The sequence below is a fragment of the Anabrus simplex genome, chromosome 14 (assembly GCF_040414725.1).
Source record: "Anabrus simplex isolate iqAnaSimp1 chromosome 14, ASM4041472v1, whole genome shotgun sequence".
NCBI classification, from domain to species: domain Eukaryota; kingdom Metazoa; phylum Arthropoda; class Insecta; order Orthoptera; family Tettigoniidae; genus Anabrus; species Anabrus simplex.
The window spans coordinates 65,950,388-66,022,476 of record NC_090278.1 but is presented as its reverse complement, the minus strand read 5'-3'; the positions used below and the strand labels follow the sequence as shown (position 1 = coordinate 66,022,476).

Sequence of the window (72,089 nt, the reverse complement as noted above, 5' to 3'; positions counted from 1 at the left end):
GCAACGTTTAAGGCTCACTACCTTAGTTGTAACAGTGAGGTTGATTACAGTCTATCTCCCCAATACCTTCAACCTATTAGCATGATGTTGTTTTTTAATGATGCACCTACCCCAGGCACTAGTAGAAAATAAGTTTGTTCGCAGAATGAGTGCTGATGGTTCCATTTATTGTCCATACACGCATGCATGGTTGGCAACTAGTTTGAAACGTGACTAGCTAATTTTCACTGCGAATGGAAGTGGCTGGAGACGTCAGCTGTTTGATCCAACGTGTTGTGTACTCTGTAAGCTTCAGAAATGAATTAGGATTTTATTGGTAACTTCAATTTTAAATATGAATGACTCAATGGTATCAGTCTGAACTATACTTAGATATAAATAAGTAAGTGGTGTTATATTTATATTTTGTAAATTTTACTAATTTTGCAGTTTACTTGAGCAACTAATTATGGCCATGAAGTAATTCTCAGGTCTGTCGTGAAACGAACACAGATGGCACTGAGTATGCGTGTGCATATTATAAATCGCTGACAGAAAGAGTTTTTGTTCAGGGTCAGAAACCGTTCCAATGGTTTGCTGATGGTTTCCAACAGTTTGAAAACCTTGTACGAACACCACATTAGTAGTCAGCAATTCTGATGAATGCAAATTTGAATGTGCGCATGCGTCTGATAGTTGGCAGCATATTCTGACTGCACTACGAACAAAGCTATGTTTCCTCTTACAGCGAATCCAGTGCCAAATTTTAATGGCTTCTTATGAAGGGAGATTGCTGGCTTGCATTTGTAAATTCTATAATTTCCTGAGTCAAAATGATTTTCATCTGTGTGTCTGGTTTCCTGAAGTGCTAAAATTTGGATGTTTAAGTTATCTAACATGTCTGTTAATTGCTTCCCAGTTTTCCAGACTGTGTTGATGTTTAGACTACCAATGAAAGCCTTACATTTTGGGCAAAGAGATTTGGGAAGCTCCGATACATTCCCGCATGATGTTCTCGGTCCCCCAGAATCCGATGACCAAGAAAAACTAGTATTATTAACTCAATACTTAACTTTTCTTCACCTTCTGAAAGAATTTCAACATATCCATGAAATCAGGAAACAAAGCGTATGAGTTGATTAATCGCATGCTCCCACCAATAACTACAATCGAAAACATCCACAAATGATGGAAGACTTCTGGGAATTGTTAGAAGAAACTGCAGCCACAATTCCAAAATATCACATGAACATTCTATTGGGAGATTTTAATGCCCAATCTGGTAGAGAAAAGAAATTCAGGGCCATAGTAGGACTATACCCAGCGCACAATAGGACTAGTAAAAATGGAGAAAGATTAATTGACTTATGCAAACATTTTGATCTCAAATTAATTTCAACACATTTCTGGACGCTTCCATACAAGAAAAAACTTTGGAGATTCCCAAATTTTCACTTGGGATAATTTAAAATAGAACATGTGGCTATTTCCTAGAACAACCAAAAGGAGGAAATTATGAATATTACAGTTAAAAAATGAATCATTGACGCTGACCACTATCTATCCTTAATCAAGGTAAAATTTCAATCAAACAGGTCCAAACAAAGAATAACAAAACCCTGCACATTGATTCTGAATTTCTTAAACAGAACAATAGTACTTTCATTGAAAGTATCCCTACTCACAATCCTTTGAACTGGGTAGAACTCGGACATACTTTTGAAGGCTTTTCAAAATGTTGGCACACCACCCACGAAACGTAAACATAGGTGGTGGAACGAAACCTGCGATAAGGCCATAAACTTTAGAATTAAAGTCTGTCAGAAATGGAATTCTCATAAAACCAAACTAACCTGGCGGAAAAAACAGAAACAAACATAAAAAATCATCAGGTCTGAGAAACGCAAATATGATCACTGATTGGCAGAAATTGAACAAGATTTTACAAAAATAACAATACACGTAACTTCTACAAAATTTTCTGACAAGAATGATCAAATTATCAGGCATGTGGTCTTTGCTTCAAACGCCCGAATGGAACATTAGAAACGAATAATCAAGAAATTTGCAAACTTTTAGCAGTGTGGTCTTTTAAACTGTGAATTCTCTAAAGAACAACAAACCTTCGAAACACCCTCATCTAATCAAGATTCAGGACTCTCAACACTGGAAGAAGTCAAAGAAACAATCCATGGTCTCAAAAATAACAAAGCCCCAGGGAAAAATGGCATAATTGTCGAAATGATGAAGATAGCAGGTGTGAGCGTAGCCCGCAAAATCCACTTAATTCTTGAAAATATCTGGATCACTGAAGAAATCCCTGAAGGTTGGAAATGTGCGCTAATCCATCCGCTAAACAAGGAAAGGGATAAAACCAACATCAATAATTATAGAGGAATTAGCTTGATACCAGTTGCTTACAAAATGATTTCCAAAGCCCTGCTCACTAGACTTGAGAAACAAACAGACCATCTAATTGGTGAATACTAGGCAGGTTTACAAAAAGGAAGATCTTGTACATCTTGTACAGAACAAATCTTTTATTTAAAAAATGTCCTACAAATATGCAAAACCAGTTAACTGTCGTTACTTTTGTACAAAAAAAAAAAAACAAACAAAAAAAAAACAACAAAAAAACAACCATATGACTTTATAGGCTGTCAAACACTTTTCAATACTCTAGAAGAATTTCAAATGGATAAAAAACAAGGGACAAACATTAACTGGCACTACTTCAAAAGTTACATTCCTAGGCAAAATATCTGACCTTTTACTTTTAACACTGGGGTCTATCAAGGAGGTGGATTATCTACGTTACTGTTCAGTGTCGTACTTGAGAATGTAATCAGGACCTGGGAAAGGGAAATTAAAGGAATAACCCTTAGCAGACTATTTAAAGATAGAATCACTTGCACTGTCTAGCCTTTGCAGAGGACATAGCAATCGTTTCCAATAACAGGCAAGAAGCGATTCATTCCATTGAAAAATGACATGAAATTGCCATCAAAATGGTACTTCAAATCTCGTATGAGGAAACTCAACACATGGAAGGAGCTTCATGATATTTAGATGAACAACCTATGATAAGTTACATAAAGCTTACAGGATCACTTGGAACAGGTAGGCCCTACAATAAAAAATCAATATCTCAGAAAGCAAAAATTAGGTACTGTAATACAGTAATCAAACCTGAAGCGTTATATACTTCAGAAACCTTAATCATTGGTGGTGGGTCTCTAACCGAAGACATAGAGAAACAGGAAAGGATAATTTTAAGAAAAATTTTCAGCCAGTTTGTATAGAGGGAATATGGAGGGAAAAAATCATTCCAGGAAATATATTGTGATTCTGATAAAATGTCTCACACTTTCTGGAAAAGAGGACTGAAATTTTATGGACACATTATCAGAATGAACGGTAACAGACTGACTAAAAGAATTCTCAACCGGGTCCTTTCATCTAAAACCAAGAACAGCTGACTTCGTGAAACTGAAACAGATCTCCAAGATTCAACATCTCCAAACAGGACAGATGTAAATTCAGAAGCAAAATCAACAATCACCAGTTTGAAGACAAACCCAACATCAGAGCCACTATTACTTGGACAGAAGAATGAAGGAAGAAGCTCAGAGAGAGGATGAAGAGATTTTGGGAGGAGATGAAGGCCATCACATCAGCTAAGCTGATTCAATCGAGCTCCTAATTAGGGTGGGGAAAAAATCTTTTTTATCAGTTGCAGCTAAGATGTCAACCAAGGATAGCGTTCAGATCAGTGAGAATCCTAATGGAAGTAATCACTTTTCTGATCACACAATGGTGTATTTCGACTTGAAAGCAGGAGGTTTTGGAAGGTGCCTAGAAATATATCAAATAAGGGCTCATTTTGCGAAGAACAGCTTTTCAAGACACGTGACGTGTTTTTTGTCTTGCTTTTGTTTTGGTCACTTTTCACTCGTGGATCGACAATTCACTGCTTTGTGACCTGGCTTTTTACACTTGAAATACCTGTGTATTCTTGCTGTATGAAAGTCAATTTGCATTGGAATTTAAAAAAAAAATCAATCTAATAAATATAACTATACGCAATTTTGTACTCTTACAACATGTTTAAATATTTAAAATGCTATGTTTTCATAAAGTAGATCATTGAATTGACAAGCTTTCTGTACACCACTTTTGTTATTGCACACAATGCCGACTGCAATATAAAACAACATGTATATCGAACCATATTGTGCGCCACGGTAGTGCGCATTGGGTTTTATAAAAGGATGTCGGCGCCACCAGTGGTGCATTACATAAAAACAATATATATACAATTCTCCACCTTATCAATACGAGTTTATTTTACATTACAAATATTCAAGACTAGTTTCGACCCCTATGGGGTCATCCTCAGTTGACAATTGTAAATTGTTCATAAAAACATCACATAGTAAAAATTAGACTGGTTTAGGCTGATCATTAATGTTTGGTGTGTCTAGTACATGACTATTGTGCATTGTTCATAGAGACACATATTACCTTACTGCTACTACTATCCAATTTTAAGTTATATAGTATGGAACACAGATATGTTTGTGTAACTCTACAGTGACAAGTTCAAATATTTACAGAATTGGCTGTTGATTAGTCACAATGATATAATAGAACACAGGCTTGAACATTTTTGATTTAAGTATCAGTGCAATATCTTGCTTTTGTACATACTAGAAGCTAAATTCATTTTGTAAAGTCATTACATACTGATTGAAACTTAGTGTGAGGTTAAAATTGAATAAAAATATATGCTAATGTGGACATTAAAATATTGTTAAAATGGGCATATAATCAAAAACAGTGGTATGTATGCCACACATGTCTAGTATAAAAACTCATTACACTGGTGCTGTTAGTGTGCAGTACAGCATATACACTGATTTGGAATAAATGGATTTGTATATATATCGTTCCAACAAAGTGGATCCATAAAAATATAAGATGTATAGGTAATTAGTATTATAATGATCCACTGCAAATTAGGTAATGCTGTTGTTTATCTGAAGATCTATTGGCAGCTACAGATGTTAAAGTTATTAAAAATGTTAATGGAGCATGTTTTCTTCCGTAGACGCGATGTTTAAGATTGGTGGCATTAGTCAAATATGATGAAAGTTATGCGTCTTGGTGCGTTCTGGAAGCTGGTATGTTATGAGAAACCAAGGTGGAGTGTCTGGAAATAGAAATAAAAGTGTGATAATGTTGTGGATAGAAAGTGTGATAGTGAAACGTATGTCGTTTACTTACGTAAAGTGCTGGAGCCGTGCGTTCTTAGTAGCTGCCTGTTGGGATCTGGTGCGCGTAGCTCTGAGATTGTAGTTAGCGGCGGTAGAGGGGAGGTTTGGGGGGGATAGGTGGAGTGTTAGTAATAGGAGTGGGGTTGGAGGGGAGAGGGTTTTGAGGCGGTTGATTTGAACATATCGATTTTTGCTTGTTTATTCTTTTGATATAGAAATCTTTTAATAAGGGAATTACTGCATGAAAAAGAATGTTGTTTCTGTCTATACTTTCATTTAGGTTGGAGTTTGGATTCACATATTTGTCTAAATTTATATAAAATTCTTCTATTATACCGAGTAAGGGACTTTTTGGGTTCATGTTAAGGATTTGCATGTCGTTCTTAATGTCTGTGAAATTATGTTTTTGATCGTCAATATGCTGACCCACAGCTGAAAAATGTCTGTGTTTGACGGCGTTTACATGTTCATTATATCGTATTAAAAAACTTCTACCGGTAAGTCCTATATAGCTGGCTTGGCAGTCGTTACATTTTAGGCGATAGACTCCTGAATGATTGTATTTGTTTGTGTTATTAACTAATTTGGAATTGTATAGTATGTTGGTGTTGTTGCGTGCTGTTTTGTATGCTATCTGTAGCTGCCAATAGATCTTCAGATAAACAACAGCATTACCTAATTTGCAGTGGATCATTATAATACTAATTACCTATACATCTTATATTTTTATGGATCCACTTTGTTGGAACGATATATATACAAATCCATTTATTCCAAATCAGTGTATATGCTGTACTGCACACTAACAGCACCAGTGTAATGAGTTTTTATACTAGACATGTGTGGCATACATACCACTGTTTTTGATTATATGCCCATTTTAACAATATTTTAATGTCCACATTAGCATATATTTTTATTCAATTTTAACCTCACACTAAGTTTCAATCAGTATGTAATGACTTTACAAAATGAATTTAGCTTCTAGTATGTACAAAAGCAAGATATTGCACTGATACTTAAATCAAAAATGTTCAAGCCTGTGTTCTATTATATCATTGTGACTAATCAACAGCCAATTCTGTAAATATTTGAACTTGTCACTGTAGAGTTACACAAACATATCTGTGTTCCATACTATATAACTTAAAATTGGATAGTAGTAGCAGTAAGGTAATATGTGTCTCTATGAACAATGCACAATAGTCATGTACTAGACACACCAAACATTAATGATCAGCCTAAACTAGTCTAATTTTTACTATGTGATGTTTTTATGAACAATTTACAATTGTCAACTGAGGATGACCCCATAGGGGTCGAAACTAGTCTTGAATATTTGTAATGTAAAATAAACTCGTATTGATAAGGTGGAGAATTGTATATATATTGTTTTTATGTAAAGTAATATCCATCAATACGGAAATGAAACTTATAAACAACAGTGGAAAAGCCAACCAGGCAAGAAGAATAGCACACAGATATCAAAATCTGAAGATTAAGATCACAAATATTGTTAAAAACATCACTTTCTTAAAACAATGCCTACTTAATAATCTAACTCCTAAATTTCTTAGGAAATATAACAATAAACATAGAAGCACATATCAAACCCAAAACACCCAAAACAAAACCAATCGAATATGGCTGAAAGAAGAAATTAAATTCATGTATAGGAAAAAACAACACCTAAACACACAAATGTATGAAGCGCACCTTAAAGCCTCACATGAGCTACCACACACATACTGGAGCAATTTTCAACAAATAACTAACGAAAAGATAGAAAACATAGCCATACAGAAGCAGAATACCTTAAACAAGAAACTTAACGCACTCAAGACACCACTAAACCAAACCAACCATACACAACATAGACAACATATTACTGTTTCTATTGATAACAACCAACATACTTTCCATCCCCCACTCCAAAACCTAACTAACACAACATTCAATGAAAAAGAAACAATTATACTGAGCAAGGGACCAAAACATAACTGGAAAAACTATTCAGTATTTGAAAACATAGCCACCATTATTACTGAAACAGAAGATGCTCTAAATAAAATACCCCAAGAGAAACAAAATGAAATTAGATATGAAATCAAAAAAACACTACCACAATATGTTGATAAGATCACTCAAAAACCTCAGAATCAAGATATCACAAACCAAACACAAATTAAGGTACTCAAAAATAAAATACAGCAAAATAACCTAATAGTAACAAAGGCAGATAAAGGAAACACTACAGTTATTATGGATAAGGAGGAATATATAACAAAAACAAAAACCTGCTTTCAAGATGAAACCTTTCAAATTAAGACTAAAGATCCCACTAACAGTATCCAGAAAAACTTAAAAATTCTCCTAAAAAACACCAATTTTCTTATGAACGAACAGGAAACTGCAAAATTAACCACTATGAATCCAGGGATACCTACAGCTAAAGCTTATCCTAAGATCCATAAAAACAACATTCCTATGAGACCCATAATAAATTATAGACCAAGCCCTATTTATAAATTATCCAAATACATACAAAAATTCCTCAAAAAACATTATGTTTTTCAAGCAAACAAAACCATAAAAAACTCAATAGATTTTTGCAACATTACTAAGAATATTAGAATAGAACATTTTTACAAGCTAGCTACATATGATATAACAAACATGTATCCTAATATACCCACACAAAAAACTATCACTATCATAGAATCCAACCTTTATAACCACAGTAAGCTAAGCAAATTGGAAATAGATGAATTTATTAAACTTCTACAATTTGCTATCAATAACAACTATTTCAAGTTCCATGACACTATTTATCAACAAAAAGGATTACCCATGGGATCACCAATATCAGGCATAATAGCTGATATATATATGGATCACTTAGAACATCAAGAAATTAAAAAAATAGAAAATATAATCTATTGGTGCAGGTTTGTCGATGATGCATTTATAATCATGGACAACAGACATACTAATGAAAACATAATCCTAGAACAACTAAATAAAATAGATCCCCACATTAAATTTACCATGGACACTGAACACAACAACACCATAAACTACTTAGATATATCCATAACCAGACATAACAACCACCTAACATACAATATATATAGGAAACCTACCCATACATCAAATACAATAAAGATAGACTCCACCCACCCACATGCCCATAAAAGAGCTGCATACTATAGTATGATTCATAGAGCATACAACATTCCACTTTCAAAAGAAAATCTAAATAAGGAACTAAACACAATCCATGAAATAGCAAAACAAAATGGATACAAAAGAGAAATGATAAACCGGATCATCAATAAAGTCAAAAATCAACCTAAAACCAAGTTAACCAGAATCACTAAAAATAAAAAAGAATATGCACTGTTTACTTATAACAATAACCATATACATCCCATAACAAACATCTTCAAAAAACAAGGCCTAAAAATAGCATACAAAACAGCACGCAACAACACCAACATACTATACAATTCCAAATTAGTTAATAACACAAACAAATACAATCATTCAGGAGTCTATCGCCTAAAATGTAACGACTGCCAAGCCAGCTATATAGGACTTACCGGTAGAAGTTTTTTAATACGATATAATGAACATGTAAACGCCGTCAAACACAGACATTTTTCAGCTGTGGGTCAGCATATTGACGATCAAAAACATAATTTCACAGACATTAAGAACGACATGCAAATCCTTAACATGAACCCAAAAAGTCCCTTACTCGGTATAATAGAAGAATTTTATATAAATTTAGACAAATATGTGAATCCAAACTCCAACCTAAATGAAAGTATAGACAGAAACAACATTCTTTTTCATGCAGTAATTCCCTTATTAAAAGATTTCTATATCAAAAGAATAAACAAGCAAAAATCGATATGTTCAAATCAACCGCCTCAAAACCCTCTCCCCTCCAACCCCACTCCTATTACTAACACTCCACCTATCCCCCCAAACCTCCCCTCTACCGCCGCTAACTACAATCTCAGAGCTACGCGCACCAGATCCCAACAGGCAGCTACTAAGAACGCACGGCTCCAGCACTTTACGTAAGTAAACGACATACGTTTCACTATCACACTTTCTATCCACAACATTATCACACTTTTATTTCTATTTCCAGACACTCCACCTTGGTTTCTCATAACATACCAGCTTCCAGAACGCACCAAGACGCATAACTTTCATCATATTTGACTAATGCCACCAATCTTAAACATCGCGTCTACGGAAGAAAACATGCTCCATTAACATTTTTAATAACTTTAACATCTGTAGCTGCCAATAGATCTTCAGATAAACAACAGCATTACCTAATTTGCAGTGGATCATTATAATACTAATTACCTATACATCTTATATTTTTATGGATCCACTTTGTTGGAACGATATATATACAAATCCATTTATTCCAAATCAGTGTATATGCTGTACTGCACACTAACAGCACCAGTGTAATGAGTTTTTATACTAGACATGTGTGGCATACATACCACTGTTTTTGATTATATGCCCATTTTAACAATATTTTAATGTCCACATTAGCATATATTTTTATTCAATTTTAACCTCACACTAAGTTTCAATCAGTATGTAATGACTTTACAAAATGAATTTAGCTTCTAGTATGTACAAAAGCAAGATATTGCACTGATACTTAAATCAAAAATGTTCAAGCCTGTGTTCTATTATATCATTGTGACTAATCAACAGCCAATTCTGTAAATATTTGAACTTGTCACTGTAGAGTTACACAAACATATCTGTGTTCCACACTATATAACTTAAAATTGGATAGTAGTAGCAGTAAGGTAATATGTGTCTCTATGAACAATGCACAATAGTCATGTACTAGACACACCAAACATTAATGATCAGCCTAAACTAGTCTAATTTTTACTATGTGATGTTTTTATGAACAATTTACAATTGTCAACTGAGGATGACCCCATAGGGGTCGAAACTAGTCTTGAATATTTGTAATGTAAAATAAACTCGTATTGATAAGGTGGAGAATTGTATATATATTGTTTTTATGTAAAGTAATATCCATCAATACGGAAATGAAACTTATAAACAACACCAGTGGTGCATGTCGGAATTTTGGAAACTCGTCGGCTGAACGTGTTAAGTACTCCTGCAAAATGTGTGCAGTATTGTTCCAAAAACTAATTAAGTAGTGCGAAGAGGGGAAATTTTAAAATGTGTGTGATTTTTGAGGTTGGTTTGGTTGGGCCTTTTTTTTAAATTTTGTGATGTGAATTTCTCCGGCTTCTTTAATCATCAAAGATTTTTTTCTATTTGTTATTGAGGTGTAAAATTTTTAGATCCATGTTGATGTCTGGGAAATGGTGTGAGTTGTCAGATATGTGGTCTCCGAAGGCTCAATGCCGATTGTATGTTACCATGTTTTTTGTGTTCCCCCTGTGTCTGGTGTGGAAATTACGTTACGTTAGCTTATATATACGGTATTCCAGTTTAGTTCTTCCATTTTAATTCACAAACTTCTCTTTTGGAGGAAAGGTCTTTTTTGTTAGGTTGCATATGGTGATATGCCTTTGCAGAATGTTGTCCGTTCTAAAGGCTATTTTTACACTTTTTTTAAAAATTATTAGGAGATTTATACCGGTTGTTGTTCACATAGTTGAGGACAGTGTATATTTTCTTTTAAGTGTAATATTCCTGATTTTATCCTTTGTTTATTTAATACTTTAATAACAATTGAATAATTTAACAATTTGCAAAGGAAAACAACCACTCTCCTCACACAGTAGCATGGTCGAAGTAAAATATCAATTGTAAATTCAGTGTTGTATATGTATGAGGTAAATGAATATAGTGTAATGTAATAAATATTAAGTTTTATGTGGTACTAATCACTTTTAAGCTACTCAGAATTAAATCTCACCTTTCATTCTCTCAATGATAACCAGAGTATGCAAATGAAACATGCCAGTGTTCACCAGAAATATTCCAACAACATTTCCTATCTCTCTCCAGCTTAGAATACTGGTAGCAGATAAATAGGCAGGCAAGATTACTGAGGAAGTTTCTTTTAATGTGTTTAGGACTGACAGAAAAGATGGCTGAAATAACCTACAATGACGTAGAAAGGAGCTACGTCGAAGATGGAGAAAACAGCAGTGCATTGTATCTCTCTGGCAGGATGAAGATTACCGATCAACAAGCCGCCAGAGAGAAAATAATTGCAAATACTCCAGTTCTAGAGCAGCAGTGTGCTGGTTTGGACTTGAAGGGTGTTTGCCAGAAATCAACCAACCGCTACGTGCCCCCGCATTTACGCCAAAAAGGTTTGTATCAGTACAGTATGAATTTAGTTTGTACATGTTTGTCTTTAGCAAGTACATAAAAATCAGTACTGTATATTTCAGCATGGCTATCTTCCATCACTTTATTTGAAAATAGCTGATGTACCCGTGCTTTGCTACGGGATTCTCAAAAAGACTGACTTTGTGGTTTTTCTAACTGAAGTTCTCCGAAGACCTCAAAGAGTAGTTAGTGGGACGTAAAACAAACAACATTATTATTATTCTAACTGAAGTCACCATAGTTCATTATAAAAACGTCAGTAGGAATGCAGGGATTAAAAGCAATGTTATCATATAAAATACTTGCTCAATTGAAAAACTGCACATTTTCTCACTTTTAGCGAACAGTACTACAATGCCGATCTAACAGTCCCCAAAGTTTCAGTGCTGGAATGACCAGGCTGCAGACAACCGTGAACACTCCTCTGCCATTGTTCCGTTAAATATACACACTGCGCATTCCAATCACTGCCTCAGGGTAGAGACTGAATAGTTGGAATGCTATGATGAACCAGTTTGTTACATACCAGTAGTATCAGAAAATTTATAAACCAGAGGAATGGCATGCTAAAGAAGAAAGTTATCTAACTCCCCATCTACTTCCCGCCAGTATTCAGGCAGGCTGTTATACTCGGTACAACCAGGCGAGTTGGCCATGCGGTTAGGGGCGCGCAGCTGTGAGTTTGCATCCGGGAGGTAGTGGATTTGAAAACCACTGTTGACAGCCCTGAAGATTGTTTTCCTTGATCTCCCATTTTCACACCAGGCATGTGCTGGGGCTGTACCGTAATTAACGCCAGAGCAGCTTCCTTTCCACTCCTAGTCCTTTCCTATCCCATCGTCGCCATAATACCTGTCTGTGTCGGTGTGACGTAAAGCAAATTAAAAAATACTCGGTATACAGCAGTAATCCCATCTATCGGACATCACTGGCAACAGAAGACACAAAGCACATCACAACAAACAACCGTCAATGTAATGTTATTGTTGTTCAATGTTATGAGCTTTCTGTATTGTAGGCCTTCACATTTAGTTTTCTTTTGACTCTGTGATATTAGGGCGCCTTACAAAATTATTTATAGTGTAGACTGTAGTTCCTTATTCCTCGACTTTACAGAACGATTCTTATTAAATTCTGTTTGTCCATTTTCTCGTGATTTGGCGCTGATATGGACTTAGCAACAAAAATCCAAATTCATGAATATCTCTGTAATCATAGCCGGTATGGTAAAAATGCATAAGACAGAAATGATCGGAAATTTATTACTATATAACTTTAGTAATGTAGTATTTGTCAATAGGACCATTAATAACACAAATATTTGAGAATTAAATTTTAGACCTTCCCCTAAACTACCATTCCACTCAGCGTGAATAAAATTATTTATGGCCTAGATTGTAGCGTCTTATTTCTCGACTTTGCATACCGATTTTCATTAAGATAGGAACAATAATAACATAAAAATTTGAGAATTTAAGTTTAGGACATCCCCTAAACTACCATTTCTTTCAGCGTGAATAATATTTATGGCCTAGATTGTAGCGACTTATTTTCCGACTTTGCATACTGATTTTCATTAAGATAGGACCACTAATAACAAATATTTGAGAATTAAATATTAGGCCTTCCCCTAAACTATCCATTTCTCTTAGTGTGAATAAGATTATTTATGGCCTAGGTTGTAGCGACTTATTCCCGGACACTACATACCGATTTTCTTCAGCCGTTTGCCCATGATGCGTGTACATACATACATACAGACAGACAGAAATTACGGAAAATTAAAAAATGCATTTCCTTGCTACTTTGGACACGACCGATATAGAAATACCATCCTTTTTAAATTCTGAGCAATGTACAGACAAAACTCTTATTTTAAATATATAGACTAGCTGATCTATCCGTGCTTCGCTACGGAATTCTACATTGTATACAGAATTCTAGGTTAGGTAGTGTATACGTTGTGAGCAAGATTGTATGAAATTGCATAGCTGTTAACGTTACCCTGGAAACGCGACGGGGAAGTCTTCTCATATGAAGACTGATTTAGGGAATTTTCTCTGTAATGGTAGACCCGCTTGCATACCATCAGTCACAATCAGGTTGTTGAGCTTTCATTATAATGGTAGCTACTCACTCACCACCTGAATTTTTACATCCTCAGAAAGAATGTCTCAGTGGTTTTCCCAAATGAAATGAACATACATTACAATGACGTCAGTAGGAATGGCGCGATTAAAAGCAATGCTTTCATATGAAATACTCGATCAAATGAAAAACCACCCATTTTCTCACTTTTAATGAACAGGACTAAGCTGCCGAGCTAACAGTCCAAAGTTCTAGAGCTGGAATGACCAAGCCACAGACAGCCGTGAGCCGTGAACACTCTTCGTCCCCTTTCGGTGGGGAGGGGGTCGAATAGTGGCGACTCCCAGGGCAAAAACTATGCCCTTTTACTAATTTGTTTCCTAGGAATACCCGATGAGTCGGAAAGTATCAGTTCACTACACTGGCGGCGGAAAAACCTATCTGACTCGGAGGCAAATTTTTCCTCCAAGCCAGAGGAGAAACCCCCTCTTCACGGCTAATTTGAAATAAAAAATTAATGTAGAATTTAATAAGAATGAAGATGAAGAAGCTTTTCTAAAGAAACGGCTCTTTTCAGGGTTGAATTTTGAGTTATTCAGTGAATTGTGGTGCTGTAATTTGGAATAGGTCTAAATTGTTATTCTATACCAGGCCATACTACTACTATTACTAAGTGAGCCTCTGCCTCAAGTATGCCCACTGCTCATTCAAAACAGTGTGTTAGAGTAGGGATCGAATAGCTGGAATACTATGATAAACCAGTGTGTTACGTACCAGCTGTATCAGAAAATGTATGAACCAGAGAAATGGCATGCTAAAGAAGAAAATTTTCTAACTCCCCGACTATTTCCCTCCAATATTCAGTCAGGCTATTATGCTCTTGTACACAGCAGTAATCCCATCTATCGGAGTTGAGAGGCAGCATAAGAGACAAAGAACATCACAACAAACAATGGTCAATGTAATATTATTGTTGATCAATCTTATGCGCTTTCGATATTGTAGGCTTTCATATTTAGTTTTCTTCCAACTCTGAAATACCACTCTTGTCATAGTCAAGGTCCACAACAGGTCACCAGCAGCAAATACAGGCCGCTATGAATAAATCTTTCACACTAAGTACATGACGAAGAGATGTGGAGTCACATTTAAAATTTAAAATGTTCAAACACATAATTTTGAACACAGCAGTTTGTAGTGGAAAGTTTAAATTCCAATAATTATGGTTGTAATGTAATAACATCACATTCCTCCCCGCCTGAAACAAGACAAGATGAGTATAAGGAGTCCAGGAACATCCAGTCGATGCTAATACAACATTACATTGAACACGGTAACATTCAATGAGCCTCTCATGGTTCGCTTGTTAAGTTTCCACAGTTGTTAGATACACTGCAGTGGCTACAAATGGTTATCCATCACATCAAGTTCTTTCCATTTCATGCAACCAGGAATACATTTTTTGGAACAGTCTTACTTGGTCAGTTGATCTCATCGAATGCACAAACACTGGGCATATGACGTAAAATTGAATGTGCAGAGGAGATGGTGTACAAATGGGCAGTAAGCACAGCAGACAACACACCAGATGGTAAACAGTAACATGATGTGCAAGGACCCAGCACCAAATGATGAACTCCAATGACACCGGTTTAATATACCACTCCTCAGATGCTTCTTGCAAAAACAGCTTCAGGTTGGAGAATGCACACAGAAAGTGAGGGAACAAGTATCATACCTTAACTCTTTCCAGTCTAACTGCAAAGCGTGTGCGTTGATTAATCGCATGCTCCCACCAATAACTACAATCGAAAAGATCCACAAATGATGGAAGACTTCTGGGAATTGTTAGAAGAAACTGCAGCCACAATTCCAAAATATCACATAAACATTCTATTGGGAGATTTTAATGCCCATACTGGTAGACAAAAGAAATTCAGGACCATGGTAAGACTATACCCAGCGCACAATAGGACTAGTAAAAATGGAGAAAGATTAATTGACATATGCAAAAATTTTGATCTCAAATTAATGTCAACACATTTCTGGACGCTTCCACACAAGAAAAAACCTTGGAGATTCCCAAATTTTCACTTGGGATAATTTCAAATAGGTCACGTGGCTGCTTTCTAGAACAACCAAAAGGAGGAAATTATGAATGGTACAGTTAAAAAATGAATCATTGACTCTGACCACTATCTATCCTTAATCAAGGTAAAATTTCAACCAAACAGGTCCAAACGAAGAATAACAAAACCCTGCACATCGATCCAGATTTTCTTAAACAGAACACCAGTACTTTCATTGAAAGAATCTCTACTCACAATCCTTCGAACTGGGTAGAACTCGGACATACTTTTGAAGGCTTTTCAAAATGTTGGCACACCACCCACAAAACGTAAACATAGGTGGTGGAACGAAACCTGCGATAAGGCCATAAACTTTAGAATTAAAGTCTGGCAGAAATGGAGTTCTCATAAAACCAAACTAACCTGGCAGGAAAAAACAGAAACAAACATAAAAAATCATCAGGTCTGAGAAACGCAAATATGATCACTGATTGGCAGAAATTGAACAAGATTTTACAAAAATAACAATACACGTAACTTCTACAAAATTTTCTGACAAGAATGATCAAATTATCAGGCACGTGGTCTTTGCTTCAAACGCCCGAATGGAACATTAGAAACGAATAATCAAGAAATTTGCAAACTTTTAGCAGTGTGGTCTTTTAAACTGTGAATTCTCTAAAGAACAACTCATCTTCGAAACACCCTCATCTAATCAAGATTCAGGACCCTCAACACTGGAAGAAGTCAAAGAAATAATCCATGGTCTCAAAAATAACAAAGCCCCAGGGAAAGATGGCATAATTGTCGAAATGATGAAGTTAGCAGGTGTGAGCGTAGCCTGCAAAATCCACTTAATTCTTGAAAATATCTGGATCACTGAAGAAATCCCTGAAGGTTAGAAATGTGCGCTAATCCATCCACTACACAAGGAAACGGATAAAACCAACATCAATAATATTATAGAGGAATTAGCTTGATACTAGTTGCTTACAAATTTTTTTCCAAAGCCCTGCTTACTAGACTTGAGAAACAAACAGACCATCTAATTGGTGAATACTAGGCAGGTTTACAAAAAGGAAGATCTTGTACAGAACAAATCTTTTATTTTAAAAATGTCCTACAAATATGCAAACCCAGACAAATTGTCATTACTTTTGTAGATTACAAAAAAGAAAAAACAAATGACTTTGACTTGCTATGCATGCATTCTGGTGGTTACATCATGTTTCTTCATGTATTAGGTATGAGAGTATTTAAGCAGATGGCAGTATTATATGTATAAGTCAGAGAATTTATAATCTTTTCGATCAGCATGCATCAGTAGATGTTGTCACTCAGCGCCAGGCTTCTCGCGGCAAACATGTGCTTGATGAAAGTGATATTTTCGATATTTTATGATTATTATAAGTTTATGCGCAAATGAACATATTATTGACATATGAATTTGAAACAACTTCTTACATTTCATTACGATTGGAGTTCATTTTATGGCCTAGCGCATGTTCCCTCGTATTTCATATTAGCGTGAATACGTAAGATTGTCTACGTATTAGTAAAGTTGTCTGTTTAGAAGACTGTATTTTCTCTTCCTCAGAAGTCTTTTGTGGTTTATGGAACAATAATTTTACATTTGAGTAACTTTTGACAAAATTTATCAATTAAAATAAAATTTCATAAGAGCTCCCATTCATTATTGTAATTATTACTATTGCACCATCCTGAGGGGATTTCTTTCTTGCACCATATTGGGCGACCCAACAATTGCTCCGGCTATTTTCCCCTCATCCAACCATCACTTCTACGGATCATTAAATGGATCAATGCATTTAAGAAGAACGATGCTAAGTGTCGGTAGCTATGCTCGCTTCTAACATTCATTGAATAAACAGTATCCGCATCATAAAATTTAAGCGATATCGCAATCTTCATTTCTCATATCACATTTATCGCTAGGATAATCATTAAATTGCCACACGACACCTCTCAGGGATAATTAAAATGCATCTGTGAATAGTATTATTTTTTACGTGAGGTCAACTGGGAAACCGCATTTCCTTTTTAATAAATTACCATCGATACCATCCATCCACCGGAATCAATGTTAAGTTGTCCAAGTCCAATCATTTGAAGAAAAGTAAAGAAGAAAAAAAAAAAAAATTTTTTTTAAAATTAATTAATTCAAAATCATCTATACCATAATAATATTAGCCTATCTTCAATAATAACCTCTAAATTGAATAATCTATATTTTATTTCATGATTCTAGAATCATAAAAGAAAATCTGATAACATTTATTTACATCAATTATCTTCCTCCTCTCTATATGGAAAAATTTAAATTTAATCTATCTACAATCTGATTCAACTGATCCTCTTGCACTTATTATCCGCATGATAAAAATAAAGAATAAATTCTCTTAATCACATAAATCGTAGGTACATATTCTATCTGTTGAAGATGTAGTTAAATATTCTCTGAAATTAATTATCTCATAATAATAATGACAATTAATTGATAAGCAGAAAAAAAATTAATATGGGTTAAAAAAATCTAAGTCCCTAAGCCTTTGTAAACTTCATAACAAATATGCTTAATCTGAGTCCATTAGCTCTTGTTTCTTTCTAAAAAAATTAAAATGCTTATTTTCGTCGATATTAAATTAATATTCTGTCACTAACACATTTGTATCTTCCAATATTATAACGTCAGCAGTTGCAAGTAAGTTCCAAGTATATAACAGCTCAAAATGGCTATTTCAAATATATATCGATCATTAAATGAAAAATATTGGTCAATTTGACCATGCCATTTGGTTAAAATATTCAGATAACACCCTAAAATTAAATGGAGGTATCGTATAAAGAACAATTATTACCGTAGTTCAAATAGAAAATATACCTATCATGATTTATGGTTTCACAAATGTCCAATCAAGTATCATAAAATTCGTAGGAATGTATTTGGTAACCTATTTTATTTAATTATGGTAGAGATTCAAATTATGAAATTGCTCTATCAATTAAAGACATTCTCAATACCAAACTTCAAATAACATTCAGTACAATGTTGACATATTCTCTATGAAGACAACAAGTTTCCCCTTATTTATTTCTTATTTGGATATTTAATCTGAAGACAGTTTACGGTAACCCACATACGAAATCTACGATGTATTTCATTGTATTCATGTACCACTAACCCAATATATCTCGCATTACCATTTTAATATCTTGCCGCATATGTCAAACATCACCATTGGCCAGTAATACATCGTATTTACCACCAAAATTATCCATAAGCATATCTATCTCTCCATTTACCAATATTAATTACCATAATATCTCTTTATTCATTCCCATAAATATATCTCAGCTAATAATTATTCGTAAAACCACATCAACATGTCACTCAAATCCTAACTTCCCTACGTAAACATTTATCATTTCCAACTAGGCGACAAATCGTCTTAACATATCATTAATGTACTGCAACGGTACATTTCTGGGTTAAGTTTTATTTGTAATACACATGAACACATTATCCTGTAAATGAAACACATGTATAAACTAAACAAGTTAATATTTACTCACGTGTCATCGCGTCGTAATAGTAACCAGATCTAAGTTACTCAGAAATCAACTATCTTCTTTTAAACATTACGTCTGGGATATGTCTCTTTGTATACGTTGTTTCAATCCCATAATGGTTGAAAACATCACTTTAAATCTCTCCTTGTTCAATTGTAAACATTCCTATACTATGACATTGATTATAAACTCTGGAAGAAATACCTACTCCCATAATGATAAATCAGCTAGGATAATCTCATTGCAAAGATAGTATCGACTGATATTTCATCACAAAGAACTCCGTAACAAGCAACATACCAATGTTCACTATAAATACTTAAATACTACGTCTACGACACATTAGTCTCAAGATGTGTGTATGTTGGGTATTCAGCCCGAAGGCTGGTTGGATCCTCAACAGGTCCACCATTAGCTGTCATAGATGGCCTAGGCATCACTGAAGAGGCGTACTAGGGAAATGAGGAGTGAGGTAGTTTCCCGTTGCTTTCCTCACTGGGCCAGCAGTTGCTATTACATATCAGTCTGCCAAGCCCACTGAAATGCGTGCACCAACCGACCCTATGAGCAACATTTTCACACCATTCATAGCAGGGACTGGCTGCATAAGGAATGGCATTACTAGCGTCACTCATACCGCAGCCACTCTCATATTGTCAAAGTCAAGGATGAGACTGAGACAGGTCAATGAAAGTAACAAATTTATTCTAGCCCAAACCAGAAGACATAGTGCACTGTAAACACTACATCTTGCCAGCAAAGGCACACGTATTTCCTGGGAGAAAGAAACTTGGAAAGAGTTACAAACTGAACCAACTTGTAAAAGATGAACTGGGTGAAGAAAACTCATCAGACAGCGCCACAGTAGATGCAATAAATTTGGAAAAGCTAATGAATCATGCCAAAGTTCAGCCAGAAATGTTCCATAGACATTTCTTTTCTCTCAGCGACATAGAATATTGGGGTGAGTTAAGAATGGAACGCTTACTGAGGAAGGAGGCAAAGAGGGCGGCTATAGCTGGGATGACTGTGAATTATGACAAGAAGATGAGCTCCATGGGGAGTGGAGAAGACAGTGGTTCATCACTTCACTCTGGTAGCATGAAGGCTAGAAACCCAAAAACCAACGGAAAGGAAACCAGTGCAGTGACTTCAGATGTCAGCAGACAAGAAGGTATGTTCCAAATTCTTTAATTGTTTATTCAGGCGAACATGGAGCATCCATGAAGCTCTAGAACACTATGTCATTTATTCCACATACCTGTGCCAATCTCCTTCCATCATTTTACCTATGCAACATGTCACGATCAATCCTCACTCTCATCTATTCTTGAAATTAGAGATTGATTGTGATCTTTGGTCTGTTGGTTATTTTGGTCAGGAATAACAAACATCAGTCTGTGTCTTTGTTATCTAGATATAGTAAGACAGCCAATCCAGTATACAAGGTGAGTAAATCACCTAAAATTGCACCCCAAATATTACTGAAATGGGAAGTGCTACGTATGTGCTGCTTTCGCAGAAATGAAGTGGAACCATGGGCTCAGGATTGTAACCCATACACAGATTTCAGTAATTATTAGTATGTGTATTTCTTTGAGAAATTTACATTTTTCAAATGGAACTTGGATTAATGACAGTAATAAATACAACTAGAGTTAATTAAAATGCCAGTGGTGGGTTTTTTCAGTATTCAACTACAAGTATTTCACGAGCTATCATAGTTTGAAAATTGTAAATATCAGTAGTTGTCTGCTCCACGTGTCAATGCTACCGTAAGAAGAAAAAGGGAATATACAAATTCTTTGGATTCTGAAGAAGAAGAAAGAGAAGTAATTAGCCTTCAAAATCTGTGTTCAAAGCGACGACCACAGACTTCAATACAACCTTCCAGTTTTCCATTTAAAGACTGGTGCACACATTCTAGCATTTCATCAGAAATTTCAGTGCAGGCAGCAGTAGTACATCTTTTCATGTCATTTGCTGTAGTCGGTTTGTCCTTGTAAACATGGTCTTTTTCCTTTCCCTAGAGAAAAAAACTTCTGAAGGGGTCAAGTCCGGTAAATGGGCCGGCCAAAGTAAAAGTCCCCTTCGTCCAATCCAACGATTTGAAGACAACGGGTAAATGAAATGAAATGGCTTTTGGATTTTAGTGCTGGGAGTGTCCGAGAATATGTCCAGCTTGCCAGGTGCAGGTCTTTTGATTTGACGCTCGCAGGCCACCTACGCTTTGTGATGAGGATGAAATGATGATGAAGATAACACATAGACCCAGCCCCCGCGTCAGGGAAAATGAACTATGAAATTTATTGCAAAATTGAACTCTTTTAGTGTTATTATCACGAACAATACATAACAGAGTATTTTGAACATCTAGTGTTATACTGCTCATTCATAATCATGAAACACTGGGCCTTACCACTCAGTTGCTGTGGAGTGCCGTACTGGTTTGTGATGTCATGCAGAAGCGAGTGCTTGGATTCAATTCCAGACATCGCTTGTGCACGACATTATGTGATAGACAAAACTGTTAAACTCTGATGTAATTGATGCAATTATGCTGATGGTAATGAAGATTTATCATTTAAATGAACAGTTTTGCAGTATCTACATTTTAATTTGGAGCACCCAATGAATCATAAATATTTTAATATTATGTAACTAAAACTATATGTAGGTTACGTTAGCTGGGTGATCAGTAAAAATAGCCCATACTTCCAGTTTCACATTCTTCATACACCATTAATAGTTGGCTTTTTTGGCGTTGGTAAATGCAATCTTCCACCATGTCTTAGGCCTACTTTTTGAGCTATCACAAAATAACAGACAATGAAGTTGCAATGCAGTCTGTGAACTGCAAAAGGAAACATATATAAGAACATCATATCCTCGTAACTAAGCAGTTAAATTTTGGTATTTTTACAATTTTCAGACTACGATAGCTCGTAAAATTACTTTTACTATAACCCTGGGAAAAAACAAAACAAAGAGAACCACCAAAGACATTCTGATTTACTCGAGTTTTGTTTTGTTAATGCCAATAGGCATGGTTCCATTTTGGAACTTCCTAAAAATAATACATATTCTAGTTAGGTATATAAAATTTGTGTATCGGTGACAATTATGAGCCCTTGGTTGCACTTCATTTCTGTGAGAGCAACACATCAATACAGTAACACCTTCCATTTCAGAAATAATTGGGGTTTAAATTTTAGGTGATTTGTTTTGTAAATCAAAATGGAAGAGAGAGTGTTAATGGAAGTATAAAGTTTTGAAGTTTATCAGATGAGGTGACTGTAGTTCTGGTCAGTGAGTGGCGGTAGTGATGATTTTTCTTCTAACAATAAATACATCTAGGTAATTATCCTCTCTGAACAAATGAAATGGGGAAGAAAATTAAAGTATACATATATTTAGCCAACAAAGACATTTGAAAATTAATTTTTTAAAATGAAACAAACATTACTTTATGAAGCCGAAAATGTAAAAGAGGCATCAAAAGGCTTTCTCTCCCAGGTCTTACATCATTTTGGCCCTCCATCTCACCTTCGGCCTACCTTCCTTTCTTCTGCCACTTACCACCAAGATTTGGGCAGTTTTCCATACATACTCATGCTCTCATTGCTACAAACTCCTACACCATTTTAGTCGCTTTTTTAATAATAATAATAATAATAATAATAATAATTCTCTTTTTTCAGTTGCACCTAAGAAGATGATAACCAAGGATGATCTTCAGAAAAATGAGAATCCTAATGGAAGTCATCACTTTCGTGATCACACAATGGTGTACCTCGAATTGAAAGCACTGAGTTTTGGAAGTCGTGCAGAATTGTATCAAATAGGAGCTCATTTTGCACAGAACAGTTTTTCAAGACACGTGAGCCCTAATGGAACATTCGGGAATAAGGCTACACAACAAACTGAATTATCTAAGAAAGATGGTATCCTTTATCTTGGAGGAGAGCAAGTTGAAACTGTGTCCAAGATGGATGCTTGGAAAGACTTCTTAAAGTTCCTCCAGAGTGCTAATAATAGTGTTGTATTGGTCAGTCATCTCAGACTCAAAGGTTTCTACTTACTTTTCCGTGATTTGTCAGAACTGTCACTGATGGACGAGTTTAGGGAGATTTGCGCAGGTGTAATAAAGACACGTCCTCTGTGCAAATGTGTATTTCCTAAGAAAAAGAAACTTGGGAAAAGTTACCAATTGATGCAACTTGTGAAGGATGAACTGGGTGAAGAAAACCCATCAGGCAATGCCACAGTAGATGCAATAAATTTGGAAAAGCTTATGAATCATGTCAAAGTTCAACCGGAAATGTTCCAACGACATTTCATTTCTCTCGCCAAATTTGAAAATTGGTGTAAGGAAAAAAGGAAACGCTTACTGAAGAAGGAGGCAAAGAGGGCAGCTAAAGTTAGGATGACTTTGAATGATGTCAACAAAACAAGCTCCATGGAGAATGGAGAAGGCAGTGGTCCATCGCTCTTCTCTGGTATGATGAAGGCTAAAATTCCAAAAGACAACAGAAAGGAAACTAATGCATTTACTCTGGATGTCAACAGGCAAGGTATGTTCTAAATTCTTTAATTGTTTATTCAGACGAATATGCAGAGTTCATGAGGCTCTCACTGAATATAGCATTTATTCCAAGTACCTGACCCAGTCTGCTTCGTATCCAACACGTCACGATCAATCCTCACTCTCTTCTAATCTAACTGATGGTGATCTACTATCTGTTGGTTATTTTGGTCAGGAATAAGCGTTCACCAATAGCAAATTTCTGTCTCTTTTTCATTGTTATCTAGGTATAGTAAAATGCCGCCAATATACCTGTGAATCACCTAAAACTTGTACCCCAAATATTACCGAATTGGAAAGTGGTGTTTTCACATCAGTAAAGTGGAATGAAGGGCTTATAATTGTAGCCCATACACAATAATAATTATTAGTATGTGTATTTATTTCAGAAATTTACATTTTTCTTACGGAACAAAGATTAATCACATTAACAGAATAAAACTTGAGTTACCGGTAATTATATTGTCAAGGGTGTTTGTTTTCTTCTCCAGGATTCAAGTACAAATATTTCACAAGCTGTCGTGGTTTGAAAATTGTAAATATCGGCAGTTGTCTGCTCCACGTGTCAATGCGACCGTAAGAAGAAAATGTGAATATACAAATTCTTTGTATTCTGAAGAAGACAGAGAAGTAATTGGCCTTCAAAAGCTGTGTTCAAAACGACAACCACCAACTTCAATACAAACTTCCAGTCTGCCATGTAAAGACTTACGCACACATTCTAGCATTTGTCAGAAATTTCAGCGCAGGCAGCAGTAATACATTGTTTCACATCATCTGGAGTAGTCAGTTTGTCCTTGTAAACTGTGTCATTTAGCTTACCCAATGGAAAATTTGAAAGGCACCAAATATAGTGAATGGGCCGGCCAAGGTAAAGGTCGCTTTCGTCCAATCCAACGATTTGAAAACTATTGATGAAAACAATTTGTACTAAGTCGTTCACTATGCTGTGGACAGACCACATGTACCCCCCTGGTCTGTAGTGGAATATCTTCTAATACATGTGAAAGTTGCTCTATTAGGAGGTTGAGATATTTTCAAGAATCTATTGTTCCTCTATAAAGAAAGGCCTACAAGCTGATGGTTCACTATTCCACACCACACATTTACACTTCATGGACGCTTGCTGATATTCCACCTTACGAAGACAATGTAGATTGTTTACCAACCAATAATGCATGTTTTGGAGCTTTGTAAATGTTGCTTAATCACTAACCAACATACATGATAAACCTGGCATCTGTTCTTAATTCCCATGTAGAAAAGTTAACACGATTCTCAAAATCGTTTCCATGCTGCTCTGCATGGAGAGAGACATGGTACTGGCGGAACATATGAAGGTGGAGAACAAACAGTACTCTTGCCTGACTCATACCACTTCCACATTCGGATCTACAGCAGTGACAGCTAGAACATTAATTTTAGCCTTTCCTTCAGTCGCTCGTTTCATTCTGCTAAATTTTCTACATGTTACTCTTTAGTGTCCTCCCCAGAAATGTTTGTCAGCCGGATGGCAAAAATGAGTAGCCAGGCGGGAAATACTATGTAAAATATGAATATGATAACATTTCAATTTATTCCCCCCCAGGGCAATAATAATTATCATTATCATCCTATGGCCTCAGCTGCCGCACGCAATGACTTTAATTTGATGCCATCTGACTGCTTGTTCGGCAATTTCATCTTTCTGTTTTACTCCAGGCCTACTAGAGGGCAGAGTAAGCTGAATCTCTCTTGTATGTCCAAGACCGAGTTTTAGTGTATTTTGTCGGGTAAACCCCAAATTTGTTACCAGAGACCTTTACAAAGGAAAAATTTAATGTATCCTCCTATTCAATACATAGCATAATTCCATAATTAGATGGAGTAATAAAATTCAAACATGTTTTGACTTGTTTGAGCCATCTTCAGTGAAATATGGGGGTTAAAGTTATTTACATAATACAAGCTAAAAATGAGCTAAAATATAATGAAGGAACAAATGAAAAACAAAAGAGGCATTACAGAAATAAAAAACAATACAGTATAAAACATTTTTCATTGTTATATGGAGCAATAAATAACTTGTTGAGACAAATTTGGTGCGAAAGGTTAATATTATACATTAATTAGCTGCCTCTGTGGATCAGCGGTAGAGTGTCGGCCTCCGGATCCCAAGATAGCGGGTTCAAACCCGGCAGAGGTAGTCGGATTTTTGAAGGGCGGAAAAAAGTCCATTCGACACTCCATGTCGTACGATGTCGGCATGTAAAAGATCTCTGGTGACACATTTGGTGTTTACCCGACAAAATTAATTAAATCTCAGCCATAGACGCCCAAGAGAGTTTCGGTTTACTCGGTCTGCCATCTAGTGGGGGCCTAGAGTAAAACGGAACGTCGAAATTGACGAGCAGACAGCCAGATGGCGTCAAATTGAAATGTCTGCACACGGTAGCTGAGGCCATACGATTATTATTTATTATTATTATTTATTATACATTAATTGAATCTAAAAATTGTGTTAAACCTAAGAAGAAAAGGAATGAAAACAAATTATACAGACGGAAACGAACAATAACGGCTTATAGTGAAGTTACGGACTTAGACTAAAAAATTTTCAGTTTGATACAATTCAAAAACTGGACGAAATCACTGTGTTGAAAATTCAGAACTGACCGTCTGTCTTTGTAGAGTCACCATCACCACGAATGTCTAGGAGGGGAACGAAAAAGCTTGGGAATCCAAGTTTGAGAGGAGACAACGTGCCAGGTGAAATGTATGTGACAAAGTGAGGGAAATATGCCGATGAATTTCAAATTTTAGAATAGCAGCATTCTCCATTTAGCAGTCCTGTTCTCGATGTTTGTTTCCAATGTTGTACAATGTAGATTGTTTACCAACCAATAATGCACGTTTTGGAACTTTGTAAATGTTGCTTAATCACTAACCAACATACATGATAAACCTGGCTAGGTGTGTTTGCCTTATTTTAAATGGTCAGGAGGGCAGAGGCAAAATTGAAAAGCTGTGTTAGACAAGATAACAGGTGCATGGTAAACTGCCTGTGATCATAGTGGAAACCGTCAACGAAGTTCCAATCATTAATGGAAAAAAATGAGGTTGCTTGGGAAACTTGGGATGATAAGTAAAAAAGTGTAAAATGAGTGTGGAGAAACTGTAAACTTACTATACTTAACCCCTTCGGTGGCGGGTTTTGGCAGACCTCTTGTGCCAGAAAAGTGAGGTTTTTTCGGAGGAATGTATTTATTTTTAGGAAGCAAGGAATGAGTAACAATTATTAAGGGAACACATTCATATATTATTCAAGGTTAATAAAAACTTACTTTACACTCTATTTACACTTTTTTACAGTTGACTTGTGATATAGTTTCATAAAATATTGGTGTTTTGACTAGGGCCTATACTGTCCTGTGAGCAATGCATTTTTATTTCAGGCTTTTGTATTATTCCCATCAGCAATACTAACGCAATAAATTGCCAAATTTTGTAAGAGCTTCTTTTTTCCAAAACTGTACCCTTCCATGTGGAGATTTATTTACAATGTTTTCAATGCACTTTTAGCATAGGGCCAACGAATTTTTTCGGTCACTGTCAAATTTACAACTTCGTCTGTTAGAATCAGTTCAAAACAGTCAATCGCACTCACCTCTGGTAATAAGCTAAGCCTCACACCAGGATTTCCCGTAAATGGAATAATATTAGGTCGCACACTATCCCCAGGCTTACACTTTTTCCAAACGAATGTATATTCAACATCTACCATCACCTTAGCGTCTGACGTAATATCTTCTTCACTTTCACTAGAATTACTAAGGTCATCATCTGAAGAATCAATAGAATCATTATAGCTACTATCAGAAATACTAATGTCACTTAGAGATTCATCTTTGATGTAATTCCTTATTTTGTCTTCAGACAAACTTCTCTTCCGTTTCGCGCTCGCCATTTCTGTTTACCTCGTCAGCTGGACAGAGGTTGTATATGTAAAGTAGAGAAGATAAGGCATATTTTAAGCCAGACGCTACGTGAATACAGCTGGAAATCCTCCCGCCATCTGTTGAGAATACTTGAAAACATTTTCCCAAGCGATTAGAGTACCCGAGAAATTATTGGGCGATCGCGAAATGAACACTGCAACTAAACGAGAATTTCTCGGGCGGTGACGTTATGGGCAGGCGTGCGCCACCCGAGAATTTCTCGGGCGTGCCACTGAAGAGGTTAATAGGTAGTTGTCCTCTTGAAACGGTCTGGCCTTCTCAAAGTTACGGTCCCGTTCTTACTATCATATCTATTGTTGCTCAGTTGTGTTTGTGTGGATGGGAAGAGTGGAGGGGTGGGTTGCAGGGCTGGTGGGGATACTTACATTATTTACCCAGGGGTTAAAGGTTATTGTTTTCAAGTTATATCAGTCTATTACACCTGCGTCAGTGCAATGTGACTGTAACCTTCAACAAATATATCACAGCAAGGTGTGAAATGTTCAAAAGGATGAGCTGTATTCAAGATGGTGCAGTCAGTGATACCGGTGGACAAGGAACGTGTTAGAGCTGCTGATGAGCATGGAAATATTGGCAAGACAAAGGAAAAAGGTACAGAGGGAAAAGTAGAAGAGAAAATCACGGAGAATGAAGATAATCCATCCCATGCAGCTGGAATGTTTGAAATTGCAGGGAAAATATGCCCACACATAACTCGTATTCATTTCTGACATAATAAAGACATACGGTACATACACATCTGCACTAGCCACGCGTCTTGGTAGGTGTGCTATTTACCAACTGATGAGCCCAACTTCGCACATTGGGGTGAAATGCTGGCAACCAGGAATGAGTTGGCTGGGAAATTTATAATGTCCAATAACGGCCCAACTATATTGGAATTTCACCCAGTCGCCATATATGGAACAGTATACTGACGAATGACACATTGTGGAGATCCCTATTTTTGCATGGTCAACGAACATCCTTCCCACCTTGACCACATAACAAATGGTGTTATGGGACTGAAAAGTAAGTTACATCATCCCAGTTGATAAGGAAATGTGTTAGCAATGGTATGGCCACATTACACTAGCTGTACGTAATACTGTAGCAATCTCTTCCCATCACCTTGAAGGAGACAAACTTTGACTGAGGGACAGTGACTCATAGTCCAATGCAGCGATAGTGGGACATGAGGACTTGTGATGTGAAAGCTGTTTGTATACAGATAAATTACACATTAAGCCTTATAAGGCAGTGTACCTTGATGGAGTAGACTGTGTTGTTGTTAGTATTATTATTGTGGCATGCTGGGTCTGCCATGCCAGGATGCAACCACGGGGAGTGGCACAAGCTAGCCAGCTTGTGCCACTCCCTACTTCCGTCACCACGCCGAGAACAGCCGCTTGCGGATTGGTCAGAGCTTCCGCCCCTGCTATCTGCATTGTGCTGCTCGCGTATTCGAGGCCTCCGGCGTTATGGAAGAATTTGGACAGTGTGCGGAGAGCATTCGTCTTTGGGAAGACTCTGGATGCGCGCCCATTGTGGAAGCATCCATATGGCATGGCCCAGGTCTTTAAGTCCGGCGCAGCCCTCTGAGCGGAGTTAGATCAAGTGAGTTGCTGTAGTTCAGCTGTTGTGAGTCAGCAAAGTGTGCAATCAGTGTCAATCTATTAGAGCCGAGGACTCGTTTCTGTGTGCCAGTCGTCGTGCGTGTGAGTGTCTTAGACCAGCTGCGGGAAGAGGATGTGGTCTGTCCTGTGCAGTGTGGAGGAGAACACTGGGTGCGGACATGGGGCTGCGAGTGGAGTGGACAGGGGATCCTATCCCGAGCTGAGCGACTGACATGTGGACTGCGGACTGTGACAGCGCTAACGAGCGTGACTGAGCGGCTGAGTGAGCGTAGTGTAAGTGATCAAAAACTCTGTATATGTGTGTGTGTGTCATTGTAGATAAAACATGAGAAACTAAGAGAGAGAGAGAGAGAGAGAGCGCGAACTGTGTAAGTTGTGAGCTTGGCACATAGCTAATAAATTTTAGAAATAGGACGCTACCAAGTTCTGTCTTATTTATTTACCCCGCCAACATGTAATATCATCATCATTATTATTATTATTATTACTACTTTTCCGGGGATATCGAGGTGGGCAGAGGTGAAAGAAGGTGCGGGCATGAATGGGTGGATATATATGACAGAAGATAAATTTAAAACCATACAATTTATATTTCTTCATTATATCTTTTGTTTCTTTTCAAATTTTAAGCAGGGTTAGGAAATAACAATTAATCAGGTACAAGAGTTTAGCTCGTAAGCTTCAGTAACATTTTTAGAGAGGTTTAGAATAATCAGATAACAATAATTTAACAATATGAGCTTGAAGCTCCTCAGTTACAAATTTACATAAGCACTACTGCTCCTTTCAACCAACAGCAAGGAGACGGGTCTCCCAATTTTTTACATCAGTAGGACGAGCGTCTTTACTCTACACAATTACTTCCTAGGAGACTATTCTCCAAAATTACAAGTTCCAGGCCCATCAAAGGCAAACGGTATTCATTGTCTTATCGGCTGACCAGTCTAATTGCCTTAAGATGAAGTGAATGAGATTGAGTTTAACAGGGGTAACAAGTACCCATTTTACATGGCCTTTGCTAAAAACAAAAGGTTAAAGTTACAGGCTGAAAAGAAAAATGTTAGGAGGCGAACAATTGCACTCCTTGAAATTCACATGAAAATACTTCTCCAATGTACTTTCAGATGTGAGCCATCGGTCTTCCAACTGGTCTCTTTCCCTTAACTTCTCTTTCTAATTCCCTTCCTGTTACCTGTTCCTCTCAGTCTTGCTTTCTATAACTATATTCCGTACTAACGGTTCTATATTTAACTCTCCTCTGATTTTTAATATTTTGGATTCTATCTCTTCTTGTCTTTTGAACCAATGTTCTTAAAAATTTCATTTCTACTGCTTGGATCTTACTATCTTTTCTCTTATTAGTTACCAGCGTTTCTAGTCTGTATGTTATAATTGGTATGATATATTTTTTATATAATGTTAATTTTGTTCTGTAGGGTACTTTGTCATCCCATAAAAGCTCTCTGATATGATGCTAAAATGTTTTGCCTTTACTTAGTCTGTTATTAATTTCAGGGTTGATTTCATTACTTCCATTAATAATGCTACCCAGATATGTAAACTGTTCTACATTCTCTAACCGTTCTCCGTCTATGTTCACTTGGCTTTCCTTTTTTCTCTTTTCCGCAGTGCACGACTACAGTTTTCTCTTTACTAATTACCATTCCAAACTCCCTCAGATTTTCATTCCAAATGTCCAGTCTCCTTTGTACTTCCTTTTCTCCCTTTCCCCATATCACCACAGCATCTGGAAATACCAAAGCATTCTCTTCATCACTACTGATACTCTGTTTTACACGTTTTATGATTTCATGCATCAATATAATAAACAATAATGGCGACAGTGTACTTCCTTGCTTGAGAACATTTTTTGTATAAAATGTTTCAGAGTCACCACTCCCCAATTGTACACTGCTTTTACTCTCATGATACAACATTTTTATCTTGTTAATTAATAATTTTGTTACAGTCCTTTTCCGTAGGCATTCCCATACACGTTTTCTCTTAACTGTATCATAAGCATTTTTCCAAATCCAAAAATACGAAGACGATTTCCTTGTTCCTTTCCAGCTGTTTTTTCATTATCGCTTGCACTGTAAATATCAAATCTGTTGTTGATCTATTCGGTCTGAAGCCATATTGTTCTTCCTCTAACTGTGTTTCTATTATATCCCTCAGTCTTTTGTCTATGACTTTCTCCATTATTTTTAGCCCATGTGATAATAGGGTTATACCTCTATAATATTCATATTTCTTCCCTTTTCTTTTTTGAACAATGGTACAATGTTTTCTTGTTGTCAATCTTCAGGTATCCTTTCATCCTTCCATATGGCACTGAGGGCTTGGTATAGCCACTGTAGTCCACTGCTTCCTGCTGCTTTAATAATATCAGCACTGAATTTGTCTTTTCCACTTGCTTTACCTTTGGTCATTGCTTTCACTGCCCTTTCAAGTTCCAACCATGTTATCGGGTTTTCTTCTTTTTCTCCATCTATTATTTCCATTTTCTTATCTCCTTCCTCCGAGCAGTCATCCTCATTATAAAGTTTTTCAAAATACTTCTTCATTACCTTCTGAAGACCCTTTTCGTCATGTACTATGTAGTGTTGGCTACTGAATGCATGATTCGAAGCAGTGTATCGATTCATTCAAGTGTCCGAGTGAATCGATTCACAGGAACGGCGAGCTCACGGCACACGATTCAGCTTACTCCCAGTGGACAGTGCTGAGTGGCGCACTCACTGGACATTGACGGGGAGCCGAGCTTCCGCTGCAGCGAGACAGTGAATCATGGCACATCGAAAGAATCGTGAACGAGCGCGGCTCAGTGAGACACATGATACACACGGCTCCTTATCGGCTCACTGGACACGTGGAGAGCCGAGCTTCCGCTGCAGTGAGACATACAGTGAGCCATGGCACACCGAAAGAATCGTTAACGAGCCGGCTCAGTGAGACACAAGATACGCACGGCTCATTATCGGTTCACTGCAGCGAGACATACAGTGAGCCATGCTACACTGAAAGAATCGTATGCTATAATGGACTCTCGAGCTCAGCTCATTTGAAAATAATACCCATTTGCATTCACTGTCCTCCTCTTACAGGGAGGTTTAAATAATAGATGGATTTATTTGCAGTGTTAAAAGGGTAGTCACAACATAATTCTGAAGTAGCTAGTAAGTAGGTAGGCTATTAGGTTATACTATTTATTAGTTTAATGAATCTTAGTATTATTACTTAGTTGACTTCTCGGGTAGCCTATACAAAATATGATGATTTAAAAAAATCCTCAGCTGATAGAAAAATACATATTTTCAAAAATGACTGAGCGAGTTGTCATGCGGTTAATATCGCGTGGCTATGCGCTTGCATTCGGGGGATGGTGGGTTCGAATCCACACCGTCGGCAGCCGTTAAGATGGTTTTCTGTAGTTTCCCCATTTTCACACCAGGAAATGCTGGGACTGTACCTTAATTCAGGCCATGGCTGCTACCTTCCTAATCCTAACCTTTCCCACCCTGCATCGCCGGAAATCTTCGATGTATTAGAGTAACTAGCATTTTTTCTAAGAAAGGAGTTCATAGTATGAAGACCAGATGGCAGCTGCGAGCACTGAATGCTGTTGCTGCTGTCTTACCAGCACATACTACACAGATGCAGTAGGAGCGGTGACCAATGAGCCGTGAATCGGATCACTGTATCGATTCAGTTACGTGAACGGAATCAAATGAATCGATTCAGAAATATGAATCGAATGTCCCATCACTAGTACTATGTATTCATCTCTCTCTCATATGGCTTGATTTTTCTTGATTTATTCTTTTCGAATTTATTACTCTGTATAATAGTTTATTTCCTCGACTATCTTGCTCGATTTTGTTGGTAAACTCTCTCCAGAATTTCTCCTTTTCTTCCTTGATACTCATCTTTACTTGTAGTTTCAATCTTTTCTACGCCACATGTAACCTTTCTATCTTATTCTCGTCCCTCCGATACATTTTTTGGTTTTTCTTATCCATTTCTTATTCACCTTGTTCTTTTCTTTTATTTCTTTTTTTAAATTTTGTATGTCCATCACCTTGTCTCCTTTCCTTTATCCTTTGCTTTTGTTTTCCTGCATATCTCAATTTCTGCTTTCACAAAAGTCTGTCTTAAATTGTCCCACTCTTTTTCTTCACTTCGTATTTCTGTGTTAGGCAACTTCCTTTTCATACAATCTTGGAATGCTATTCTTTTATCCTCATCCTCCAATTCCCAAATCCTGATCTTTGGTTTCTTCTTCTGTACAATTTTAGGGATGGTCGCATTTCCACAATATCGAGGAACCAACCATTGTTAAACCACACCTGGCAAAAATCCAATGATTCGATTTTGCCATGGAGGAGACGCCTGCTATTTAGGTAATATCTCCCTGGAAAAACCCATAAATAAGGAGTAAAATTTTACAAGGTATGCTCCACTATTGGACATACTTTCAAAATATGCTGGCAAGACGGGTGTGACTGCAAACGAAGGTCGTGCTGAGGAAATTGTCATAGATTTGATGGAGAGCTGTTTAATGAAGACCGTACACTTTATGCAGACATATTTTATAATTTTGTAAGACTGGCTGAGGTTCTACTCAACAAAAATCTATCTTTGTGGGACTTTGCGGTTTGAATGTAAAGGAAACCCAAAACAGGTAACTAGTAAAAACTTTAGGGGCATAAAAGTAATCAAGTGGGTGGATGAAAGAGCCATGTTAATGATTTCAGCATGCCCAGAGGATAGTCATCATCTGGTAAATTCGGGAAAACATACTAAAAATGGTGGTCCTGTCATGAAGCCTAATTCTGTAATGGCATACAATGGTGCAAAGAAAGGTTTTGATTATTCTGACCAGATTTCGGCATACTACACTCCATCAGATCAAAAATTAGATGTATGGCTTTTCAGGTGTTTGCTCTATTAACCAGCATTTCATCTTAGGTCTGACACTAGACTCTTCAGAGTGGGATGTGTTAGACCCTACCCACTGACGCTGGGGTGTATGTATCCAGTCCATTCATACTACACTCCGCTAAGAAAAACATTAGCCTGGTACAAAGAGGTCACTCTAGAGCTTCTCCTTGAAACCTGTGCTGTAGATGCATTGGTAGTATATAACCAGTTTGGAGGAGAATAAAAATTGTGACATGCTCCACTTCAGAGAAAATAAAACATTGCTCAACTGTTACAATCAAGATAATAATAATAATAATCGTATGGCCTCAGCTACCGTGTGCAGACATTTCAATTTGACGCCATCTGGCTGTCTGCTCGTCAATTTCGACGTTCCGTTTTACTCTAGGCCCCCACTAGATGGCAGACCGAGTAAACCGAAACTCTCTTGGGCGTCTATGGCTGAGATTTAATGAATTTTGTCGGGTAAACACCAAATGTGTCACCAGAAATCTTTTACTTGCCGACATCGTACGACATGGAGTGTCGAATGGACTTTTTTCCGCCCTTCAAAAATCCGACTACCTCTGCCGGGTTTGAACCCGCTATCTTGGGATCCGGAGGCCGACACTCTACCGCTGATCCACAGAGGCAGCTACAATCAAGATGAAACATGGACACTGACAATGCTCAAACACCAGAAGCTGGAAGTCAAAACCACCAGCTCATCAAGAGAGGAGGAAATGTTAGGGAAGCCAGAAAAAACTGCATTTCCTGCTATCAAGAAATGAAAGACGTAACAGTCGCCGCAAGCGCAGGGAAATTGACAAAGCGGGTCTCCACGTATTGAAGCACATGCGTTGGTACATCAATAATGTGTTTAGACTGTTTTAATAAGAATCTCTAATTCATTCATTTTAAATTAGGCCTAATTGTTTTCTTACGTTCATAACAGTTTACCAGACTGCTTTCTTTTCTTAAACATTTAATTTTTTTGTCAAACCTGTGAATTTTCACTGTATGAAAGTCAATTTGCATTGGAATTTAAAAATCAACCAATTCGCATAACTATACGCATTTTTGAACTCCTACAACATTTTTAAATAGATAAAATGCTATGTTTTTCTAATTAAAGTAGGTTATTGAATTTACAAGTGTTTTGTGCACGAAAATTTATATAGCATGTACCACCGTTGGTACACAGTATATACAATCCTAATAAAGCTAAAGCATTGCTCTCTTTCCATGCACCCGACGCCGACTGCAATATAAAGCAACATGTATCTCGAACTACATTGTGCGCCACTGGTGATGCGCATCGGGTTTTATAAAAGCACAGTGGCGCCACCAGTGGTGCATGTCAGAATTTTGGAAACTCGTCGGCTGAACGTGTTAAGTGCTACTGCAAAATGTGTGGAATATTGTACCAAAAACTACTTAAGTAGTGCGAAGAGGGGAAATTATAAAATGTGTGTGATTATTGAGGTTGGTTTGGTTGGCCTTTTTTTATTTTATTTTATGATGTAAATTTCTATAGCTTCATTAATCATCAAAGATTTGCTCTTTTTTATTGAGGTGAAAATTTTTAGATCCATGTTGTTGTCTCGGAAATGGTGTGAGTTGACACGTATGTTCTCTCCAAAGACTCAATACCCATTGTATGTAACCACTTTTATATTCCCTTGTGCCTGGTGTGGAAACTACATTACATTTGATATATACAGGGTGATCCACTATTATATCCCTATTTTTATTTTACTATTATTCTGTCATTAACAATGTTACATGGTTTCTTTCAATTCTGTTATATACTATGGTCCTTGGCATTTCAAATTTCAACGTAGGCACCAGGATTAGCAACACACCGTTGCAGTTATTGGACGTCTCGGAAATATTGAGTGGCGACTGAGGAGTCCAGACTTGACCCCATTCAAATTTTTTCTCTGGGGGTATTTGAAAGAGAAGGTGAATGCCAGAAGACCGCGTGACTTGGACACTTAGGAAGCAGTCATTAGGAAAGAGTGTGCGCAGGTACCAAACGACATGTTGCAACGGTCTGTCAGGAATGTTGGACCCTGACTGCAGTGCCCAGTATAACATTACAACACAAAACCTTAACCACCATTAATTTATGTTTCCAAGTGAAGTTCAGAATTCTGATTTTGACAACAATAGACCCCATAATATATACAGTAGATCCATTGGCAGTAATACAATTCTTTCTTACAAGTTGAAAATCTGGAAGTTTACACGGGGCTTATACATTTCATACAAAGACATGTTGACCACAGAATATATACTCCCCAAATCCACAAGAGCTGACTCGGACTCATTGTTAATTTCAGTTCCGATAAAAGGTAAATTAGCACATACATAGGCAGAAATGCACTGACAGTCAAAATGACACAATACATCAGTAGGTGGGTGAACTAGATTCACATTATAATCTTACAATGGGGAAATGCATACAGTCTCATTAGTTTTGGGTAGTCATAAATTTTTTTTTTAATTGAAGAGAAATTAGTCTGAGGACGTGTAAGATTTGGACAGGATCGTTTACCATGTTGCTTGGATCCACAGTTGTAACAGGCAAAATTAGGATTGGATTTTTTATCTCCACCTTATCGCTTATCATAAATGTCCTGTGTTAGCTTCTATAATTTCGTTCCTCCAGGTGATCCCATCCCCAGCTTCCTCTCGTTTCAAGGCTTTGAGCCATGCTAAAATGGCATGTTCGTAAAAATGATGTTTCCCATATTACAAAGGGCTTGTATCAGCCTCAGCTCGATTGAGTTAAGTGTTTCCATGATTGTACCAGAGAGGGCAGCTCCCTCGGTCACGAGCACGGAAGATCAATCCTTCGGCGAGACTGTAGCTTTATCTCCTTGGAGCGAATCTTTGCATTGTTATGTGTGTGGAATATAACCATGGACCCCACGCAGATTGGAGTGGCGTTTTTATGCCATAAATGGATTTTTAATAATTTAAACTTGATCCATACTACCATCCTTCTTGTTATTTTGATTATTGATATTATAGGTATGGTATTCCTTGTATTTATATTATTTCTACGGTTCTGTTTTGCCATTCGCCTCTTCTAATGATGGCCGATTGATATGCATCCTTGTGCTCTACAGCGAGAATGGGCTGTGTGTTTGTTGTTGACATGATTGTGATGTGTTCATAGCTGGGTCTCCGATAGATTTTATTTTTGTGCACTACATTGTAAAGTATTTTGCCATCGAATGAATGTACGCTCTGCGTGTCGATGCGGAGATCCATTTGTGTCGTACGGAGTGCGTAAGCTGATGGGTTTATGCGTGACCACTGGATTCCGATTATCCTACTGCTAATTGTCTGTGCCGTGCACGCTATCTCTGACATATGTGAGACCTTTGTTTGTGACCATGTGAGTCATACTATATGGGTTGGTGTTCAACTTATTAACTGGAGCAACTGCTCGTATTGTTTGCCAATACCAGCAATGTCTGAATGTTTGGGTGTGTGTTGGTGAGTGAAAGGAGAGAAAGGATGATGTATCTATCGGTCAGCTCAATTTATATTTTTGATTTTGTTTCTGAGCCTCATGTTTCTTACCGGTACGGTGACATTTATTTTGCCTTGGTCTCCGTCATGGCCGTTTGCTTGCCCATGAGGCCGCCATGTTCGTTTTCTTATATTCAGGCCATGCACATGCCTGTGACTCTCTTTGGGTTTGAATTTTGTTTCTTTGGTCCAGAGATGTTTCTCTATGTGCTATGTTCTCTTCCTCCCCATTTTATTTTACCTTCTCTGGGGTTTTCTTTTTCTTCTCCTTGCTGCGTGGGAGCTTTGATCTGTGGTAATATTTGAGGCGATGTGGAAGTTAAATAGACGCGTATGTAAAGAATTTTATTAATCTCGCGGAAAGAATGACCTAGTCGATCCCTGTGGATTGTATTCATATTACCACATTATGTAGCGAGATTGCAATTGAGACGGTGAGCCCATTGTATGAATAATTTAAGCTTGGTGTTTGAAAAGCTGTGCTCAGGCATTAATGTTAGGACTCCAATTGGATGAACTCTGCACATGTACGTATCCTTTGTTTTTAATTGCTGGCTTCATTTCTTGTTTCTTTTTTTGAATTTTATTGTATCAATAAACACTTGTTTAAATTTAGTTTGAATTTTATTGCTAGTAGCCTTAGTCTCATTCCTCTTCTGCTTTGAAATGAGGGTCGTTTTCAGTTCAGGGCTGTGCCTTTGGCCTTTCCTAGTAGCGGTCCATGCCTCGAATCTTCTGACGTGTGTGTTTTATGGTGACGTGGGTTATCGGTAAGGGAGGGGGTGCGGCTCAGCTTTCTCTCTCAGGTCTTCCGTTATCTTGGCCCTCCATCTCAACTTTGGCCCTCGTTGCTTTCTTCTGCCACTTACCACAAAGATTTGGAAAGTTTTCTGTACATACTTATGCTCTCATCTCTACAAACTCCTACACCATCTAAGTCGCTTTTTTATTATTTTGCAGCTAAAAAGATGACAACCAACGATAGTCTTCAGAACGAGAATCCTAATGGAACTGATCATTTTTGTGATCACGCAATGGTGTACATCAACTTGAAAATACGAGGTTCTGAAAGTTGGGCGAAGTTATATCAAGTAGGGGCTCATTTTGCAGAGAAAAGCTTATCAAGACATGTGAGTCGCACTAGAATATTCTGGAAAATGGTTGCACAACAAACAAAATTATCTAAGAAAGATTGTATCCTTTATCTTGGAGGAGAGCAAGTTGAAACTGTGTCCAAGAAGGATGCTTGGAAAGACTTCTTAAAGTTCCTCCAGAGTGCTAATAATAGTGTCATATTGGTCAGTCATCACAATCTCGAGGATTATTACTTACTGTTCCGTGATTTGTCAGAAGTGTCACTGATGGACGAGTTTAGGGAGGTTTGCGCAGGTGTAATAATTACACTTTCTTTGTGCAAACACGTATTTCCTGGGAGAAAGAAACTTGGAAGGGGTTATACACTGAACGAACTTGTAAAAGATGAACTGGGTGAAGAAAACTCATCAGACAATGCTGCAGTTGATGCAATAAATTTGGAAAAGCTAATGAATCATGCCAAGGTTCAGCCAGAAATGTTCCGAAAACATTTCTTTTTTCTTGCCGATTTAGAATATAGCGATGAGTTAAGAATGGAACGCTTAATGAGGAAGGAGGCAATGGGGGCGGCTGTAGCTGGGATGATGAATGATGATAAGAAGACGAGCTCCATGGGGAGTGGAGAAGACAGTGGTTCATCACTTCACTCTGGTAGCATGAAGGCTAGAAACCCAAAAGCCAACAGAAAGGAAACCAGTGCAGTGACTCCAGATGTCAGCAGACAAGAAGGTATGTTCCAAATTCCTTAATTGTTTATTCAGACAAACATGGAGCGTCCATGAAGCTCTAGAACACTATGACATTTATTCCACGTACCTGTGCCAATCTCCTTCCATCACTTTACCTATCCAACATGTCATGATCAATCCTCACTCTCATCTATTCTTGAAATTAGAGATTGATTGTGATCGTCAGTCTGTTGGTTATTTTGGTCAGGGGTAGCAAACATCAGTCTGCGTTTTTGTTATCTAGGTATAGTAAAACAACCAATCCAGTATACAAGGTGAGTAAATCACCTAAAACTTGCACCCCAAATATAACTGAAATGGAAAGTGCTGCTTACATGCTGCTTTCACAGAATGAAGTGAAACCATGGGCTCATGATTGTAGCCTATACACAAGATTTCAATAATTATTAGTACCTATGTGTATTTCTTCGACAAATTTACATTTTTCAAATGGAACATGGATTAATGACAGTAATAAAATAAAACTAGACTTAATTAAAATGGCAGTGGTAGGTTTTTTCAGTATTCAACTACAAGTATTTCACGAGCTATCTTAGTTTGAAAATTGTAAATATCAGCAGTTGTCTGCTCCACGTGTCAATGCTGCCGTAAGAAGAAAAAGGGAATATACAAATTCTTTGGATTCTGAAGAAGAAGAAAGAGAAGTAATTGGCCTTCAAAATCTGTGTTCAAAGCGACGACTACAGACTTCAATACAACCTTCCAGTCTTCCATTTAATGAATGATGCACACATTCTAGCATTTCATCAGAAATTTCAGCGCAGGCAGCAGTAGTACATCTTTTCATGTCATTTGCTGTAGTCGGTTTGTCCTTGTAAACAGGGTCTTTTTTGCTCTAGGGAAAAAAAATTCTGAAGAATTACAATGAGTAACAAGATCTCGGGCGTGAATTTTTCAAACCTTATTGGTATCGTTGTTCAAACGTTGTCCTTTGTATACTTGTTTCATGTGCTATTTTCATATTTACATTTTGTACATCTGATGGAGAAGTTACGGGGAACGCGCTAACTATACGCTGCCTGGCTGCTGACGCAGCTCGTTACAGCCTGATTGGTTCACGTCCGCTGCTTCGCTCCTCCCTACCTCTCCGCCACACCCCGATACTCCCGCGGCACTTCTAATTGTATGAGTATTTATTTGTTCAATTTTGGCGTTTAAACTTGCGCTGGGCACATGCAGTTTTCACCTTAGCATTCTACTGCCTCCCACGAATATTCCTACCAAATTTCAATCGAATCCGAGTGTAACACATGTATGTGTTCCCTCGTTAGTGAAAAGTGACTACAAATTTGAATCCTTAAGTTCATCTCAGTCCTAAGTTTTTAAAAATGTTATGTGCATTTTTGAGAAGATTGTGTTTGTTGAGTCCTAACTTATGTTTGTACTACACTCGTGGTAGGCAACATTTACTGGAAGAGTGTCTGAAAAAATTTGAATCTTTAACTGCCAAGTTCATCTCGAACTTCCACAGGGTTTTGGTGTGTTGTATGTTTTTTAAGGGATTGTGTTTGTTGAGCCCTAATGCGTGTTCGCACAGTTTTGATTCACCCTTCATGGACTGTTTTGATGACTGACAAGTCCTGAACTCGTAAATCACTATTTTATGTCTCTTTTTACTCTTATTTAATCATAATGCTGTAACGTTTTGTGTAATGTATATGTTTGCATGTATGCACCTATGCCTATTTCTCACATTTTGGCTGAAGATGACGCTAAATAACGTTGAAACTAGTTCCAAGTAGGTATGTTGTAACTTAACCATTATAACATTTATATGTATTGAAAACGTGTCTATTACATTTTTTTTTTTTTAAGAGCAGAACACAACAAATCTCCAAACATATCGGTACACAACCTCCACAGCAACAACAATAACAACCGTATAACGTGCATAGACGAGAGAAGTGTCACCACCAACTGCTCTAAAATTAAACCCTATCTTGCTGTATATATAAATCTTACCTGACTACATCAACAGTTGAATTGCACAGTACTCAATTTTCAAATTTTAATGACAAGAGTTCTTATAACATACCAATACAAAGTATATCAGCCATAGAACATTCTCGATATTCAACTTAATCAACACAAGAACTACAAGAGGATTGAAGAATGAATGCAACGCAACATGAACTCAAATTTTAATAGACTTTTTAAAATATACCATGTTTTAATGTGTTTAATGTGCTATATTTTTTAGTGTCTTATGATGTGGCATATATATTTTAATGTGTACTCGTGTCCATGCTCAATCAATAGGTTTTAGTTTATTCTAACCATCACCACTTTTAATTAGAGATATTTTAACGCAACATACTGCAATATATTTTACTCCCATTTTTCATTAGACATCCGGATGCTCTTACGTAACATCTTTGTAATTTTGTCCTATGACTGTAAATTTGTGTGCTAGCTGATGATGGCCAAGATAGGTCGAAACCGGTACTAGTGCAATAATTCATTCACAATAAATGTATTGGTCGGTGGAACATTTTGCTTGTCTATTACATTGAATCCAATCAATACGGAATATGAAACTTATAAATAATAATTCTCCAAAGGGGCTCGTGACCTGACAATTTTGGCTCCTCCAAAGGGGCCCGTGAGGTTAGCATTGCCCTCCTACGTAAGTTTGTGATGTCTTAACCTCACCTACGGGTCAAGTAGCTCCAGGTTATTGGCTTCACCTATTGGGCCCCTCCAAGGGAGCTTGTGAGGTTAGGATTGCTCTCGTATGGAAGGTTGTGACATTACTTCACATCTTAACCTGACCTACAGGTCTTTAACCCCGCCCAGAACATCCATATCATACTACTCATCCTTAGGGTTAGAAGCCCCATAACTCTACTAATACGAAGAAGTGGTGATTCGACGTGGGAAAATGCTGATTCAGGATCCATTGTTTCAGAACATACTTTACTCAGCCATAGTCACCCAACAGAGATTCGGCTTACTGTGCCATATAGTAGGCCTAGAGAAAAGCGGAACGTCGAAATTGATCAGCAAAAGCCAGATGGCTTCAAGTCCATATTCCTGCACACAGTAGCTGAGCCATATGATTTTTATGCAATTATTGTCATCTGCAAAAGTGTACATTCATACCAAAATAGTGTAACATACTTGTGAAAAATAGACCTTGTATTAATTATTTATGACTTTACATCTGACATCATCAAAAAAGAGCAAACAATTCTCTGTAAGACCATGCAATCATTTTATTAGATTTATCACACTGGAATATCAGGAAATAGTCCGGCTCCATGGTTAAATGGTTAGCGTGCTAACCTTTGGTCAGAAGGGTCCCGGTTTCGGCAGGGTCGGGAATTTTAACCATCACTGGCTAATTTAGCTGGCACGGGGGCTGGCTGTATGTGTCGTCTTCGTCATCGTTTCATCCTCATCACGACGCGCAGGTCGCCTACGGACGTCAAATAAAAAGACCTGCACCTGGCGAGCCAAACATGTCCTCAGACACTCCCGACACTAAAAGCCATACGTCATTTAATTTAATTTTATTTCAATCCCCCCCACCTTCTAAATTTAAACCCTTGACTTATTTGGAACACAGTATTCTATCGGGACAGGAACAACTGAAAATTTCAATAAAGAGAACAATACCATTAGGTTACGAGGCCTAGGTTTTTTCACCAAATTTAGCCTGGAACGTAAATCCTTAAGTGTAACATGGTCTGAATCCCATCTACGAGTGCTTTGATAAAATGTAGGAGAAACAGAATTAACAAGAAATTTCTTGTAACAAGATGTGTATCACTGAAATTGAAATATGGATATGCATGAGATATGTTCCATGGTTTTATCACCTGACCAAGTTTTAGTTAACTTTGTCGGGTAAACACCAAATTTGTTACCAGAGATCTTTCACATGCCAACGTCGTACGACACGGAATGTCGAATGGAATTTGTTCCACCCTTCAAAAATCCGAGGGCCCGATGACCTTAGATGTTAGGCCCCTTTAAACAGCAAGCATCATCATCATCATCATCATAATCAGCAGCAAAAATCCGACCACCTCTGCCGGGTTTGAACCTGCTCTCTTGGAATTCAGAGGCTGACACTCTACCGCTGATCCACAGAGGGCATTAACAGTGATATCAGACAGGTAAGCATTTACTGCAAAATTGAACTCTGTTAGTGTTATTATCACGTACAAGACATAACAGAGTATTTTGAAGTTCTAGTGTTCTACTGCTCGTCCATAATCATGAAACACTGGGCCTTACCACTCAGTTGCTGTGGAGTGCCGTACTGGTTTGTGATGTCATGCGGAAGCGAGTGCTTGGATTCGATTCCAGACATCGCTTGTGCACGACATTATGTGATAGTCAGACAAAACTGTTAAACTCTGATGTAATTGATGCAATTATGCTGATGGTAATGAAGATTTATCATTTAAATGAACAGTTTTGCAATATCTACATTTTAATTTGGAACACCCAATGAATCATAAATGTTTTAATATTATGTAACTAAAACTATATGTAGGTTACGTTAGCTGGGTGATCAGTAAAAATAGCCCATACTTCCAGTTTCACATTCTCCATACACCATTAACAGTTGGCTTTTTTGGCGTTGGTAAATGCAGTCTTCCACCATGTCTTAGGCCTACTTTTTGAGCTATCACAAAATAACAGACAATGAAGTTGCAATGCAGTCTGTGAACTGCAAAAGGAAACATATATAAGAACATCATATCCTCGTAACTAAGCAGTTAAATTTTGGTATTTTTACAATTTTCAGACTACGATAGCTCGTAAAATTACTTTTACTATAACCCTGGGGAAAAAACAAAATAAAGAGAACCACCAAAGACATTCTGATTTACTCGAGTTTTGTTTTGCTAATGCCAATAGGCATGGTTACAGTTTGGAACTTCCTAAAATAATACATATTCTGGTTAGTTATTAAAATATGTGTATCTGTTACAATTATGAGCCCTTGGTTGCACTTCATTTCTGTGAGAGCAACACATCAATAACACCTTCCATTTCAGAAATATTTCGGGTTTAAATTTGAGGTGATTAACCCTGAATAAATATAATTATGCACTTAATGTGCTGTTAATACAAATTAAAATGTAGCATGCATTTTGTTTTTTAAATCAAAATGGAAGAGGGAGAGTGTTAATGGAAGTATAAAGTTTCGAAGTTTATCAAATGAGGTGACTGTAGTTCTGGTCAGTGAGTGGCGGTAGTGATGATTTTTCTTCTAACAATAAATACATCTAGGTAATTATCCTCTCTGAACAAATTAAATGGGGAAAAATTTAAAGTATATACATATATTTAGCTAATGAAGAAATTTGAAAATGAATTTTTAAAAATAAATCAAACATTACTTTATTAAGCCAAAAATGTAAAAAAGGCATCAAAAGGAACATACGTCTTTTATCAATGCCAGATGTCAATGCACAGTTTGAAAACTCTGGCCAATTTGCCTGTTGAAGTAAACAGCTCTTTTTGATTCAGAAGCGTGAGAAGAATCGGAAAGTGGTCACTATCACAGATGTCATCGTGTATTTGCCACCGTAACAGAGGAACTAGCGCACGGCTGCAAAACTAAACATCCTGGTGGGAGACTGTGCCATGTGCACTGCTAAAGTGTTTAGGTTCCCTGTGTTAAGCACACAACGATCGAACTGATTGATCAGTCACTCAAGAACCTTCCCTGTAGGGCAGGAAGATGGAGAACCCTAGAGGGTGTTATGGGCATCACATCTCCCAGCATGAGGAAATGATGGGGTAATCGAGCAATCAAATCTTGGAATTGCTGAATGTGAAGATCGTAATCCAGTGGAAAGAACATCTTGCACATCATTTTCATTATCAGGAACAAGCGTGTAATGCTATTGCGTACAGCTAAGTACAGAGCAGCACTTCCTCACTGAAGATGTTGGAGTGCACTACGGTACAAACTTTCCCAGTCGCCCAGCCATCTACAGCTACTCTGTCTTTGGAATAGTCGCGTTATGTCCAGGTCTCAAACAAATTCCTGTACACGGACTATGGTTACGTGGAGTTGGATATCCGTTCACGTATCTCAACTAGGTGACGAGTGTAACTATTGCAGTTCCTCTGCAGCAGTGCCATTGTGTGGATTGGTAGCACTACAAAATTAGCCAATTGCCCATTTTCTATCATCATTGTCTATTGTGTCGTCATCACCATGAGTTGTTCAGTTTCTGTTGTGTCCTTGGTAGAGGATGACTTGGCAACTGAGCACTCCATGGATGGTGAACTCTCTGATTTGGAGCGGTGGAACTTCTTCCTGGGAGAACTGTGTTACCCAGAAAGCGATTGGTCAAGAGAATGTCAGGGTCTCTCGCTCTTGTTGCCATTTTCCCACTCTTTGGAGGAGGGCCAGCCTGGCGAAGGAGGATTTTCCAGCCGAAAGTGCCTGGGAACTGTCCTTCCCAGATAAATTATACAAAAATCCACTTACTGCTTGTTAAACCAATTGTGAACTCTTGGCCTTGATAGTAACTTGCTGAATACATTTTGGCGTTAGTTGCAGAATTGCTGGTGGAGCGGAAGGTACAAAATTTGTGGGAGATAACATACTTTAGCAGCCATCTCTGCAAAGCAGACGGAGAATTCTGGAGGAGTCATTGATTTGTACTTCCTCCAAGGCTAAGTATTAGTTTAGTTTGAATCTTAATCTCTTGGATCTTTTTCTCCTCCTAAAATGTAGGACGTTCCTTGGAACGAGGGGCATGCTCCTCAGTGCAGTTAATGCACACTGATGGCAGTGTGCACTCCACGCCGACATGCACCCCTTATCCACATGCCCCACATATTGCTGATCCCTGGCAGTGTGGTGAATTGTGGCCAAACCACTGAAACCACTGGCAGGTATAGCACCTCATAGGAGAAGGAAAATATGGCCAAACAGTTACGGTGTACATGTGTACCTTTATAGTTCAGGCAGTCAGTGGTGTATACTGAGGGCTACCAAGGCTATCAGTGAAGCCCAAATCTCAATTGAGAATGATGGAAGTCTAAAGCACATTGTAATGTGAGCATCTGAAACATTGTTCCATTTACAAAACTTGAAAGCAGTGAGAAAAAACGTCGCACATATTTCTGAGAGCAAGGCATCGGAGACTGATATCGCAGCTCAGACTCTCGCCTCTTTCCCCTCGACTCGCCACATGTGGCTTGCTACTGGATATCGGATATGAGCGAGGAGCGGCGTAGGATAGGTGTGCTAGGCTTCGGTCTGTCAGATCACCACTGCTAACTATCAACCATGCGTTACTCATCGTATATACTTCCTCACCTCATACTTCTGAATGATATAGATAAGAGAGTGTGCGAATTCCTCACTCCCATTTACTTCTACATCCTTCCTTGTAGGAAGAGACTGCAGGGCTGCTGCTAGATGAGCAATATCGTTTTATTTTCATTGGTAGATCTGTTAAAATGAAATGCCATCTTTCAGGTTTAGTGTTTTCTTTTGTTGGTTGTAATCGAACCCATGTTCATGGGTCAGACACCACCACTGATCTTCCGAGGAAGGTAATTAACCAGTGAATAATGGGTGTGACCGCTGTAAAAGAATAATAATTAATAATAATAATAATAATAATAATAATAATAATAATGGGGCATGGCATCTATACAGGGTTGGTGTTGACCTAATGGGGATAAAACGAATGGCGAAGACATCATACATACCCAGTCCCCAAGCCAGGGGAATTAACAGTATGAGGGGGTTGATTCTGGAAACTGAACTGGGGCCATCGGACCAAAGGCAGACACTCTATCCATTTAGCCACAAAGCCGGACTTCCATTTGCTAAACCTTAGGCTACCATCTCCACTGATCAGGGGTTGAGCATTGGCAGTAGCAGAGGCCGGAGCAGTAGCCTGTAAAACAGCCGTGACAACACAGCAGGCTTCTCCTTTGGCTACTGGCTGCAGCTCAAAACGCTGAAAGCTTAATGTTCACTAAACCAACCATCCAGAAGAGGTAACCTAATTCTAGTAGTAGCCCATGTCTTAATCCCAGCATACGCCACTGCAGGCAGTGTATCTTGGTCAAAAGTTAATATAAAAGCCCCTGTGTCGTAGAGACTGTCACTGACATGACACACCTCTTAAGGCATATAGCATAGGAAAATCTTCTTCGAGCAAGGCTTCGGACGAGGTCATCATCTGGGGCCTTGATCAAGTCCCTCTGAAAGATAGGGACTTGTCACTCTCGATCGTAACTGGCACTGGCCTGAACGTTTTAGCTTTCAAGATTTTCCTACTCTGCACGAGCATATTAGTCTTGACAAGTACACCACCATCCCACAATTACCGCATTTCATGTACTTCACCAACAAGACCTTCCACAACATTACTAATCAGGAACGGGTTCTTTGGAAGATAGCTTTGTCTATTGGCCCTGGTTGCAACCAGAAATCGTGGCAGACATTCTTCAGATGCTTGCTTGCTCTTCAGGTCAACACGGTTGAAACATTCGCACATCAGAACTGAACATTTAAAAGACGCCATTTGAAGGCCGGCATCGTTGGTTGGGTAACACCAGAAGACTCAGATTCCATGCTGTTCCCACGAGCAGCCAGGAGAATATTCCACGTGCCCTCAGCAGAGCCCCACATGCCAAGGTAAACCTTAATACTCCAGAGGGTGCCTGGTATCTGGAGGTGGGTCACTAGAGACTATTCTGCCAGAAGCCACACATCACCTCGCCACGGCCCGAAACTTTGATTGGGGAGGAAGAAAACTCTGTACCAACTTATATTACCTAAAGCAGACAGTTTGGCTAGACTGTAAGACAGAAGAAATTTAGAATAGAAAAGGAAGAAACAGAAATAAAGGGAAAGAGCATAAAACCTTTCAGGCAACTTGGGGATACCTTATTGGTCTGGCTCCACTCCAAGACCAGTCCAGCTTGGGTAACCCTTGGGATCAACCAGCATACAAGCCGCACACTGAAGTATGCATCGTGGCCAGCAGTTACTATTGAGCTTTATATTGAAGTCTTTAGGTTTTTTTAAAAGGGACTATGTATGTAAACCGCTGCATTTTGAACCAGCTTGCACTTTATGCGCCTGTGCATGAATTAACTGCCGGTTTCAACCGAGAATACACTTTAACCAGTATGCTTGGCGTGCACCTAACACATACTTCCACATGTAGAAATATTTCATTTGCCACTGTGAATGTCTAATGTTTTCACTCAGGAGTGCTACTACTCCCAAATCCATGGCACAAAGCTGTCAGAGCTCTACGGTTTGTATGCACTAACATCCATAGTATGTGCACAACGGCATGGCCCGATGTTTGTAAGATGTGTATTAATTGTGTGTGTGAAGTGTGGTCTAACACTGTATTCAAAGGGGCAGAAGACTCACACTGTATTATATAAAAACATAAAGGTCTAATAAAACTGCCTTGGGGAACACCCGTCTTGATCATTACAGGATTACTTAATGCTTCACATACTCTAATTCTCCGAGTCCTGTTTTCTACAAATTTAGCCATTCATTCATCCATCCACTATTTTGTATGGTCCTTTTTAGTACATCCCAGCTGTGTAGAATATTTATCCTCTGCAAATTTCTCTTCTAGTTTTCTCTTTGTATTATTTCTCCTCCATCTTGCCAATATTTTAATGCTCATAATTGCCCTATCAGTAGACCAAACACGTTCCTTATCCACCACTTTGACTGCACCATGCTGAGTACAGCGCCCCCCCTCCCTATCCGTTTGAACATTTCACATCTTGTTGTCTTACATTATTGTTGAAGATTACAGTGATATAGTATACAAAAAGACAGTGTTTCTAAACCCACAAAATTTGTTTTTGTAATCCTAGACCATATATCTTAATTTAAACTCGTGTTTGGATTCTGCGTTTGCCCATTGATTTTCAGAGAAGAAATACACATTATGCAATAAAAAGTATGTTTTTGGGAGTAAGTGGCATTTTTACAGTACCAGTGCGTTTTCAGATGTACTTAGAAATCTTTTTAAAAGCTTCTACCAGTAAAATAATGGCATATGATTTATCAGTGATAATGGGATATTTTATAAATTCATGATATGCAAAATTTAACCTCTTAACATGAAAGCCCGAGTATACTCGGGGTTTTATATATTTATATAAAATAAAATCCCAAGTATACTTGGGAATGTCGCTCATTGATCGGTACCTCATTTAAAAGCCTGAATATACTCATTTCTTTTTGTTTCTCAATATTTCCGCCAAATGTTTATGAAATTATTACTTCAGGGTCCTATTTTTGCAAACAGATGTCCCTGACTCAACCGTAGTGGATGTCAGTGACTCAGGCAGTTCGTTTTCGCGGCTTTCCCGCCCGATGTAGCATTGTGTGTTGATCCTTGTTTTAGGGCATTTCACACAGCCACAAACATATGAACAGTATTGAGTGTCATGTTGTATTACTTGCCATCTGTTTATTGTTGTGTTATTTATTTTAGAACCCGTAAAAAATATAACGAGTATACTCGGGATTTTAAAACAAGAACTTTTCGGTGGCTTATATTTCATTGCTAAGTTCGAAAAATATATTTTCATTGTTACCACTGTCATTAGTTTTCAATAAATAGCCCATTTTAACAATAAAAAAATTAGGTAAAAAAAGATCACAATTTTGTAAATAATTGGTAGTCTCAAAATTTGTCCTTTTTATGGTACCTACATTATTTTCTGTATCATTTCTAAGGCGCATGTATAATAATTATCTTTAATTAATTACAGGGAAGATGATAGCCATGGACAGCCTTCAAAACAATGAGAATCCTAAAGGAAGTCACTTTTCTGATCATACAATGGTGTACTTCGAATTTGTGGCAACAAGTTCAGGAAAACGCTCGGAAGTATGTGAAATAGGGGCTCATTTTGGAGAGAGCAGCTTCTCAAGATACATATGCCCCCATAGAGGATTTTCGTCTAGTGCTGCAAAGCTAACTAAGAAAGATGGTATTCTTTATCTTGAAGGAGAGCGAGTTGAAACTGTGTCAAAGGAGGATGCTTGGAAAGACTTTTTAAAGTTCCTCCATACTGCTAATAACAGTGTTGTATTGGCAATGCATGATGGTCAATATGGCGTACTGTTCCGTGAGTTGTCAAGACTGTCACTGATGGAAGAGTTTAGAAAGATTTGTGCAGGAGTGATAGATACACTTCGACTATGCAGAAGTATATTTCCTAAAAGAAAGGAAATTGGAAAGAATTACAAACTGAAAGAACTTGTGCAGGATATACTGGGTGAAGAAAACTCATCAGGTTATTACAAAGCCACAGCTGATGCAGTAAATTTGGAAAAGCTAATGAAACATGCCAAAGTTGAACCAGAAATATTCCAACAACATTTTATTTCTATTTCCACATTAGGATGTTGGTATGAGGATGGCAGGATGAAATCTGCAAAAGCAAAATGCAAGAGAAAAGAAACCAGTGCAATTACTCTGGATATCAGCAAACAAGGTATGTTCTAAATTCTTTGATTGTTTACTCAGAGATCAATAAATTGTGAGGGTCTTGTAGTGTCCATGAAGCTCTTACTGAATATGGCAGTTATTTCACATACCTCTGTCCCGTCCCCTTTCATCACTTTTCCTATCTAACCTCTCTTGATCAAGCCTTACTCTTTCCTAATCTCACTGGGAAAGACTAATGGTGATCTTCTGTCTGTTGATTATTTTGGTCAAGGCTAACCTCTCATCAGGGAGTCCGGTGCCTTGGGGTCTACCTGAGACTTGTTCTAGTCCACAACTGTTGCTTCGGTGGCACCAGTATGCTAAAGGACAGTTTCCTTGCAGTAGTAAATCAAACCCACTTCGGTGGCATATCTAACGCATCAACGTGAAATAACCCCTCATCAATACCAAAACTTCAGTCAGTTTTCAGTGGGGAAAAGGTTGATCCATCTCTGTTATAAGATGTTCTATAGATTGGAAATACTAATGGACATCCTTGAGGGATGTCAGTATAATGTATACAGATGCTGTTGAAAATAATAATAATAATAATAATAATAATAATAATAATAATAATGAATATACATAGACAATGAATGTTGTAAATTTACTCCAATAGTTTTTATTTCAGACAAGACATGGCAGGAGTAAAGAAAATGGTGACTGGGCTGAATCCTATTGGCAGTTAAGTGACAAAGTTGCCAGCGCATGCATTACATAGGATGCTTGTCTAGTGACAAGTATTGAAAGTAATGTTCTGTGTTGAAATGTGTTTTGTGAACAATTTTTGACATTCTCTCACACTCTCCAGTGGAAATAGTGCAATAACAGTCTTATTTAAAACTCACTTATGGCAGGTCATAGTATTGGACATAACACAGACCAACAATCTGAATAATATTGCCTGTTAAGATTTAAGCTGATAAGGTTTTGAATTTGATTTTGAAATGGGCATGAACATTCTGATTGTTATATAATTAAAAAGTATGCATCCAGTTTTATATTATTTCTGGCTTAAATGGAAGATCATAATTTTTTATTGTCTTAGGGTGAATCAAGAGTGAACCATGAATAGCTGCAAACATGGACTAAAATTGAAACTGGTAAGGGAAGCATGAGAAAAGTAAAGGGATGTATACTGAACTCTGGAAGCCCATTTATTTGCCTTTAAACTTACACTTCTCTTGTGACTATACATATTGAATTTTTGAACCCTTGGCAATTGCCCTATCACTGTCTTCTTCTTCATGCTTGTAACAGTCATGTTTTAATCACTTTAATAAAGTAGGCTATAGTTCACTGTAAATGATTGGATTCGACCGTCCTATTCATTGACTGCTTTCAGTATTTATTTACTTGTCTTCTTTCACATGGCGAAGTTAGGGCGCACAGCTCTCTCTTGGACTTAACCACACCTAAAACACTTTTGTGCAGATATATTATGTTATAATTTAGTAGAATTACACTATGCTAACCAGAAAAGCACAGTCTATGCCATTCACACACTCGCAAATATAAAGATAGGAACTTTCCACCTAATCAATACATTTATTTATTATGAGGTACTTAAAATATTTTTACATAACATTACTGGTTTCGACCCTATGTATGGGTCATCTTCAGCTACTGAAGAACCTTTGTCTTAATAAAAACAATATATAATATTTAAAACATTACAGTTTTTGTGCTAATTAGAAGCCTCCGTGGCTCAGGACGCAGCACGCCGGCCTCTCACCGCTGGGTTCCGTGGTTCAAATCCCGCTCATTTCATGTGAGATTTGTGCTGGACAAAGCGGAGGCAGGACAGGTTTTTCTCTGGGTACTCTGGTTTTCTCTGTCATCTTTCATTCCAGCAACACACTCCAATATCATTTCATCTGTCAGTCATTAATCATTGACCCAGAGGAGTGCAATAGGCTTCGGCAGCCGGCACAATTCCTATCCTCGCCGCTATATGGAGGCTTCATTCATTCCATTCCTGACCCGCTCAAATGACTGGAAACAGGTTGTGAATTTTCATTTTTTACTTATGCTAATTACGAATTACTAATGCTAAATTGCGATGATGTTTTGTGGTAATAAAATATGCTTGAAAGAGTAGTTTGAAAGTCTAAAATGTTCACCATTTTGTTATGTCTCTGATCTTGATATTCACTCATATAATCATTCATTCAGTTGCAGTATTACAATGTTGACACACTTACTTTAAATTAAAAACGTCTTAATGCTGAGTTAAAAGGTGCTGTATTTTATAAAATTTGTGTCAGTAGGAGGTTTGGTAATAAATAATCATGTATCTTGATGAGCTTGTGTGATGAGACAGGCGCAAGTCACGTGTTTTGAACAATAAGTTTAAAATCTTCTTAAGCTTGGCTCAGGGTCAAGTTGTTGGGTTTGATGTCCCATTAACGAAGGTGTGAATGTTCCCCTCTTCGTAATCACATTCTGTGGGACTGTGTCAGATAATCTAGGCAGAAGAAAGAAAAGGGTTTTGCTGTTAGAGAATGTCTATCGACTGTGTTATAAAAAGTTGAATATGCGTGTTACTTACTTACTTGGCCTGTCATTTATATGCTTGTCGGGAGCATGCCGTACACTGCTTCGAGTATGAAGGGGACTAGCTATTGCAGCATTGGAGGTGAGAGGTGGTTCCACGTTCCATAGGCCACTAAGAACACAATCCAGTACACTGAAAGGGGCAGACGACGACAAAAACACAACTAGAACACAAACACCATGGTCCGCAGATGGCCTAAACGCAAAGAAAGAAATGTGTAAGAAAGGAAGGTATTAAAATCAGGACTATTAGGCAGTACCATATGGCTCATAAAGCAGGCATGAGGCAGTTTTTAAAAAGTCTCTATTATTCTTCTCAGGAATTTCCGTTCTTATACTTCCAGGGCTCTCAGTGGGGTCTTTTTAGTGTCTCAGTTTTACATTCTTTGATAAATGCTTTGAGGCATACTGTTTTCTGCAGGCATGGTAGGCATTGTCTAATTTGATTTTCCTTTGTTCAAGAGCCATTGTTTCACTTAGGTCCTCTGATATCCACTCTCCGAGGTACTTCACATTTTTAGCTCTCTTGACATGTTTTGTATCACTGACTCCCAATGTTGTAGGGGCATTTTTGATGTTGGTGATAAACTCGGTCTTTCCAATGTTGATCAAGAGACCCGCTTTAGCTGCTATAGAGTGCAGTGTTTGAAGCTGCATAGTGGCCTCATGCATGTTGTTTGCTAATAAAATAAGGTCATTAGCAAAGGCCAGGCATGGAATCCTCAAGTTGTCTGCTTTAAACCCCATCCTTAATTCGGTGTTCTCAGGTAATGACCTGGTCCATTCTCTTATGATCTTTTCCAGGACACAGTTAAATAATATGCATGAGATACCATCTCCTTGCCTCATCCCTGTTTTGATTGTGAAGCTCTCTGATAACTGACCTCTAAACTTAACTTTGGAAGTGGTGTTGTGCAGGGTGGCTTGCACCAGCCTATTAACTTCTTCGTTTAGTCCCAGTTCTCTTAAGGTGTTGAAGAGTGTGATTCTATCCACGAAGTCATATGCCTTCTGAAAGTTGACAAAGATAGCTAGCTACCCACTGTTGGCATCTTTTCTTGCTGTATTGAAGGATAGTCTTCAGATTTTGTATCTGTTCAGCACAAAACCTTGCAGTTCTGAACCCTGCTTGATATTCTCCTAATTCTTTATCCAGTTGTCTTGTTATGTGCCATTCCAGAATCTTGGAAAAAGCTTTATACGATACTGCAAGGAGTGATATTCCTCTATAGTTGCTGGGATCTGTTTTGCTTCCCTTCTTGTGGATTGGATGGATAATGGCTGATGTCCAATCATCTGGGAGCCTTTCCTTAGCCCATATGTCCAGGATTACTTGGTGTATGTGCCTGAATGTTTGCTCACCAGCTTGTTTCAACATTTCTGCTACTATTCCACATTTCTGTTATGTTGTTCTTGAGAAGTTGAATGGTCTCCTTTACTTCTTCATAGGTGGGATGAGGGATGTCTTTGGTGTCCAGGTTAGCTGGTTCCTGAACTGGGAGATGCTGCACAGGTTCTTCAGCATTCAAAAGTCCTTGGAAATAATCAGCTAGGGTCTAGATGCAGTCATCATCATTGAGGCACGGTGATCCATCTGTTCTCTGGAGGTGTAAAGTTTGGGGTGTGAACTGGGCCGTCTCTAGAGTTGTTTCTTCCAAAATCCTCCTCGGCTTGTAGGTTGGCTTTGTTTTCATGATGGTTCCATTTGAGTCATGCTAGTCGCCTGGCTCCTATAGCATATGAGTAACACCATGGGTGCTTGTTTCTTTTAGCTCTGTTGGGGATTGTCTTCTGGTGGGTCCCATTTTGTAGTGGTGTTAATCCTATTGATGTGTTGGTTCAGACTCTCTTGGTAACTTGCATTGTCTTCTTTAAGTTTGGTGATATCAAACCTAGGAATCTTCTTTTCCTTCATAAGCATTTCCTTGGTCTTATACAGTGGTTTCAGATTCATCTTAACCATGGACAAGTAATGATCGGAGTCTATGTTGGCGCCTCGTAAAACCTTCACGTTCATAATGTTGCAGTGGTGCTTCTTGTCTACTGCTACTTGGTCAATTTGGAACTCGCCCATCATGCTATTTGGGCTGCGCCGTGTCATGACCTTCCTAGGTAGGCGTTTAAAAGCCGTAGACTTCAAGAGTAATCCATACTTGGTGCACAGACTGATTAGCCGTTCCCCATTCTTGTTGGTTCTCTTAAGGGCGGGGTATCTTCCTGCAATCTTCGGGTATTTCTATTCTTTCCCAATCTGAGCGATGAAATCTCCTAGCAGTATTGTCATATGATGATGTGGGATGTGGTCTAGGGTTTCCTCAAGGGTGTCCCAATACTGATCTGTAGTCTCTGGGTTTTTCTTGTTACAATCATTGGTAGGAGCATGGAAGTTAACCAGAGAGTATCCCCTATTGCTAGACCTGAAGGATAGTACTGAAGTTCTGTCATTGGGCGAAGAGAAGCCAAGTATGCTAGCATCTAGTTTGTGGTGTACTGCGAACCCTGTCCCCCGGAAGGGTACATTCATCATGACTGTCTTACCAGGCTTTCCCTTATAAATTCTAGAGAATCCATGGCATCTTCATCTGGGAACCTAGTCTCTTGTAAGGCTGCAATGCTGATGTTCTTGTCTTTCAGGATTTCAAGGGTGTGTTTAAGTTTCCTGGTCTTGATCAGGGAGTTAATATTGATTGTAGCTAGCTATGTGATGTTCCTTTTTCTTTCAGTCCTGACTGGGTCACATGAAGTCATAGGTGCCCCGTCATGAATGGGGGTGGATTGGGTACCTCCCGGGAATCTAGCATGTTTGTTTTAGTTCTTCATGTTTGATACAGTCAATCACACAAGTGTGTATAGTTGGTCACCTGAAAGTGACGATTTGTTGTAAGCCTTGAAGCCCCCAGCACATTTATTTTTAACTTTTTTATTTAAATTTATGAATTTCTTCTTGTGTCCGTATTGAACTGAGAACAACAGAAGTTTACTTTTTGTTATTTTTCACCGAGCTCGATAGCTGCAGTCGCTTAAGTGCGGCCAGTATCAAGTAACATATCAGATGTAAGGCTTTTCAGGCGTTTGCTCTATTAACCAGCGTTTCGTCTTAGGTCTGACACTAGACTCGTCAGAGTGGGATGCGTCAGACCCTACCCACTGACGCTGGGTGTATGCAGGTGAGCTTATCAGAAGCCTATATATGAGGCATAGTCTGATAACTGCATACGGGAGATAAATCTCCACAATGGAATTATTGCCCGCCTAGCAATTCCGAATGGAAAATTCTAAATTTCCATGGAGGGAATTAGATATTTTTCACCAATAGAGCATGTCAAAAACATATCAGATGTAAGGCTTTTCAGGCGTTTGATCTATTAACCAGCGTTTCGTCTTAGGTCTAACACTAGACTCGTCAGAGTGGGATGCGTCAGACCCTACCCACTGACACTGGGTTTATGCAGGTGAGCTTATCAGAAGCCTATATATGAGGCACAGTCTGATAACTGCATACGGGAGATAAATCTCCACAATGGAATTATTGCCCGCCTAGCAATTCCGAATGGAAAATTCTAAATTTCCATGGAGGGAATTAGATATTTTTCACCAATAGAGCATGTCAAAAACATATCAGATGTAAGGCTTTTCAGGCGTTTGCTCTATTAACCAGTGTTTCGTCTTCGGTCTGACACTAGACTTGTCAGAGTGGGATGCGTCAGACCCTACCCACTGACACTGGGTTTATGCAGGTGAGCTTATCAGAAGCCTATATATGAGGCACAGTCTGATAACTGCATACGGGAGATAAATCTCCACAATGGAATTATTGCCCGCCTAGCAATTCCGAATGGAAAATTCTAAATTTCCATGGAGGGAATTAGATATTTTTCACCAATAGAGCATGTCAAAAACATATCAGATGTAAGGCTTTTCAGGCGTTTGCTCTATTAACCAGTGTTTCGTCTTAGGTTCTGACACTAGACTTGTCAGAGTGGGATGCGTCAGACCCTACCCACTGACGCTGGGTTTATGCAGGTGAGCTTATCAGAAGCCTATATATGAGGCACAGTCTGATAACTGCATACGGGAGATAAATCTCCACAATGGAATTATTGCCCGCCTAGCAATTCTGAATGGAAAATTCTAAATTTCCATGGAGGGAATTAGATATTTTTCACCAATAGAGCATGTCAAAAACATATCAGATGTAAGGCTTTTCAGGCGTTTGCTCTATTAACCAGCGTTTTGTCTTAGGTCTGACACTAGACTCGCCAGAGTGGGATATATATAACATTGTCTCTTTTAATCAATCAATGTACAACGGTGCATTCAACAATTCAGTCCTGCGATTTATTTTATCTTTATTTTTGTTATTTTATTATTATTTTTAGTTTATTGCCATTGTTATTATTTTTACTCATACTCCATATCTAGTGATGTTGCTATCTTTTTCTGACATCTGCACTGTTCATGAAAAATCAACGTTAACTCAAAACATGTACATTATATTCATGTTCTCACTACGATTACTACGTAAGGATATTTCACAAGATCTGTTGTTTGAGTGAATTTTGTAAGTTTCTGCAGTTTATTTTAGAAAAAAATTTAAGAATATTTTCTTCCTTTTCTCCCAATTTAGTAAATTTGTGTGTGTAATCACTCACTTCAAAAATTTTGTATTATATGTTTGTACTGTGCCTTTGCTGGCGGGACCTAGTATTTACAGTGCACTGTGTCTTCTGGTATAGGCTAGAGCAATTTTGTTACTTTCATTGATCTGTCTCAGCTTTATCCTTGACTTTGACAAAATGAAAGTGACTAAGGTATGAGTGATGCTAGTAATGCCATTCCTTCTACAGCCAGTCCCTGTTATGAATGGTGTGAAAATATTGCTCATAGAATCGGTTGGTGCTTGCATTTCAGTGGGCTTGGCAGACTGATATGTAATAGCAACTCTGGCTCGGTGAGGAAAGCAACGGGAAACTACCTCACTCCTCATTTCCCTAGTACACCTCTTCAGTAATGCCTAGGCCATCTATGACAGCTGATGGCAGAGCTGTTGAGGATCCCACCAGCGGCATCGCTGACGGACTGAACATATATACATAATCCTTGTTACTGCAACCGTTCTCCTCTCAGTCCTGCTGTTCTCTTCACTTCCTTGTAGTCTTTACACCCCATCAAGTATGTCTTCCTTGGTCTTCCTCTTCCTTTCTTTCCTAGTATTTTTCCGTCTAAGTCATTATGTCCCAGGATATGAGCTACAAGTTTTTAACTGCCTTCTTTCCATATCCTTTATCAGTCTCCATTGCTCATTGACTTCCTTTAGAACATCTTGATTCATCTTTTTTTTTTTTTTTTTTTGTCTTTCATGTCTCATCATTTTCCTCCAAATCTCTTTCTTTTTTTTCCAATAGTCCAGCTCTCACAACTGTAAAGTATTACATTCCAGACAAAGGATTTTACAAAAGCCTTTCTTGTTTTCAAACTTGAGGAATATTTGTTAAAAGACTTCTTTTATTTTGAAAGGCCTATTTAGCAAGAGCTATTCTTCTTTTGATTTCTTTGATTTATAGAAGAGCGGAATAAAGTGAGGAAAGAATATAAATGGGAAGACTAAAAGAATAAAAAATCAGATCACAAGTAAATGCATACAAACCTAAAACAAAATCCACCCTGCTGAAGGACAAGGATGGAAACTTACGGTGTAGGGAGCAACGCGTCTGCCTGTCACCCGGTGGCCCTGGGGTCGATTCCCGGCCGGGTCAGGGTTTTTAATTGTAAATTATTAATATCCCTGGCCTGGGAACTGGGTGTTTGTGTCGTCCTTGACGTTCATTTCCTCACATTCAACTTTACACTTCCGCCATTTACAAAATACATGCAGGTTCCTCACATATGGTGCAAGTAGGGGCAAAAGATCTTTCTAGGTCGACGCCCCGAACAAATAGCATTTTAAAAAAAAAGTGGGTAAAAGAAGTAGCTGAAGATATTGAAAATGATATGAGACATGGAAGACAGGATCAGGCATATCATAAAATTAAAAACCTACAGTACAAACCTAAAACAAATTCCACCCTGCAGAAGGACAAGGATGGAAATTTACTGGTGGATAATGAAGATGTATGTGAACATTGGAGAGAATATAAAGAAGAACAGTACAGCGATAAAGAAATCAGAGACGCAAATGGAGTACTGGAAGCGATAACAGATGAAGACAGTGATAAAATGGGTTCTCCAATAACCAGGCAGGAATCTGAGAAAGGTCTGTCAAGCTTAAAAGAGAGAAAGGCAGCAGGTACTGATAATATAACTGCAGAGCTTTTGAAAAATGTTCGCTCAGACTTGAAGGATTATCTTTTTAATGTAATTGCATTGTGTTACAAAACAGGAGAGATTCCAGACGATTTTAGTAAAAGCAGACCAAACACTGTCCCCTAAACAGGAAATGCTACGGAATTTAGTAATCATAGAACGAGCTTAGTTGTATCCCATGCCTCAAATGTACTCTGAAATATAACAAAGTACAGGATAAAATTTAAGATAGAGCAGTACATAGATGAGGATCACTTTGGTTTTAGACAAGGCAAAGGAACAAGAGAAGCAATCCCTGCATTAAGAATGATACTAGAAAGAAGGTTAGATATGAACAGAAAAGTGTTTATAGCATCCATTGACTTGGAAGGAGCTTTTGACGTGATAAACTGGCAACTATTTAAGTGTATGAAGAAAGTAGGAATTGACTGGAAAGATAGGAGGCTCATCTGGAAAATTTACAAGAACCAGTGTACAAATGTAGTGGTGAATGGATGTACAAGAATGGCAAGTATTATGAAAGGGGCGAGGCAGGGTTGTCCACTCTCACCATACCTTTTCAACTTGTTTATTGAAGAAGCAATATGTATTTTAAAGGAAAAGACTAAGGAAATGGGAAGAGAATCCACAGTATTAGATTTGCTGATAACATTTCCATTGTAGCGACACTGAGAAGGAATTAAGCAGAATGTTGAACGTTCTTCTTGATACACTGAAACACTACAAACTTAATATCAGTAAAAAACAAATGAAAATCTTAGTTTGAGCAAAGATGGCAGGGGAACTACTACAAACATAAGAATAGGAAATTTCTGATGATTTCAAAGTAGAACAATTGCAACTTTTCTGTTACTTAGGAAGCATTATAACTGAATAGGAATTAGGGATTGGAATAATTTACCAAGGGAGATGTTTGATACATTTCAAACTACTTGGATATTGTTTAAGAGTGGACTTCGTAAACATGTGATAAGGAATCGGCCATGTGGGTGAGCTGTAAATGCAGATTGATTGATTGAGTAATGGCTGAAGGGTTCTCTCTCCACCGCTGTTTCACGACTGGTACACTGTCATGAAGTAGAAAGCAGGATTCACCGGAAAATGCACCCCTTCACCAATCAACGGAAGTCAAGTTACAAAATGAAGCCCTACCAGGCGAGTTGACCATGCAGTTAGGGTCGCACAGCTGTGAGCTTGCATCCAGGAAATAGTGGGTTCGAATCTCACTGTTGGCAGCCCTGAAGATGGTTTTCTGTGGTTTCCCATTTTCACACGAGGCAAATGCTGGGGCTGTACCTTAATTAAGGCCACAGCCGCTTCCTTTCCACATCTAGCTCTTTCCTATCCCATTGTTGCCATATGACCTATCTGTGTTGGTGCGACGTAAAGCCACTAGCAAAAGAAAAGAGAAGCCCTTTCCACAAACGTACAGCAAACAGACGTTCACTTTAAAATTATTTTCACAGCAAGGTTCGCTGAACTGTAGTCTTACACATACATCTGGTAGCTCCTTGGTTAATTTTGAAAGTGAACTGCTCCACCGTAGCATGGTGGTCAGCCCCCACACACCTTCGTAGCATAAATTCTCTTCTCATATTCGTGGCATTGGTTTCTCCGTAGTTTTCATCTTAGGTATTTGCGATTTGTCCACTCATGAATTATGTTGACCAAAGCAGCATTCAGACATTTCACAAACTACACTTTGTCATAAATACTGCCACGAAAGCCAGTAATGATCCCTTTTTGATTTCTCTGACAGTAACGAGGGGTGACTTAAATATCCACTACACCAACAAACGACACTTGATGTACTTCATAAGCTACACACTGGGGACTTCAAATGTTGAGCTGATTATAATTATCTGACTCAACTATGACTTTTCTTTTTCCTGACTTAACAAGTTCCCGAAAACCCATTCTTGTCCATGTTAAAACTTTAGTTACAAATACTATGAGTTGCAGATAGAATATATGAATGACCTAGCCATAATTTGAAAGAGGTATTGTATTTAAAAGGTAGTGTATATTGGCATGTATTGTATATCCTTGGAAATGATAGATTCCATGGATCCTCATTATTTATTTAGCTGTTCAATTTTTATGGTCCTATGGTGACTTATGTAATAATAATATAATTCATCTCTTTAATCAGTTTCAGTTAACAAGATGTCAACCAAGGACAGCCATGAGAACCCCAGAGGAAGTCGTCACTTTTCTGAGCATACTTTGGTGTACTTTGTCTTGAAAGCAACAAGCTCGGAAGTTTGTCAAATAGGGGCTTATTTTGCGGAGAAATGCTTTTCAAAATACGTGTGCCCCGAGGAGAAAATTCCGAAATCAGTTGCAAAACTAACTGGATTATCTAAGAAAGATGGTATTCTTTACCTCAGAGGAGAGAGAGTTGAAACTGTGTCGAAGATGGATGTTTGGAAAGACTTCTTGAAGTTCCTCCAAAGTGCAAACAACAGTGCTGTATTGGTCATACATGACATACACAATGAATATTTCCTAATGTTCCGTGACTTGTCAGAACTTTTACTTATGGAAGAGTTTAGGAAAGTTTGCGCAGGTGTAATAAATACATATCCTCTGAGCAGAAATATATTTCCTGGAAGAGAGAAAATTGGCAAGGATTACGTGCTACAGGAACTTGTGCAAGACAACCTGGGTAAAGAAATCTCAGCAGGTAGTCACAATGCTATAGTTGATGCAATAAATTTGGAAAAGCTAATGAAACATGCCAAAGTTCAACCAGAAGTATTCAAACAACATTTCTGTTATCTCTTCAGCTTAGAACATCAGTATCAGATAGAGAGAGAGGCAAGACTACTAAAGAGGAAGTTTCCTTTTATGAAGAATAGGGCAAAGAAGATGGCTATAGCTGGAATAACCTACAATGACTTACAAAGGATCTACGTCGAAGGTGGAGAAGACGGCATTTCATCGTTCCTCTTTGTCAAGATGAAGAATGCACTTCCAAAAGTCATCAGAAACAAAGCCATTGCAATTACTGTGATTCTCAGTAGTGAACTTGATTTATAGTAAAATCTTAAGACTCTTTATTCAGAGAGTCACAAACTGTGACAACTCTTTGCTAAATCTGACATTTCTTTCACTCCTTTGTGCCCAGTTTTCTTTCATCACTTTTCCTATTCAATCTGTTTCACTCTATCTTATTATGTTGAAAATACAGACTGACAGTGAGCCCTGGTTTCTTCATTTCAGGCCCGGTTTCTTCAACTCTGTGTTAAATTTGACTTAACAAATGTTAACTAACAATTGTTAACTTAACACTTTGGTTAAAAGTACCCTGTTTCACGAACACATTTCCAACATTTGTTACAAAATAACTGTTAAAGGCAAATTAAGACATTTCCGTGAGATTTCTGAACGCATTTGGAAGTGAACGTCTTTTGTTTCTTTGCATAAAGCGCTCCTAGTTGTATGTTGAAATAGATTTTATCACACATGGTTGACATTATTATAGGTTATGGTTAGCTGAGACTACTAAGACGTAAACATGTCAAGTAAGAGGCAACAGAAGCATTATTATGATGAATGCGAGACAAATGTTGTTATAGTTTTAATTTGAAAGTATGCAAGTGTGCTTAAAAAATGAAAGATCAGACTGTTACATCACAACATTTGATATAGCCTATTCTTATATGAGTTCAATGTAAGGCTCCTATATAAGCAGGAAAATGTGATCAGCGATATGTCTTGAATGATTATCAGGCATTCTTTTATTGTGGGGAAAATAATGTAATGCCTTGTTAATGCTACAATGGCAGCAGGAATTCATTGCAGAATTCTTGTCTTGCACTCGTAAACATATTTGCCTATAATTACATGAAAAGTACACTTTATTTTCTACCTAAAATTAATATAGCCCTAAATGTTCTCACAGTTACTGCTGGATCTCTCTCTGTGTATATATATATTAATTTGAGGAAGAAAATAATGTTCACTTCAGTTTGCCTAATACCGGTATTTTTATTTGCATTTTTACCTTCACGTTCCCTTAAATAATAATTTAATTTCTAAAAAAAGTATAGCTTCGGCAGGACTCAAATTCACGTCATCGCGGTTTGTAGACAGATACGATGACCACTCGGCCACACTCCACTCGACTGTGATGTAACTCCAATTATATATGCATTGCATTGTAACTGGGGATTCATCAATTTTTCGGAAATTATTAGGTTGCAGACCTGACATGTTTAAGTAAAATGTGTTCGCCTTTCAGTGTTCTATCACCTCTACTTGGTCCAAAGTAGATCCTACCTCATGACATTTATTCTCTATTTTTTCAAAAATGAAAGTGTATTGACCTAAACCCTTATACATGTGTCCTCTCCACAGTTACATTAAGCTCGTTTAAATCTATTGGACGCAGGGTCTGAGCTCTCCTTGCAAAATCTATAAGCAACTGCTGCACTGGAGACACTGACAAGTTTCAGTCTGTTGGAAATTCTAACCTATTTTTAATTTCTTCCAGTACCTTGGTCATTATGGCTTTGGTAATTGGATATCTTTGTAGAAATCTTTCTTCTGACAACTTTAAAAAGTCGTTTTGCCTTAGTACGGGTCGTCCTTTGCCTTCTCCAGTTTATACACTGACTGACAGAGCAAATGCAACACCAAGAAGGAGTGGTTCGAAAGGGATGAAAGTTGGGGAAAAAACAGAGACGGCACGGATGAATAATTGATGTTTATTTCAAACCGATATGCAGGTTACACAATGCGCACGGCATCGACTCAGTAGGATGTAGGACCACCGCGAGCGGCGATGCACGCAGAAACACGTCGAGGTACAGAGTCAATAAGAGTGCGGATGGTGTCCTGAGGGATGGTTCTCCATTCTCTGTCAACCATTTGCCACAGTTGGTCGTCCGTACGAGGCTGGGGCAGAGTTTGCAAACAGCATCCAATGAGATCCCACACGTGTTCGATTGGTGAGAGATCCGGAGAGTACGCTGGCCATGGAAGCATCTGTACACCTCGTAGAGCCTGTTGGGAGATGCGAGCAGTGTGGGCGGACATTATCCTGCTGAAACAGAGCATTGGGCAGCCCCTGAAGGTACGGGAGTGCCACCGGCCGCAGCACATGCTGCACGTAGCGGTGGGCATTTAGCGTGCCTTGAATACGCACTAGAGATGACGTGGAATCATACGCAATAGCGCCCCAAACCATGCTGCCGCGTTATCTAGCGGTAGGGCGCTCCACAGTTACTGCCGGATTTGACCTTTCTCCACGCCGACGCCACACTCCTCTGCGGTGACTATCACTGACAGAACAGAAGCGTGACTCATCGGAGAACACGACGTTCCGCCATTTCCTCATCCAAGTCGCTCTAGCCCGGCACCCTGCCACGCGTGCACGTCTATGCTGTGGAGTCAATGGTAGTCTTCTGAGCGGACGCCGGGAGTGCAGGCCTCCTTCAACCAATCGACGGGAAATTGTTCTGGTCGATATTGGAACAGCCAGGGTGTCTTGCACATGCTGAAGAATAGCGGTTGACGTGGCGTGCGGGGCTGCCACCGCTTGGCGGCGGATGCGCCGATCCTCGCGTGCTGACGTCACTCGGGCTGCGCCTGGACCCCTCGCACGTGCCACATGTCCCTGCGCCAACCATCTTCGCCACAGGCGCTGCACCGTGGACACATCCCTATGGGTATCGGCTGCGATTTGACGAAGCGACCAACCTGCCCTTCTCAGCCCGATCACCATACCCCTCGTAAAGTCGTCTATCTGCTGGAAATGCCTCCGTTGACGGCGGCCTGGCATTCTTAGCTATACACGTGTCCTGTGGCACACGACAACACGTTCTACAATGACTGTCGGCTGAGATATCACGGTACGAAGTGGGCCATTCGCCAACGCCGCGTCCCATTTATCGTTCGCTACGTGCGCAGCACAGCGGCGCATTTCACATCATGAGCATACCTCAGTGACGTCAGTCTACCCTGCAATTGGCATAAAGTTCTGACCACTCCTTCTTGGTGTTGCATTTGCTCTGTCAGTCAGTGTAAATTGTCTTCATACAGGAGTAAAACTTCAAACTTACATCCTTTACATGCTACCATTTTGATATTTTAAGGCCCAGTTTCTTCAACAAATGTTAAGTGTTAACACTGCTGTTAAGAAGACTTAACACATAATTTAACAAAATGGTCGTCTCATCAAGAATTGTTAACTCTAACAAATTGTTAATACTTGTGTTAAATTTACTTGGCAGCAGCCCTGTGTTAAACCTCTTAACAACTGCTAAAATGTCAAAATGGAGGCATGTAGAGTAAGTAAGTTTAAAGCTTCACTGCTGTATGAAGACTATAAACTGAAGAAGGCGAAGGTTGACCCATACTAAGAAAAACGTCTTTTTAGAGTTGTCAGAAGGAAGATTTCTACAAGGATATCTAATTACCAAACCCATAATGAACAAAGTACCGGTACTAGAAGAAATTGAAAATAGGTTGATGTTTCCAACAGATTGAAACTTATCAGTGTCTCCAGTGCAGCAGCAGTTAATAGTTTTTATAAGGAGAGGTCAGACCCTGCGTCCAATCGATTTCAACGAACTAATTGATGTACCTGTTGGGGGACACTCAACGGTAACTCATGTATAAGGGTTGCAACATACACAAGTGTTGCAGTGGACGAGTGGTCACCGTATTTGTCTATGAACCGCAACGACGTGAGTTCGAGTCCCGCCGCATCTGTATTTTTTTATACACATGAAATTATTATTTGAGGGAATGTGAAGGTAAAAATGCAAATGAAAATATTAGGCAAACTCCGGTGAACTTTATTTTTTACCTCAAATGTACACAGAGAGAGAGATCCTGCAGTAACTGTGAAAACGTTTAGGCCTACCAGTATGTTAATTACAGGTAGAAAATTAAGTGTACTGCAATTTTGCATATTTTGTTCCCATTTTTATCTTCACATTCCCTCAAATATTTATTTATTTTGTACAAGAATTATAGCTGCGACGAGACTCGATTTCACGTCAACGAGGTTCGCAGATAAGTACAGTGCCCACTAGGCCACAGCTCGGTTTGACTGTGAAATAACTCACAAGTATATATGCATTAAATTGGAATCGGGGATTCATCAACTGTTCAGAAATGATTAGGTTGCGGACCTGACATGTTTAAGTAAAATTTGTTCACCTTTTAGCGTTCTATCCCCTCCACTTTTTCCGAAGCGGTTCCTGTGTCATGACATTTGACCTCAATTTTTTCGAAAACGAAAGCGTATAGACCTAAACCCTTATACCGGTACACGATTTACTGTTGAGTGTCCCCCCACAGGTACATTGAAGCTCGTTGAAATCGGTTGACCTCAGGGTCTGTTAGATATAATGCTTGAGACACTTTTCGTATAATTGTAGGCGACTGTTCACGAGTGCAAGACAAGAATTAACAAGCATTGCATTATTTTCCCCGCAGTAAAACAATGCCCTAAAATCATTCAAAACATATCAATTATCACATTTACCCGGTGATGTAGGAGCCTTAGTTTGCACTCATATAAGAATAATATTGAATGTTGTGATATAGCAGTCCATTCTTTCATTTTTCAAGCACAATCGTATACTTTCAAATTAAAATTTATAAAGCATTTGTCCTGCGTTCATCATAATATTGCTTTTGTTGCCTCTTACTACACATGTTTACGTCTTAGTGGTCTCCGCTAACCATAACTTATAATAATGTCAACCATGTGTGACAAAATACTATTCCAACATACCGCTAGGAGCGCTTTAGGTAATGAAACAAAAGACGCTCACTGCCAAAAACGTTCAGAAATCTCACGGAAATGTGTTAATTTGTCTTTAACAATTGTTTGATAACAAATGTTGGAAATGTGTTCGTGAAACAGGGCACTTTTAACCAAAGTGTTAAATTAATAACAGTTGTTAGTTAACATTTCCTAAGTAAAATTTAACACAGAGTTGGAGAAACTGGGCCTAACAGTTGTTAAGAGGTTTAACACAGGGCTGCTGCCATGTTACTTTAACACAAGTATTAACCATTTGTTAGAGTTAACAATTCTTGATGAGATGGCCATTTTGTTAGATTATGAGTTAAGTCTCCTTAACAGCAATGTTAACACTTAACATTTGTTGAAGGAACTGGGCCTGAGCATTGTTTTAAGGGGCAAAACCTACATGACCATAAGATGAGAGTGAAATCCCTTATTTACAGAATGAAGCTGGTTGTTTCTATACAAGTTACCCAAACACCACATGCCAATTTGTGATGAATGACAGTATTGTTAGGCTGTAATGTATGGACATTAATAAATCAATAATAATTAACAAAAAATAATATTGAAGTAACTGTCTGTTTGTTTTAATCGAGAGGAAGCTTTCACCAATACCAAAATTTTTGTCATCTGTTCGTTTGTTACCAAAGTGTGGGGGAAGAGACTGATCTGATTTAGGCCAATATGAAATTTTGTACATATTTTCTTGTTAGTCCTCGTAATCAGAGTTGCAAAGTAATTAAGGTAAAGTAATCAGATTACTTGTACTGATTACATTCTTAGTAAATTTTACTTGTAATCATTACTTTTTACAAAAATAATCTCTACTTGTAATTTACTTCTTGAAATAAAGTTGTAGTCGTTACTTTCTAGTAATTGCTGCCTGCCTGGTGGCCATGATCATTATATGTCTATGTGTTTTGACACCATGGTTATCCGGTTCGAGGCCCGTTGGTTGAAATAATTTATTTCGCCATCAGAATATTGGCTGGTAGGGTAGGAAAAGTAGTGGAGTACAATTTCTAATCATTAAATTGCATGCCAAAGGCTTGAATTCAATTCCAAACCTCTCCACAGTGAGGGCATATGACGCTATTGATGGTGATTCGTCCGTCGGATGGAGATGTTAAGCCTTGAGCAGACCCCTTGGTGCTGTTCAACATGAGTTGGCTATGCAGCAGTACCAGGTCTTACCGTCTCCCTTCCTGCTATCATTTATCGTGTCATTCATTTCATTTCATGTCTCCCTCCATGGCTAAGTGATTGGCTTTTGGTTCAAGGGATCCTGGGTTCAGTCAGGCCCCCCATCCTCACAGATCACCTATATGGCGTCATATCAAAAGACCTGCACCGGACCTCTCCAGAGGCCAATTGCCATTATTATTATTATTATTATTATTATTATTATTATTATTATTATTATTATTATTATTATTATTATTATTATATTTAATCTCATTAACTCCTCTGATGATGTTTAGGTCAGGAAAAAAAACATTATGAAGATCCATCTCACTTCACACCTGACTCCACAGAGAAACGGGACAAGAGTTGGGTATACATACCTATTATCTAGTAATTGACATTCCATCACATGAAAGCAGAAACGGAAAAAATAAATGTACACTGACTGACAGAGCAAATGCAACACCAAGAAGGAGTGGTTCGAAAGGGATGAAAGTTGGGGAAAAAACAGAGACGGCACGGACGAATAATTGATGTTTATTTCAAACCGATATCCAGGTTACACAATGCGCATGGCATCGACTCAGTAGGATGTAGGACCACCGCGAGCGGCGATGCACGCAGAAACACGTCGAGGTACAGAGTCAATAAGAGTGCGGATGGTGTCCTGAGGGATGGTTCTCCATTCTCTGTCAACCATTTGCCACAGTTGGTCGTCCGTACGAGGCTGGGGCAGAGTTTGCAAACGGCGTCCAATGAGATCCCACACGTGTTCGATTGGTGAGAGATCCAGAGAGTACGCTGGCCACGGAAGCATCTGTACACCTCGTAGAGCCTGTTGGGAGATTCGAGCAGTGTGTGGGTGGGCATTATCCTGCTGAAACAAAGCATTGGGCAGCCCCTGAAGGTACGGGAGTGCCACCGGCCGCAGCACATGCTGCACGTAGCGGTGGGCATTTAACGTGCCTTGAATACGCACTAGAGGTGACGTGGAATCATACGCAATAGCGCCCCAAACCATGATGCCGCATTGTCTAGCGGTAGGGCGCTCCACATTTACTGCCGGATTTGACCTTTCTCCACGCCGACGCCACACTCGTCTGCGGTGGCTATCACTGACAGAACAGAAGCGTGACTCATCGGAGAACACGACATTCCGCCATTCCCTCATCCAAGTCGCTCTAGCCCGGCACCATGCCAGGCGTGCACGTCTATGCTGTGGAGTCAATGGTAGTCTTCTGAGCAGACGCCGGGAGTGCAGGCCTCCTTCAACCAATCAACGGGAAATTGTTCTGGTTGATATTGGAACAGCCAGGGTGTCTTGCACATGCTGAAGAATGGCGGATGACGTAGCGTGCGGGGCTGCCACCGCTTGGCGGCGGATGCGCCGATCCTCGCGTGCTGACGTCACTCGGGCTGCGCCTGGACCCCTCGCACGTGCCACATGTCCCTGCACCAACCATCTTCGCCACAGGCGCTGCACCGTGGACACATCCCTATGGGTATCGGCTGTGATTTGACGAAGCGACCAACCTGCCCTTCTCAGCCCGATCACCATACCCCTCGTAAAGTCGTCTGTCTGCTGGAAATGCCTCCGTTGACGGCGGCCTGGCATTCGTAGCTATACACGTGTCCTGTGGCACACGACAACACGTTCTACAATGACTGTCGGCTGAGAAATCACGGTACGAAGTGGGCCATTCGCCAACGCCGTGTCCCATTTATCGTTTGCTACGTGCGCAGCACAGCGGCGCATTTCACATCATGAGCATACCTCAGTGACGTCAGTCTACCCTGCAATTGGCATAAAGTTCTGACCACTCCTTCTTGGTGTTGGATTTGCTCTGTCAGTCAGTGTATTACAAGTTATAAGCAAAGATAAAATTTTCAGCTCTACTACAACAGTACCAGCAGCTTTGCCGGTGCTGGATGAGGTACTTCCTTACCTCTCCAGTACTTCCAAAGACATCACACTTATCCCAACAATGTTTTAAAGTTTAACATAAGTCTTCCCTCATGTGCCGCTGCAGGGCATCTTTTGAGTTAATGCAAAGATGTACTCTTCCCGAAAGAGGTCAAGGGCGTTGTGATGAGAATTTTAAGAATCAATTGCTTTATTTGCAAAGTAAATGATATATTATCTGAAATGCTAAAAGTCATTAATTAAAATAAATTAAAATGATATTCAGGAAACAAAACAAATAAAATCTTTACATGAAATAGCTCAAAATATTGGTTTGAAAATTTCATTTGAAAAAACAGAAATTACGGTAACTCAGCTGCAGCTTGCAAACAAATTTAAGCTGGGAGACCAAGAAATAAAAACTGTAGAAAAATGTAAATATTTAGGTGAAATAATCACATATAACCTGAATGAGAAACCAGCATGGCAAAATAGAATAGATAAACTGGTTACCAAGAATACATATTGTTCCGGGGATTCTGTGAAACTCGGAGGTGAAAGAAGGTGCGGGCATAAACGGGTGGATATAGAAAAGATGGAAGATAAATTTAAAACTTTAAAAATTTATGATTATATTCCTTTGATCCTTTGTTACTTTTCAACTTTTAAATATTACACTTTGCTAAGCAAATAACAATTAATCAGGTACAAATTCTAGCTCATGAACTTGAGTAACAATATTAGAAAAATCAACAACAATTTAACAACATGAGCTTGAAGCTTCCTATACTCCGTACGGCTCTACTTCTAAATTGACGTTTTAGCAGATTTTGGCTCTGCCTGGTGGTTATACGCTGAAGCATAGACATCCAACCAATCCCAAGCTGCCATTCATATCGATTTATATCGGCAGAGCACGATCTTGATACTTAGTTGCCAACTCTAATATTTACATTCGCCACGTGGTTAACCTATCTCGCTCAGCGTGTTTGATATTCGGTACGGTTCGCGAT

At 38.5% G+C, this 72,089-nt stretch overlaps 1 protein-coding gene across 1 annotated transcript; it reads left to right on the top strand.

Annotated features, from left to right (window-relative positions):
- Window positions 1–11,376: 11,376 nt before the first annotated feature.
- LOC136885447 (uncharacterized) lies at window positions 11,377–68,901 on the top strand. Its single transcript, XM_068230288.1, has 6 exons — window positions 11,377–11,605; window positions 20,130–20,546; window positions 23,074–23,946; window positions 39,001–39,864; window positions 50,637–51,365; window positions 62,370–68,901. The coding sequence occupies exons 1-6, from the start codon at window positions 11,377–11,379 to the stop codon at window positions 63,257–63,259; spliced, it is 4,002 nt and encodes a 1,333-aa protein (XP_068086389.1). The 3' UTR covers window positions 63,260–68,901.
- The last annotated feature ends 3,188 nt before the right edge of the window (window positions 68,902–72,089 follow it).

Excerpts from the sequence above, each read along its gene's own strand:
- LOC136885447 (XM_068230288.1), top strand. The coding sequence starts at position 11,377 with ATGGCTGAAATAACCTACAATGACGTAGAAAGGAGCTACGTCGAAGAT. Across the intron at positions 11,606-20,129 it reads CCCGCATTTACGCCAAAAAG|CAAAGGCACACGTATTTCCT; the intron begins GTTTGTATCAGT and ends ACATCTTGCCAG. Across the intron at positions 23,947-39,000 it reads TCTGGATGTCAACAGGCAAG|CTAAAAAGATGACAACCAAC; the intron begins GTATGTTCTAAA and ends ATTATTTTGCAG.